The sequence below is a fragment of the Anopheles ziemanni genome, chromosome 3 (assembly GCF_943734765.1).
Source record: "Anopheles ziemanni chromosome 3, idAnoZiCoDA_A2_x.2, whole genome shotgun sequence".
Lineage (NCBI taxonomy): Eukaryota > Metazoa > Arthropoda > Insecta > Diptera > Culicidae > Anopheles > Anopheles ziemanni.
This window is the reverse complement of record NC_080706.1, coordinates 43,196,013-43,251,755: the sequence shown is the minus strand read 5'-3', so window position 1 is coordinate 43,251,755 and position 55,743 is coordinate 43,196,013. Positions and strand designations below refer to the sequence as shown.

Genomic DNA, 55,743 nt, shown 5'->3' with positions numbered 1-55,743 from the left:
GTTCGATTGACGGTGTGGCGGTCGGGATCTGAAGAAGCCAGTTTTCGGCGCATGTTTTGGATAACGGGCCGTTTTGTTTCGTTGTTTCGTTGTGGTTTCTTTGGCGTACGACGAGCCGGCGGACTTGTTTGCTACTTGCTTGCTTGCTTGCTTGTGAGTCGGCCGCAATTACCGTCGCAAGCACAGCAACCCCGTGGGATTCCCTCGCGGCTCTGGCGACTGGATCAGCACCACCGGGTGCCCGAAAGTGGGTTAGCCCGTGGGGATGTCATCATACGCACCCTCCCTTCTTCCCTGCCGATAGCCCGGGGTTATATCATCTGGGAAATGGAATGGGAAGCAAATTGATTGCCGCAAAAGGAGAGACCGTTTGTCGTCTGCCGACCTGGCTACCGTATTTTGTGGAGGGTCCCGGTCTTACGGCGGAACGGGTGGGGTGGACAATTCGAATTGCATTTTAACACCCGGGTAGGAAAAGTAAACTTCACCAAAACTGGACTCAAAGAAAGTGATTCGTTGCCGGTTGTTTGTTGACAGAGATGGGCTCGTAATTTATGCACCAACTTTAAACTAGGCAACACTTTGTCCAAGCTATCACTTTCAAATGGAAGCGTTTAAAAATATAAGTAAAAGAGGATTGTTTATTTAAGCAGAAATAGAAGCGGAATGCTTAAACTTATTAACCTAATTAGCTCATAATAGTTTGAGCTTATACGGGTTTTAATGAGCAGCTAATTATCAGTGTAGAAGTTGGTATTTCAGCATTGTTTTTTCTTTGCTTCGTTTAGTATTATTCAGAATAATTATTAAACTTGCTTTAAATTAGTTGTAAAGCAATATTTGCTTTCTATATCTACACTTTCAATTATTTTATTAAATAATACACACCAATTCCAGTAAGTAAAGTCCTGCATATGTTAAATATAATTGACTTAGATTGTCCATTATTTGGGGAATTATCCGATACTTTACAGTTGCGATATGCTTTGCTAAATTATTTGATCATTTTAAATGTTTGAAACAAATAACAATTCCATATTTCATATTGCAAAAGGAATACAAATTTACAAAACACAATGTTGTCGAAAGCGAAAGTGAAAGGTAAAGGCTTAAAACATATGTTGAAATATGTATTTTTACTCATTAAGAAATCATTGTGAAACAACAATACAAAAGTTAAAAAGTATTTCTCACACTACTTAAATTTGCACAACTTCCCGTGACCCAGTAGATCCTTAACAATACAAGGAAAATGTGTGTTGAAGGGAACGTTTATTTAAAATTCCAACAATAAAAATATCTTAAAAGATGATCACAATCGTTTCGCCGCAGCTAGGGCATGTCTTGCGCATAATTATGATGCCAAAATATATTTAAATGTGGCCATTCCTCAACCCCCTAATTAGTCGTACACCAATGTCGTACACCATCCACTAGCTTGCTCAATCCATTTTCCCTCAATTAAAAGCTGCCGACCATCGCCAACATCGAAGCGGTGCGACAATATTCATGAACTGAACAACAAAATTACCCACCCACAAGATGTCACCATCCGCTTCCAAGGTTTGAGCAATCGCCCTTAGAACGCCATGTTTTATCTTATCACCAAAATGGATCACCAGCAGCCTCCAACCGACGGAAAAATCTAGCCCTTTCCCAAGTGCGGCCCGGGGAAGGTGAATGGAACCGTTTTTCCACATTTCCGCTGCACCGAATCGTGCCCCTTAATTACGGAACTGACCTTTTCGTGTTTGATCTAATGCAAAGTAACCCACTTCCTTCGGCTTCGCGCGGAAAAGCTGCAGCACGGAACGCGCCGTGCACGGCGTCTCGAAATCGAGCTCTGGCCAATTTTTCCCACCATTGTATACACAAACACACACACACATTGAGTGAGTTTTCATTTGATGATATGTTACGAAAAAGAACGAAAGAGAGAACGCAAAAATGGTAACAAACCGTCGGCAAAAATGTTTGTCCCGTGCTGGGAAAATCGCGGGAAGTATCCGCCCCGGTAGGGGGCGGGTAGCGGGAGGCTACGGTGGCCCGTTCCGTCTTTATCTTTGGAGGTCAATTGGAGCATGGCCCTACCGTGCCCCCGCCGTTTGGACGATGCAATTGGACGATTTCGAAATCACTTCCTTACCGATGCCGAAATTGTATGCTAATTGAGAGTGAAGCGGAAAACCCGCGACGAACCTTCTCGTTATGCTGCTGCCGGTCGCGTGGTAGAACCGTGGGGCCTCGGGGTTCGGAAGCATAATTTGCCGCTCGCTGGTGTTTGCTTAGGCACGCCGAAGGCGTCACCGACACGACTCCGACCCGGCGCCTCGGATTAAAGAAGCTGGAAGGATGTAATTGAGTCGAAAGTTATTTACGACCTGGGCTGAGGTCTCACCTCCGACTCGGAGGCGCTGGTTGAGCTCGCGAGAGTCACGTTTCCCGAGCCGTTTCGGTCGGTCCAAGATCTAGATTAAAAAGGAGAACCATTGTTCCGCCCGGCTCGTGGCCAATTGAACGAACCCCGGACCGGATCGAACTCCGCTGAATGACTCAATAAATCCTGCGTGATTCCGTGTCTGTCGGCCGAGCGACTGAAGTGACGCATAAATTATGCTACGCCACGGGGGTGGCGACATTCCGCGGTCGGCGGTTTGTGCGCATGTGCGCCGATCGTAGATTGGCCATCATCATCGTGCCTTCGATCGAGCATTAGGACGATCTCGAGTGATTAATTGACGGTGGTCACGAAAGATCCATGTCGTGTGTGTGTATGTGTGCGCGCACGTTCCGAGTCCGGTTTGTTTACTGTCCACGAAGCACCTCGGGCGATGTGGAGCAAGGACATTCATTGTGAGACGATGAAACTCACCCCAACTGACCGTCGGCTCGCACCGAGGAAGTAGCGCGTCAATCATCCGTGCATTTTGTTCGAGCGCAATGAGCGTAATGTTTTCGTCCACCATTAGCCGCGAATGTTTCCAAATTAGTCGCAAATTCGTTGTGTACAAATTCGTGCACAGAAATATGGAATGTTTGCACATTTTGAAAGGATTTCAAATCCGACCCGTGTTGACAGCTGAAAGTCAAAGCCAAGGACTTGCGGTGTCGAAAAGTGTGCCGAAAAATGCCGGCAGCTATAGACGAACATAATGGCTGCAAATAACTCAATGATTGATGATCAAGTGTTGCGATGTTTTTGAACCAATTCTGGCGTGCGCTTTGAACCTCGTTAGATGTTAATTCATATTTTGCACAAAAGGACACGCCATATCTGCTTTCAATTTTCATTAGAGATTTATCAGAGAGCGACATGTTTTTTTAATGTGCGTTCTTTTACAATTAAAAAATAAATTACAATCGTTATTACACTTTCAATGCTTGACATCCGCGATTAATCTATTACATATTTTAGCTTTTTTTTCATGTACGAGTTTTGTATACATTAAAATCTCGACCAATATTGGACCGTCGATACTGAAACTTTCCACACATTAAATTTAAGCACTGCAGATGTTGTTCAAGATTTGTTTGATCACTATTTTTTGACAAAATCGTCTATTTTTTACAATTGAAACTAACTAACTTTACTAACACAAACAAAACAAGCATGTACACATATGCCAAGGTGTATCCACCAAAGTTATATAACAAGGTTTACATAAAACCGGGAAATGGATGAAATACCAACCATTTTAAATATGCCGTTATTGTAACTATTAAATGTGAACATATGCCTCAAGTAAAGAGTTAAAACCATACATCTTTTCTCAATCTCTTCTTCACCGAACATCGCCGGGGCGTCAAGCTAGTTATTAATATTAGTGTATTCCATATATGTACATCATTTGAATCTAGTGTTAGTCAAACTAGCAACTACTTAATACTATCTTAATGTCATGTCAATCAGATATCTTTCAACAGGACCATCACTAACTCCTTTTTGATTGTGTTACTCCTCTTCAAATTATTTTAATTGTTTTATTCCTCCTACGAACATATCAAACATAGTTAAAGGCCAACCAAAACAAGACAGTCGGTAACCAACAACATTCAAACCGTTTCGATACTGGTTAACACAGTGGTTGGTTCACGATAAAAGCATCGAACGCAAATTAGGCAGACCTCGAATGTGGGCGAAAGGCTTCGCGTTCGCTTTGGCTGCGTTCGCCCAGGTTCGGCCGATGATATTGAAAGGATGACATGGTGATGATGATGTTGAAGTGGAAGTTGAATGCTTCAACTCGGCGTGGGTCAGATGACGTTTTGTACAATCAGTTGCCTTTCTGGATCTTTATTTTTTTTTCATCGTTCCTGCATTTGGCTCAGCTGGAGTAGACCCGGTTGACAGGAGGCTGACGTGCGCACACACACACACACATACTCTTGGCATCGAGCGAACAGGTGAACTTTCACGCACGATCGGTGCTGCGGTTTGTGATAAAGGTCGAACGGCGGCGTGATCGCGATCCGTGTGGGGTCGCACACGAAAAGTCCCATCCTTTTCGACCTCCTTGACAGCCGGCTGGATTTGAGGATGGAAAATTAAAATAAAAACTCCCCTTTCATTGCACGCTGTGTCTTTGACAATCTCGGGGGGAAAGATACATAGTTCCCACATTTGCCCGCCACTGATGGCTTCGTCAAACCAAACGACAACCACAAGAGAACGCAACCGCATCCTATTTTGGGCAACGGTAGCCTCTATTGCCAAAAAGAGGGTTTAGAAAATAATTGGCAAAACATGATGGCGGCTTACGCTTCGGCTTCAAGGTTTAGAATGTCCGGTCTTACACTTGTCCAGTTCCTGCGCCAACGACTGACTGATTAGTGGTGGCTATTAGCGAAACGAACCCCGTTTCGCGAAGCCCACTTTAATGGGACCAACTTTATGGTGCAGTTTCGGGTGTGTGGAAATTGATTCGAGTTTTCGTGCCTTCATCTTTGGCGCTTTGGTGACGGGTCAGGTCGGCCAACGTGAAGGTTCACAAGTGTATGTAGGAAAAATGTAGGAAATGAATGCATAGAATTTAATTACATTCCAACCCCAAACGCCAATTTTAAAGCAGGTTGGCAAGAGACAACTTATTTTTGTGATTCAAGCAATAAATTGCAGAATAATTCAAAATCCTTGACCTTAGATGGATTCTCCGTCTGTTTTCCATAAAAAGGTTCCTGAATGGTAAATTAGAATAGAAACATGAATAACCATTGACGGATATAAATGTTCCTGAAAGAAGTGTCATGTAAAATACAGAGCCATCTTTTGTGCGAAAAAGTGAATTCTCTCGACCAGCGTTAGTAATGAATTTTTATGTCCCAACGCTTCCGCCCGGCAGGCCCAAGACAGGTTGTTGGGACGTCTTCTTGATTGAATAACACCTCCGAATGCTTCCTGAAAACCGCGCCTGGGCGTCTACTGCGTCGTACGTTGGCTTCATCGTACATTTTCACGCAGGAAACGTCACACAATGTGTGGCGATTGTTCACTTCGCTTCACGTCTTCACGTTGTCACGAGTCTTTTCAATGCGTGGACGCTTGAAAGGCGTGATTTGTGCAATCCCTTGGAGTGCATCTCGATGTTTTGTTGCTTCCAGCATACGTAGCGCAACTTTCGAGAGGGATTGGCCTCTCGTTGAGGTGTCTCGGTGTGTGGAAGTGTGTGCACCTATATGTGGTCACGCTTGCATCGATCTTCAACGCCACCATCTGATGGTGCTTCAGTGGCAGAAATAAAGTTCAACCGTAGCCTTGGGCACCCGAACGGATCGCGATCTGTGGTGGCTTATGTTTCTCTGTTTCCATCTGCATAAAAGGAAATGGTTTAAGATCGGTTTCAAGCGGGCCAATCTGCTGCGAACCGTCTACTAAGTCCCAAGCAAGCGCATCGTGTTCGCGCAAATGGTTTTAGTCCGATGGAAAATAGACAAAGCGTTCCACCGAAGAGAGTGTTCGCCCATATTATAAAGCGTGTCCACGTCGAATGTTGGCGGATGTATTAAGTAGTCACATCCGGCCCCTTTTGGCGCATCATTGGCGCACGGTACGCGGTAAACTGTTCGCCGATTTCGGCGGAGCGATCGTGTAAGATGATCTCCAGTAAACCGGGCGACTTGCAAAACTTCCCAACCCGAAGCCGAAGCTGCCGAAAAGCAATGGCGCTTCATCGACGCCATTTCTTGTTTGGCTTTGACTAAGCCGTTCAATGTGCGCTTTTTCGTTGCGAACCTTTACATCGTCGAGCTATCGAACAACCATTAATTTTTGGTGGAAAACGTTGTCCAAAATGAATAATGATACGGGAATTTAATTACCGGCAATGACCAACGGAGTCGGGCCAAAGGTTAGCCAGCGGACCGAAGGGTAAAGGGCGCGGTAAATATGCGTCTTCAAAGGGTTTGGCTTCGGACTTCGAAGAAAGAAGAAAAAAAAAGCGGGTAAAATCCAAAAACTCAAGTCACCGAGGGTACAAATGTTGTTCCTGCGCTTCGTCGCGTAGCTTAGGTCAAGGAAAGGATGGCAATGGCAGCTGGAGTCATTTGTACCCCGTGAACTACCGGCCAGAGGTCAAGCCCCCGGGACGGCTACTTACGGGGTCCACTTTGTGAGCGCTCATTTGTTTTACATTTTGAGTGTAAAAGGTGCAATTTCGGTGGCCTGCAATTGCTCTCCGTACAAAGTGAGCTTCTGCGGTTAGTGTGGTTTTTATTTCACTTAGTGCGGCGAGTTGAAAACATTACCGGTTGGAAGTCGTCCATGGGGCAGCGTTTATTCTAAAAGCTAAAACGGCAATCGGACGAACGTTTCCTCCGGATGCCGGTAACGAGTTCTAATGATGCTCCAAAATGACATTGCCTTAAAAGAACATACATTTATTTTTCTATACAATTTTGAGAACATTTTTTCTGTAAAAAAAAACTCTCCAATTACAAGTAGGTGTTTTACGACAATAAGTTTGCAGAATTATGCATCATCAACACGAAAGAGACATTTTATAAGTACCCTATAATTTTTAAATTATCGTTCGTCTTAAATCAAACAAAAAATAAATAAATCTTTTCAAACCTTCTTGGGATGCAAATATAATCAAAGAGTTTCCTGCACAGGGAAGGCTCGTAGGCGCGCAACAAATGGAGTCGTTGGCTCCAATTAAAAATCTTCTCAGATTCATCCGAGTCTGGAAGACGGTTTACATCCGGTTCCTTGGTGAAGTGGGAGGCTTTAGGTGTTCTGACCAAAACAGCAACTCTCCCAGCGACATTCCTGCACGACCCGGTGAACCGAGCTTTATTTGTTCCCCGAAATCTCTTTCCCGAAGCAAACAGAAAAATCCCCCGGGACAGGCGATGCACGAGATTGGGCTGGGCGTACGGAATGGGATTAAAAAAACCGCGTCACCCAATGGTGTATGGTTCTGGCGTTCGCTCCGGATACCGGTTTGACCCCGGGGCTTTGAGTCACACATGACGCATATCACGTGGGCACCGGTCGGCTGGTGTAAACAAGCGCTGCAAAGAAGTTCAAAAACCGCGACACCGCGTGATTAAACTTCAAAAGACAGCAACGCCCGAATAGGCAACGAACCCGACCGGACCGAGTGTCGCACCGGTCGGAGGCGTTTGGGGCAATAAACCCCCGACGCCAGTGGGAAACCAAGGGGTTGCAGAAAAACAGGGGGAAAAGAAAGCGTCCAGAAGTTCTCCCGTGTCCGCGGTAGCGCCCTAAATTAATCACTCCGCTTTGTGCGCGTCGGAGAGTGAAGGGGATCAAACGGGATGGCCGACCGTTTTAATCTACGATCTGTCCGGGGGCTTCGGTCCGTCCGTCTCGGCTGGAGATATAATCCCTTCTTCGGTGTCAAACGAATTTCCGTGTTGAAAAATTAATTCCCATCACCCAATTTCCCATCGGACCTCGGATGGCTTCGGTTCGTTTTTGTTTATTTTTGCCATTTTGCCCCAAGGCGATGATTAACTTTTGCGAAACCATTAAAGCTCGCAGAACTCGATCACATTTCTCATCCTGCTTCCGCGATGCGGTCCGTCGCTGAATTGGAAACCCGATCGGCATCCGGTCACCGGCAATCGATTGGCGAATTATGAATTGACGAGCCCAGACTCGGGTTGGAATTGGCAGTTCGGTCACGGGAAGCGATAAACCAAAGTTGGACCGCTTTCAAGGTCACGGTTTCGGTTGACAGTGGACAGGAAAGCGGCATAGAACGCGTCCAAAGTGTCGTCGGGAGGGATCACTAAATATGCAAATTCTCGAACGTTCTTCTGTAAAGTGAATGTGGAAAAAATAAATAATTACACGGAGATCCGTAGTGAATCCAAGCACACACACAACGACGACGGCGTACGAAGTGGAATTTGAAGACGCCATAGCGATAGGCAAACACGTGACTCGTGTAGGAAAACAGATCTGTGTGTCTTAACGATGTTCACTGTGAAGTGATTGCTAATAAGTGCAGAACAAAGAATAACTGTGGTCGGAAAGTGATCCTGTTGATGTTTTACATTTAAAGTTTGCTTAAAGACGATTTTACTAAAAAAAAATCTTGCAAATCCACATGGAAATGCGTATCTTGTTTTTTTTAATCTCAAAAAAGCATTTATACCGGTATTTGTAATATGATCTCATACACCACCATCGTATCTGTTGCCAACGGAAAGGCAATCATTTCAATGCAAAATATCCACGCTTTCCTGTCATTCGTGAGCCATTAATCAAACATCCCGGGGAGAATGCACCACTGCGCAATTTTCATCTAATGCTCACACAAAAAAAAAAGACTAAACCAACGATCCTATCACTTGATTCGTTCTACCATGTTGTACCAACATAACCCAACCAAACGGCAGGGCACAAATCATCCCAAATTAACGATTGTCAAAACGGGGCAGGCTGAAAAAAACGAAACAAATCCATGAAGTAACCCCAAGAAAACAATCAAAGCAATCGTTCGGCCATGCTCGCTCGCTCGCTCGCAGATCGATCTTCCGTTTTGCCGTCCTGAAAACCCAGATGAGGCCAAACACTGTTTACGGAAAGTGTGTATGATTACCGGCGCAAGAAAAAACAAAAAACAGGCTAGCGCCATGTTTGCTCGATGGAAGGAAAACCCATCCCCCCCCAGGGTAAGACGGCAATCTCCCCACGCAAACCGCATCATTAGGGGATGATAAACACCCACCGCCCGCCGGATCGAAGCAGGGATCTTCTGGCACGGAAAGTCAAAGGCCAATCGTGTATGTACGTAGCAACCCGTTAATTGGCAAAAGGAAACCCGGGGAAGCAACGATACTAGCTTCTGTGAGTACCCTTCTGTTGGGGTAGAGAATAGAAAAGAATTCCATGCAAACGCGGGTGGCGGTACGGTGGAAGCATAAAAGATCCTTCATTACTATCGACGAAAGAGTTTGTTTATTGTTTCATTAGGTAGCCGTTCAAAAAAGGGTATTTTTAACCTCCAACGTAACCACTCTGTCAAACGTTCGATCGCCAGTTTAAAGACTCATCACCTAAATGTCTTCACATCGATCAACCTCACCGAGCCGGGTGGCTCATTGTATAGAATTATTTAAAGAAAAAAAAGAAACAACCGCAATGACCCCAGCGGAATGCGGATCCAATCAAGTGCTCTACAGCTCGTTCGATCGACGATGACGATCATCTTGGCGTCGAATGTTCATCCCGATGTCGCCCTGAGAAGGTCACAATTCTATCAATCATTCATCGGAAGTTCGAGGCGTTTATGAGTAAAAACCACACTCACACACACGCATACACCTCCACCCCGGATTGAAGGATCGGTAGCGTCTGTGGCGCATAATATGTATCATTCGTCGTGCGTTAATAAGTATGCTCGTTTGCGCGAGGAAATGCGCCCGCGATTCGTTTCGCTTCAGGATTGAATGTCAAACAGCGTCCGTTCGAGCGAGGCCATAAAGCTCGCACCCTAAACAAGTTGCAGACTGACGCTGCTTAGGCCCCGGTTTCCGTGTCCGCCTCGCCGAGAACCGCCACGGTAGGGCCGTGAACTCGTTCCTAATGTCGAAAAGTTTCGGCAACAGGGTAATTGAAAGTTTGACTTTCTCAGGGCACTCCCGCTCAAGCAGGAGAACAAATCGAACAGCTCCACAACAGGGTGTCACGAAGCGGTTGTTGTTTGCGGGGGGTTTTGCGGAAAACGGGGAAAATGTTTGGACCGCAGCGTCACCCCATCCGACAAGCTTTTCCCCGGGCCAATGTTTTGGCCTCGCGAACCTGTTCGGCTTCCCCCCGCCGGTCTCCGACAGCGTTGCACCGCTCAATGGGATGCACATTTCGTTGTGCAGTCCGGGAATGATCATTTAAATATCATTCGCCCCTCGCGCGGGTGCCGGTGTTTTCCCCGGGTGAAGAAGAGCCGGCGCGACGGGTTTGAAAATGTCAAAAACCTACTCGAAACCTGCGCGGATTGCACGAAAGCGAACGAGACCCGAACGAGAAGGAGAAGGAAGGTCCACGGATCAGCTGAGCGTGAGTCGACCGATCGATCCACCCGGAGCGACTACTAAGGGTCTTTTTCTTTCGAGTGAATGTTCCGAGGTCTGAAAACCAGGCTACCGGGCCGATCCGTGTGGGTTCAAATTAAGCTACCCAATTGTGGAAATGTTAACCGTAAAGGGATTGTGGAATGGTAGCACCCAAAGTCTTTTCTTTTCTGACCATTTGTTCGGATTGTGCGAAGTTCATGTGAAAGACGCCAGCGATGGATAATAATTACACACGACAGTTGAACTATAAAAGCAGCACCCCGCAGCTTAAAGATTGATTAAACATTTTATTAATTTGGTATTCCTTTTGCTCTTTTTATTTTAGGTGGCCTGTCCTTACGTGGATGGCAATCGGATCGTTACATTTTCATTCCCGTCGCATTAAATGGCGGACGACATTTTGGCCCCGATTTCCAGTACCGCTTCTTCGAGCGGCCACCAACTTGAGGAAAGTGTTCGACCCGACCCGGGCCATCGAGACACGACGACGTACCTCATCCACTACTTGAGGTACGTACGACGACGGGCCAAGCCCCAAACCCGGGCCGCTCTCGAGCGGGAGGAAAACACATTTGCCTGCACCACTTGATTCCACTCATCTTCACGATCGTCGTCACCGTGCCGCCGGTCGGTTCGACCACAACCCCCTCCCGACGGTCGTGCGCGCCTGCTGCAATAAAATTAGATGAAACGCAACGCGGGCGCATTTTCTGCTCCAAATGGCAGCTGCGGGAATGGCTATGCTATTGCAAAAATGTAACAATTTGTTGCCCAACATTGCCCCCTCGGGGCAGGCGCGCGGGTACCGAAAGGGAGCGGTTGTTGAGGGCTTTTCGGGGTTGCCCTTCAGGGAGGTTCTGGGGATATCGGAAGGGGAAGATATCGCGAACGAGAATCTGCGTCGCTGTAGGAAGTGCCTTTCGTGCGATCGTGCTCCCGATCACCTTCGGAGACGGACGAACCCTCCGAGATGGAATGTCCCCGAGCCGAGCACAAGCCCGCAAGTCGTCTCGACCCGGTCTGAGGTCGTCTATCGGAATCGATTCATAAACGAAAGCCCCGTCATCGGCGGCACGAGCAGAGTGAGAACAACATGAAACGAGCGGATGGTAGGTGCAACCATTTGGGAGTGTTGCGCCGAGCATTGGCATTGTGCGCCCACTCCGCTTGGGGGCGTATGGAATTTCATCTTAACCACTGCCACACACACACACACACACACACACACACACTAACGTATTTGCCAAGGATTGCTTCTTGGAGGGTCGGTTAATGATAGGCTTTTTTCGTTCGCTACTTAAACGTTTAGCTACTCCGCGAAATCGATAGCCACTGAGTGTAGGGTTGGTTTTCCTACTGGCTTTTTTTCTTTTCCCTTTTCTTCACCGCTGCCAAAAGAACACAAGTGCCCTATTGTTGTTCCACGACGACGAAGGAGAAATAATACTTTTCTCCAAAACCACGAGCCACGCAATGAGCTTTTCTCAATGCACGACGAATTGGCTTCGAAACAACCGCAAGGTAGAAATTAGTTGCAAAAACAAATGGTTACATTTCAGTGTTGCGCCCTTGAGGGTTCTTTAAAAATTGCCAACATTTCAAGGGCATCACTTAATGCGCGAAGCACTCTTTTCGGTTTCAGTTGTTATCTTTGGTCGAAGATTCCAAGTCTTATACCGGAAGTGGTGACCCTGGGTGTGCCAAAGAAAATATATTTGTAGTGTTTGTTTGCTTTGTGTATGCTCATTGAGAGTTGTAATGCATCAAGCTTGTTTGTTATAACTACAATTACTTCACAAATAACGTGTTCTAACCTTACTGAAAAGTAAATTCTATGTATCGTATCTTTTTAGTTGAATCCATAAATATACGAAGGACATCAGATGTACCTTATCGTATATAATGGCAAATTTTACTCAAGATAAAGTTGCAATCTTTTTCGCATCAAGTTGGAAAGATCAAAGTGATAATAATACTAATGCTAGACCGAACAAACCTCGGTACAAAACACTATGAAAGCACGAGAAAATGGGTTTGTTTCCAACCTCCACATCAACATCGTGATTTATGTCTATTGGATTTCTTGGAACATCTGCTATTACTCTTATTGCTAGTGTTTTCATCTTATTCGATCCTTCTAGAATTGCACCTTTGGCATTGGTGTTGATGCCTTTTTAACTATTATTACTTTTCCGAGATGCGAAATCATTATCTAAACCTTGCTTCCCGAAAAAGAGCCATAAAAAAGCAAATCACTGGATTGTCACCATTTCGCGGCACCTTACAATTTTCCCCAAATCCAGCGACCTTTCAACGGCACGACACTCACGACATGAAGATGGTCGACAAGGGGCACCACGATTTAAAGCTGGTACGAAAAGCAGGAAAGCTTTACGACTACTACCGTCACGCCACGAAAAAGCCGTCGAGGATGAGGCGGATGATGAGGCGGATGCTGCTGACGGTGGCACGCTGATGACATAATTCACTAAAGCGGTCAATCGATGCAGCGACTATCGGCATTGTGGCGCATTCCATCGCGGGCGAATGTAAAAACACACGTGTGCGTTTGTTTTCACCGCTCGCGAATTTCGCACGGAATCGGACGTGGCAGCTTGCGTCGAATTAATAAGCCTTCAGCCCTGGCCTGAGGGGCCAGTAATGGTAAAATGATGAGCTTATAAGCGCGCACCGCTGAAGAGCAGGCAGAAGAAGGAGAGGAACCTTCAGATTGTTGCACAAAGCAAACGGGGGCCACAACCGTCTGCCGGCGAAGAGAGATTCATGCTTGCCGCCGTGAATTACCCTTGCTCGGGAGGCAATTCTTTCGGCAAAGCCAAAGTTCACCGTTCCGCGTTGTTCCCTTCGCTCTATCGGCAGCTCACAATCGTGCACGAATTTCACCCCGCGAACGGAGCGTGTGTCACAGAACGAATGAAGCAATGAACGGCCGCATCTTGGGACGTTTCTTCCACAAACTCTCTAGCCTTAGAAAGCACCAGGATACATTTCCCCAAACCTACCGTCTTCTTCGAAAATTGTTTGTCACCACGTTGGGGTCTCTGCAAACGAAAACTCGCTACCGAGGCTACAATAAACCTCAATTAAGACGCTGCGATCGTTGCGATGGGGTTGAAATTTGATCATGATATTTTTACTATCACGTCACGATGCCGTTCCCCTACCTGGGAAGACATTTCTCCAGCATAGTACAGTACAGGAAGATAACGATAATTTGATTGTTAGTAGCTAGCATGTCAGATTGGGTATTGTTTCTTGTTTCAAAAGAAACTGTTTTACGATTTTAGTTTCACGTTTAACCTACGTTGCGATCGATTAAAGGCCCATAAACATAAATATGACTAATTCTCTGGCCGTCCGATCAGTGATGTCAACCATTTTTACGAGCCTTTCTTTAAATGAAACCTTATCAGCACCGATATGTAAATAGCAACAGACAGTTATCGGCATCCAACCGCGAGGTTCGTCGTCTGTTTTCGCTAATAGTGCGTCAATCGACCCATAACAATCGATGGAGTTGATTTTCAAAGGACAACAACTGTTGAATGGAACTTATAGCTGTTTGATGTTTTGGAAATACACTTTGTAGACTGTGCTTAAACATTTGCGTTCGTTGTGAAATTTGTGCGCCGAAGGAATTGGACACGATCGTGACAAATGACTTATGACCGGCGAAGGCTTTCGGTTGAGGGCACGCTCGGTCCTTCGGGGGAAAAGGTTAGCCAAAATTAGGCCTCCGCGTACGCGTACGCATAAATCCTGCCGAAATTCGTGATGAGGCACCGACGGTTTTTCGGTGTTCGGTCGGTCTCTCCCGCAGGGTTTATAATCACTTGACACTTGCGACTTCCGTTCGGGACCGTACCGAAGCGCGCGATGATCGAATTAGGAAAAAAATAAGGAAGATCGCAAAAGAAAACCCCATCGCGATTGACATGAGCTGCGGGGTGCACTCAACTTAATATCTTTACAGCCATGTGTTGTCTATCTTTCTTTCTTTCTTTCTTTCCTTTAATTTCTTTCAGTCAACTCCAACATATGGTTAATCTTGGGAGCAAAACAGCATCATGCGAGTGGCGTCCCGATCCTTACGCGCCGTGTGCCATATGATTATGATGCGGTTTGTTGGGGTGGCTAATGCTTGTACGACTTTTGACATTTCTTGTCTCCCTTATGGCCACCCTCTTCTCGGCTCGGTGCATCGCCGGCTTCGCTACGTGCCGAATCGGGCGGGCTTATGCGACCTATCGGGCCACATCGATCTTCCCCCCGAAAAAAAAAAAACAAAACGGATCCCGGGAGTCGACCGGGCCGTGCTCCGTGACCGACCACGTAATGCCTGATGGCCTGCCCGCGCCCGCCCGATGCCGGACTCGCGATTCGGCGTTGGAGAGAGCGCCCGAAGACGTTGGGAAGACGATCTTTCGCGAACCTCCCCAAAAACAACATGATTATTAATGTATGTAAAATTACGACTGCGCCAGCAAACGGCGTAACGGCGTTCGGACGTGATTTGACTATTTTTTCGATGTTGGGTCGAACGGCGTGGCAAAAACTTGTGGCACTAAAACGACCGACACTGAAGCGTGCGAGTTCGATCGGCCACCAAATCCAGGAAGCGAATCGATCAAATGATGATGAAGAAATCAACTATCAAAAACAAGTGTGTTCGTTACTATTTTTTTTCCCCCTTATCGACTGTTGGATCTTTTTTGCAACTAAATGCATGCGTCATGTGTTATGTAGTTCATAAATTTGCCTTCTTAGGGGCGTTAAACGCAAATGAGGTTGTGAGAGACCCGCTCATGGCTTTATTATGTGGGGCCTAATGAAGCGGCACTTCTTTATGGTCCACCGTTCAGAACGAGAAGTGTGTACCGTGTTGACGAAACAAATTCGGCCATTGGTGCGTTCCTTTCCACTTCTGTCACGCTCCAGAGCGTGCGTGGATATGTAATTAAAGACCAACATCGATGGCTCATTTGGGGTGCATAATTCTTCTTCGAGCTGTATGCAATTTTGATTATTTTTATCGCTGTTTGGGTGAGGTGTTTCTTATAGTATTGCATTTACAAGGAGAGAACATTGAGATTCACACTATGCAATTGTCCAGTGTGTTTATTATTCAGTTCTTCACGCGACAGTCTTCGTCATTATGAAAAAACCCTCAAGTATTCCATATTAATTCCCGCATAAAATGGTGCATTTCTCATCACGCGCTTGAAAATGTTATCACATTTGGATAACTTTAGGCGTCGTAAGACGATTTTATTACCACCAACAAAACCTACCTCGCTCGCTTTATCGCGCCATCTTTCACTTTATACAAATCCTGCCCCTGCTTTTAACCCTTGCTTGATTTTGCGGTCAATGTTTTCTATCGGACCATTTTTCACTCCACTCCGTTCCCAACCGGTGGATTAGTTTTTGCGCCGGTCGATCGTTTACGTCATCGAATGCCGGCACAACCCGATGTGAATCCGAGCTCATCCCTTTCCCACACATTTTGTTTTTCTCTGGACTCTTTCTTTAAAATGCGGTGCACCTTTCGCGGCGATGAAGGCGGTTTCAGAGACGAAAGTGTTGCGTTTTGTTCTCTTTTTGTGCTTTTTCTTAAGTGCAGTCCATCTTTTGATGTATTTCGTTTCCTACTGCAACATCGCTGCTACCGTCCGTCGTATTGGTTGGTCAGTCGAATTTTCTGCTTGAAACAAAACCCGAGCCCGGGCTATCGATATGGAGCGAACCGGGTCACTCGACTCGCTTGGCCTGGCCCTTTCCAATGGGGGGGAGTAATTTTCGCGAGCCGGTAGCCTAACAGAACCGTCAGGCGATTGCATTCCCACCCACCGCTGCCCCGGAAAGTGCATTGTTTTCGGTGCAACCGCTCACCGAACCCGATCCCCGAGGGAGGCTGAGGCGGCAGGCCATGCGAAACCGATTTTCCGTGGCGATTTTCCACCGTGCCCACGGGTTGTCGAGTCGCGGAGTCTGGGCTAACCTGTGAATTAGACAAATCACACACTTTACACACGGCTCGTTGTGCGGTTGTTCTACCGTTAGACGCCGTGAAGAAGGAGAGAGGGTGAGAAGGGGACGGAGAAGTTTGTTACAGTTCGTGGCCAATGGGAAATGATGAAATGAGCAGAAATAAGGGCTCGCTACCGAAACGAGAAACCCTTCACTACCAGATGAAATAAGAGAATCTGGTCAGATGGCAGACGAAAATATCACACATCATAAAGATCAACCAACAAACTGTCAGTGGGTCAAACTGTCCCTATTTCGATCAATAGAATCTTGATTATTTTTAAGGCATTCAATTAATATATTTATTTTGATTTAATCAAAACCTTGTAAGCTTTTTCATAATTTTGGTTTGAAAATTCATTATGATTCACTCACCACTTATTTTTTAAGTTGAATAAAAAAACTACTATTGTTTGATACATTAAACCACCTAATGGAAATATTAGCTTTTACAATTTGATAAATCGTTTCATAACATAAATTAAATTTGCAGTAAACTATATCAGAAACGAATGCATATTGATTGCCAACTTTTTTGAAATTTCAATTAGGAAGAGTTCCACTGAAATATGACACTGAAGGGTTAGACACAACCAAAACCAGATCAATCAGCTCAACTTGGTTCAACGTTTCAATTAGCAATAATTCAGTTCACTACCTCCATAATGGAGGCCTCCCTCAAATGGGTCACACTTAGTACAGCAAACTGGCATTTTGAACGGCGTACAAGTGGAGTCAAACGGCCCAAAAAAAAAAATGCAACCGAAACGAAAACCAGTCTCATTTGCTGCCATTCCGGGGATGCGTTCGATTGATTTCGCATTGAAGATGAACAACCGAGCGCAATCGAGTTAACTCGAGTTCTCCACCGGCCATCTTCGTTACTGGACGGAAGTTTGGTTCCGTTTTCCGGCGCATTAAAGCTAACCTTTTGCGAGTTTTTCGAACGGATTTAAGCGCGTCGCCATAGTGACGGTTTGTTTTTCCCCTTTTGACATGCGATGCTCCCGCGTTCACCTGCAGTACGACATACTTATGCCTGAGGTTTAATTATTTCCTGGTAACACCGCTCATCGTCGATGCATACCGGGTTTCATTCTTGAACCTGTTCTACACACTCTCTCGAAGCAAGGTTTCAGGTTTTTGTTTTGCTATCGATCGGATGATAAAAAGCAGGTGAGGAGGAGGGCCAGTAATTAGAAGCTAATTTCCATTCGCTTCCCACCAGCCTCGTGATGATCAACGCGATCATAGCGATCGGAGTATAACTTTTTTTTCGCTCCTACTCAACCTTTCAAACATGAGGGGAATTTTATTTACAACGCCTCCGTTATTTAACCCTCACTCCACTCCGAGTTTCGACCATTCGGTTGAGTTGAAAGGTGAAATGTGTCGAAAAATTATACATCGCGGTTTTGTAGCAACGTCACCAGCCTACAAACATACACACACCTCCTTCTTTTATCCTTGTTGATCGATGTACTTTTTCTGCCTTTCTTCTTCGCCAATCACTTGGATGTTTTTTTTTTGTTTTCTTTTCACCTTTTACTTATCGATGCCTTGTTCGAACGCTTGAGTGAATGATAAAGAAGTTTATTACCACCTCCAATCGCACGCTTGAAGTCTCGGCGAATAGTATATCTTTATTACACCGTCCTCATGAAAGGGCTCATGTCAAAATTATTCAATTTACACAAATCGTGTACCCATGTCAAGCGCTATCGCCAGCTGAGATCGTGAGACCTACAGGGTACGTCGAGATGCCTGGGGGGGGGGGGAGTGCTGCAACCTTTGCTGCAATGCAGAAACACACTCCATCAGCAGCGCGTAATGTAAGTTGAATACGCATCAAGCGAACGTTCTGTTACGTTCGCGTTCACCTTAGCCATAAAAAAAGATAGATCTCCTTTCAATGGAGGTATGAAATGCCGCCCCACACTTAAACGATTAGGCTGGTGGAAAACGATGTCGGAGGTGTTATTTGATCGGTCGTTAAATCAATCTCGACAATTGCTCCCAAACAAGCGTATCTGTACCATATGTTCAGCCGTGTCGGATCGCTCAAATCGTCGAGTATTTATTGAAATGAAATAAAAGCCGGGGAAAACAATATTGTTATATCAAACACCCCATTGTCTGTGGTCGCGTTTGAAGTCCCCTTTTGTACAACCCCCTTTACCAGCGCTACCGGCCGATCGACAATCGTGAGATTGTAATTTACCGAATCGGCCCATCCCGGCCTTTAACGAGAGGCTTCCTGCTACTTCTTTTTCGCCTTTCCGTCTGCCGTTTTTCCCCCCAATCGGTTCTGGGAGGGATTTGAAGCCCCCGGTGATTGCATAAACATAATGCGCCGGTGATCACCGATCGATCCTCGAATCGATCGAATCCGGCCTGCCAGCCCGCCCGTCGGTTCGTCATCGATGCCACCTTCCGATCGGGGTAGACCGATCGATCCGTCAAATCCAAATCAATTCCGCAGCATGGTCCAGCATCGTTGAACCGAGCCCGGATGGACGAGCCGGAGCCCTCCCCCTGGAAAGCCGCCCATGTGCCATTAAATGCCACTTTACACCGTTTGCCACCAACGATGCTGTTTTTGGAGGAGCGTCTTGGGATCGGTTTGAAAATTGAATTCGATTGCTTTTCCGTTTAGATTGAAGTTTACTTCCTCGAGTTGAACGATCTATCAAACGGTTAAACATATCTATTGTTAAATTACGGTTTTGGAAATAAAGTAGCAGATTGATGTTGATTTGTTTAATTGTTTAGTTTGAGTGCGTAAGACGTCCAATAATTTGAAGCGTTTGGAAAAAAAAATATCAATAAATAATTTTTTGCATGCTTTTGGATAGGAAATCCGTGAAAACAACATTCACAATTTTCTATAAAAAATTTCTACAAGTGGAATTTTTATACATTGAGTAGTTCCTTTGCTGAGTTAATTTTGTTTTCTGATGTTTTATTTCTAATTTTGCCAAATTTCGACTTTTCGCTTAGGACATAAAGTTGTCAGCTCTTTTAATCTTTCGCTGCAGATTTATTTGATAAAATAAAACAATATTGTTTCAGTTATTTAAAAAATATAGAAGCCATTTATCGGTTGTGGGTCGATCTCGTAAACAGGGAGATGTCAGGTTAGTCGTATTTAAAATTCTACGATGAATGAATAGTCTTTCTTAAGTAGTCGCTATGCAAACATATTCTCTTTATGAGTCGTACATACGTTATTTGGTAATCAATTTTGATTTAACATTTAATTTCAACTAGTTTATTTCTATTTACTGATTTATAATTTTATCTCCTGGCAATGTTATTCCTTCCGTGGGTTGTTGATTTGATAAAGTGAAAAGCTCTAGAACACTACCATAAATTTCGTAGTCAGTAGACACATTCAGCTCAGAAAGTTGCCCAAACCATCCAACCATTTTGCTTAATTTTAAACGGAATCACCAGGTCCACCTGAACGAAACATAATCCTGTACAGTTTATCCGATGCTGTCACGGAGCCACTTGCCGTGCGGGGAATCATGTTTTTTTCCCATCACCTCACCTCCTTATGCTTCATCCCGCTTCTGGCCACCGCAGCTAACTCGCGGGAGCGATGCGGTCAATCATCAGGCGTTGCAACATCGAGAAGAGGCGAAACACTAAAAAACCACCCCGCGAAGAAAACATACAATGATCCAATTTCGAACGCCACACGATCACCGTATTTCACACGCCACCAGTCGCTCGCCCGTACGTAAAAAAAAGGTAGTGAGCGTGTCGCCGTCTGCAATTTGTTAGGCGTTGGAGTTTTGAAAACGGCGGAAAAAATGAAATGCAATGCAATGCACGGTCGATTTTCGATGCTGAACGTATTTACAGCTGGTTTAGTTACCCACTAGTGTGAGCCGGTAAATGAACTTTTCCAGCACCGAAACCGCCACGCTCGGAACCGCGCCCGGTCGACGTTTATGTTTCCTTTTTGTTCCGCTCGCATGTGATCGCTTGTTTTGTTGGATTTTTCTCTCGCGGTAAGTGGGAGTACAATTTGTTCTTTATGATCTCCCTCGCAGCGGTTGGTATTGACATGATCTTTTTGTTTCCTTTTAGTCTCAACCCAGCACGAACCTCTCGAGCAGTTGCGGACGGATAAGCATCAGCACATGACTCACACGCCCGGCTGCAGCCCTAACGTGGTCAGTCGAGAAGTTCACAACGGCTGGCGCCCCGAACCTGGGGGCAACGCCGGCCCGGAGGCGTACCGAACACGAATCTGCTCCAAGGAAATCGTGGGCAGCGCGATCCGTCCCGCGACGGATGGGTCTTCGGTCAGCGGTCCGAAAATGGTAGCATCAGCCGACACGGTCTCACAATCTGGGCCCGCGTGTGAGAGCCCTTGGGGCACGTGAGTCCTACGAAAACTTGATCCTACGACCTTGCCTTGGGCGACATTAAGAGGGAACGCTATCCTAACACGGACCGCGGGGTTTAACGAGCAAATAAAACCGGAACATTCCTCTTGCACCTAGACGCTGTTCACGCCTGGCGACTTGGGCGGGCAAATGATGGCGATTAACACCGCCGTCTCGACACTCGACACCTTGGTTAGGATGCACATGAGAGCGTTCCCTGGTGAACTTGGGCCGCGCGAGGAGATAAAAATGAAATAAATTCCTAGTAAAGAGTTGTTTCGATCAAACCAACTCCAAACTAAAGGCAATCTATATCTTTCGCTTCAAAGCGGTTCCACGACGGAGTAAGGAATGGTTCCTAACACCTACCATGAATCATTGCCACGTCTAGCTTTGCTATCTGGCGGTGAAATTGATCATTAACCTTGCAGCAGATCTGAGCTGGCTTGAATCATCGAATGGACTCCCATCCCTAGCCCTGTGTCATACGAAAGTCACCTCAAGCCAAGGTTGGGAATGTTTGTCCCATCCCGAAAAGCCCCATGACGCAGAAGAGTCAACTTCAGGCGCATTTATCCCTCAGTAAAAATTCCCTCCATTTGACGCCAATAGAAGATATATATGCTTTACTGGGTTTCGTTCGAAAGAGTTGACGAGTTTTAGCAAAACTCCCAATCTTGATGAGGTGTTTAACGAACGCTCTCGACGTCAGTACCTGGCGCGCGACCTGCTGGCAACCGGTTTGTGTGTTTCTTCTTTATTTTGTTTCGGTTGTTGGCAAGAGGTGCATTCGTATCGCGGCATGTCCACCCCGGGGCGAATTGTAGCAATGACCGCAAAAGCACACGGCACTGGGAGAAAGAAAGAAAGGTCTCGGAAAGGTCTCCCAAAGGGGCCCAGAAGACATTCGAATGCGCCATTCGTTGGCGGAGACCGTGTGTCATTGTGCTGCGTTCGTTTCGCATGGGGCGGTTTTCACACCGGGTCGATAAAAAGGCAAAGAATCGATCGGTAACGATGCTTCGCAAGTGCAGGAAAGGTCTTCGGTGCGCATACGCATCTTCGACACACCGTTGCCGTTCTCTCGTTGCCACCACTTGGGCGGGTTATAAGAAATTTCATTCACAAGATCAGGTCAGGGATACGCAGCCAGCCATAGGGGGGAAACTTGATTTTCAAGATATGCGTCTGCTTTCCGATACATCGGTGCGTGCGTTCCGAACCCGACCCCAGGTTGTAGACTCTTGGCCTGCGCTCGGGTAGGGTGTTTGGCGGAGGTTTGAAAATATCATCACCCTTTCTATCGGCCGGTCGGTGGCAAAGGTTAGAAAACTCATGATAAGATTTCCCCGCGCCCATCGGGGGTTGGGCCCCCGGTATCGAGTGTCGGCGCGTGGCGCAATTGTAGGGCGTCAGCGGGCAACAACCACTCATAACCAGAAATTGAAATCATCCACCGAGCGTTTTCGTAAGCGGCGGTCACACTTGAATATGCATGAGTCTGTGGACTAAGCAAACAGAAATTGGCTCTGGTGCGACCATCGTCGAGCACGCAATCGATTTTCAGTCAGATCGAACCGCTTATCAGCGAAACACGGAGATGAAACAAGCAAGATCTGCTTGCCACATACTAACGTGTGTGCATGGGGCCTTTAAATATTTTAATTTTAAATAAAATCCATTCGATTCGGCAATCACAAGTTGGTGAACGATTAATTAAAAGCGGTTATAAAGTACCTTGATGGTAAGAAACACGACGACATGACAGTCGGTGATAAATCACGTAGCGCTCAATTGGCGTGTTCGTCCTCGGAAAAGCTATCTTCGACTCGATTCCGTAACCGCAAGGTGGCAGATTTGCGTCAATCGATGGCCTTCGATCGCTCGGAGGTGACGAGATGGAAAATCAAACCAGTGGCAACCGCTGGTTGGCTGCGTTCTTTATCCGGAACCGACTCATCAGCCCCCTATTCTCTTATGCAACACGCCACGTCAAACATATTTATGCTGGCCAAAGCCTCCGCCAATGTCGATTTATCGACGACCTGACATTCACGATGCGTCTACCGATAGCGCGGCCGCCGAATCTGAATTTCCACACCAAAACCACAGCCGTCACGAGAATGGCGGGGAAAACATTCTTCACCCGTCCACTTCCTTCTCCCTCTCCCCCTCTCCGCGGACAATACATGGCCCACAACCGAAGGCTAAAAAGTTGGCTAGAATCAAATCGCGGGAAGCAGCGGTTTGTGCGAGCGGGCACATAAATTATGCCATCGCTGACATTTCCGACGCGTACCGCTTAATTCCGGTGCCCAAGGTAAATTCCCCCTTAGCCACATTCCCAGCTGCAGAAACATTAAATCATCATGCCGCCGCATGCAAATCGTAAATCAATTGAGAAAGCGACCCATTCCGTACTATTTTGCGGGAACAATACATGTCGCAAACGTAGGCTTTGAAAGCGAACGGTTAGGAAAACAAAGTTGGCTTGGAAGGAAATGTCAAATGTTATCACGAATTGTAAGAAAAATAGAGACAGTATCTGCTGAGGGAATAAATTCCTTTTGAGGAAGTGGGCAATTCACGAAACTTACCTGTGATGAACCGTCTTGCGCCAAGGCTACTCCGTGCAGGATCACCGACGCCAGCAGCCCCAAACGGACGAAAGCATCCACCGCTCGCAGCGTTCCCATCGTTTTCCCTGGGAGTGGCAAGAACAGCGGGTCGAGGTTTTCGAGGCGCTAATCGGATTTCTCAATCTCTTTTTCTTTTCAGGCCCGACGCCCACACATACACATACACTGTGTAGGCCACTTACTGGGCTTGTGAACGCTTTAGTCCTCGGAAAATTCCGTTCAACCGCTGACAGTTCTTAACCGAAATTCGAACAAACTCTCACGTCGCGGGATTTTTTTTTGCGCACAATCAACTCATCACCTCCGACTCAGGGGGATTAGGTACGTTATATGATGGCCGGACGATGGGATGACGAAGTCGCGGGGTTGGAAGCTTCACGAGAGAGAAAATTCCTATTCGGGAAATGACACACGTTTTAGAACTCGCAGACACTGGTCGGCTGTTGCACCGACGGAAGGCTTCCAGTGCCAGCTCCTTCTGGCTTCTGAAGCCTTCCGATTACGGCACGATGACATTTAAACGCGCCAACCATCACCACCAGCCCCGTCGGGCCCCTGGCCGCACGCATCTTCTCGATTATGCGTGAGAGCCTCCGTTCGGTCTGCCGGTGCCTTTTGGTGCACGATCTCAAGCACGAATTCCCGATTGCGATCGGACGCTGATGATCGGAGATCGGTTTACTATCATCTCGGTACTTTTATATTTATTTCTCCCCGCGTTATTTTTCTTATTCTTGCTTTTTTTTTAGCTTTTGCCATCAAGTATCCACCCGAAGGTCAGCATGTTTGGCGATGGTGCAAGGAAAGGAAGGGACCACCTCGCCGGTACCACTTCGCTTCATCAGTGGCAAGATCAACCGGATCATCGCGCTGCAACTGGCAAGGCACATCGACGGGGGATCGGCTGTTCGTGCGGCTCGCACACAATTGTTCGCCTCCACACTTTGGCCGCGCCACAAATCATAGTGCAACTAAAGTAAATGAACCGAATGGGGGAGTTTAAGTTACCGTCGTGAAAGGTACTTCCACGTAAAGTACGGTGCTGTGACGTTTACGCAATAAGCCGCTCGAAGGATAAGCTGGCTACCTGGCTTGGTGCACGAAACCGACCCGAATCACCCGGCTTGATTTGTTGCCATTCGAGCGATATGCCGGTGGATTATGGTATCCTCTTACCGGGTGCTTCTTTTTCAGCAGCTTCTAATCGTTAGTGGTATGTCCGGAGATTCCGTTCATTTGAATAAGCGACGACAGAACGACATTCCACTGGAGGTGGCGCCTTGCTAGAGTCGGATGAAGTACGTTGCTCGTATACAGATTCTAGTTCTACAGACTAGTTCGTTTTAGTCAAGGTGTCATCTTTTATATTTCAATTGCAATTTAATCATTGGAGATTATCATTAATCTTCTTTAACCTTGAGTTGCAGGTAAGCAACACGAAAATTAATGCACATGAAGAACATTCCATGAAAGGAACAATAAGAGTTCGGTCGTAGTTCGTGGTGATATTAAACTATCTAGTTGATTTTGTTTAATGTACTTTAAACAGGAAGAATATCGAGGTACTTTAAAACCCCAAGCAATGTAAAAATTATTTCCTGTTGTTACTTCACAAAATTTGTGCATTTTTATTCAGTTTCTTTTGCGTTATACTTTTTAATGATTACATTTTATTACACCCATTTTCCTATTGAGGCCTTAAGGCTTAATTAAGACTACGAAACTATTCTTCAAATAGTTTATTGTAGTTTGTGCGTATGATGTCCCTTTTGAAAAAATATTAACAACATCCATGGAAGATAAACGACACAGTTCTACGGCAACTGTTGATGATAGAATAGGTATGAAGTTACCTACAAATAGAAGGCAATTTTCTTCAATTACGCACAAAACCAAAACGTGCTAGATTCGAGAGAAAAAAAGAGGTAAACAATTGCCATCAATTTTCCATCTTTCAAAAACATGATGAAGCCTTCAACTAAACGGCTGAACTATCTTTAATCGTTTGCTTGCAAACCCGATAAACGGCGGTAATGAACGTACCGTGCATGTGTGCTGACCAAAGTGATTGTCTTCCAAACAGATTGAGAAAGGCCTCAGATACACACACACACACATTAACACGTCGACGAAGAAATGCTGTACATCTTTTTCGAAACAGTTCTCTAATCCGTGCTGCCGATCATTCCGCCATTAGAGCCGAAGGACATTCAGCGCCCAGTTCGGTACGCAGCGTAAGGCATGATGAAACCCGGCGGGCACCGTGCAGTTTACATTCCTCGGGGCGCGAGCAGATGGCCACGAGATGGGTCGATTTCGGGGCCTAAAACACAACAACTCCGGCACACCGCTCGCCACGAGAGACAATTGTTGGTGCTGTTTCCCGGTGTGGCCGATCCCTTTGTGCCTTTGGTGCTGAACGCAAATCTCGCCAGGCACTGCACGCACGCACCGGCACACGTTGCGCGATAATTAATCTTAGGTAAACCGCACTCGGAATGGCGGCTTGTGTGTGTATGTGCACATTTTTTTTCTTTCCTATTAGAAAAAGGGCGGCCCGGCTGATCGGCGAGGCCCTTCGTTTTGAGATCAGATACTGCGCTAGAGGAAGGTGAGTTGGGGGGACGCAAAATAAAGAAGCCAACCTCGCCAGCACCGGATGGCCCTAGACCCGAGGCAGATGGTTCCATCGCGATAGAAAGACCGAACGGCGAGCTGTTGCGGTAGACCTTCACGCGGAAGCGACGCAATGCGATACACCTTCATCACCTTCGCCGCCTGATCAGATTTGGGGTGACGGGGAAGGACGGGGCATACGCAACCGCAGCTGGCGAGGGGGAGATGGGACGGTTGCTTCCTAAAAATGAACCCACAAGCATCGTTGACATTTATTTGCGGAGGTCAAACATCAACATCGCCACCACTTGCGGCTGAGGCCTCTCAACATTTCATTTGTAGAAACAAAAAAAACTTCCTCGCGATCAGCGCGATCTTCCCGTTAATGATTTCCTGCCGCAACGCACACTCCCACGCAACAGCAGCTTGGGGGGAGGCTAGTATCGCGCAGTATCATTACCTTTTAATTGATTTCAATTTTCTTAACGAGCGCTACCTTACGAGGGGGCGAAAGGGGAAGTGCAAGAGGGCAACAGTATCATTCTTGCCGAAGCTACCATTTTTCTCTGATTTGCTGTCTGTTTTTTTTTATTTTTTTTTTGTAGGCACCGTTCAAGGATTCATTTGTCTTCACTGGCTCTAGGAGCCACTTACGGGTTACGCGTTTTGGGAGAACCTCATCGAGCATCAAGAAGTTCACCGTTAAAACACTACAAGAAACTACCATCAACTGGACCCAGTCGGTGGAAGGCACCTGGTGGCCATGTAAACATGAGACGAGCTTCATCGACTAATGGACTTCCAGGTCGGTTCCCCATCACCATGACGTTGTAATGATAATGAGGAATGTAAGGTAAAAAGTCAAGAGAACGCGTTCGTCGACTGGATGTGACGTCCTAAGGGCCCAGGTTTTTTTGCACACAACACAGAAAAAGAACCCAACCGACAGGCATACGCTAATGTGCGCGTTCTCTTCGCAGCTCCATTAAATAGCCGTTAGCGCAGTTGGCTTCTAGCTGGGTGCAGCTGATCGTTGAGCTTTCACCGCGTTCGAGAATTCCACGTGAATGACATTTCAATGTGAGCATACCGCAAGGATGGCCTGCAGCTAAATGCATTTCCAGTCGTCGATTTGTAGATTCATAAGATAAAAGCGCAAACGGAATGTAGCTGTGCGACATCTTGTCCAGAGTCAAGAAGAGGAATTCTGTGTTCAATGTTGTACACTATTTATCTGATGGGTACGTATCTTTTGTGTTATACTTTCTGTGCTGGTTACTTTATATACTCTGAATGTTTTGCTAAACAGAGGACAGGTTGCTATTTTCGGTTCTTAATGCTCTTTTTCGTATTTAGTTTTTCTTCCTCCAACGTGAAATTAATATCTGCGAGAAATTGTCATTTTTTATTTTGTTTATTTAGACATTTATCTTATAACACCCTTTTGGTATTGACTCGTTTTATATCAAAAAGGCAATAAGTGTTCTTTTTGTTTATACAGAGGGTTTAAATATGTGTATTCTCATCAACAAGTAATATTGATAAGAACATCGACGATTCATTTCAACAATTGAATTCAAACTAATAAATAAGAGTCAGCCGATTGGTTAAAAATATAATAGAAGCACAATTAAAGGCTTTCATATAAGCACAAACCTTTTCAATGTAGTCAATTGGACTAGCTTTTATTCTTATGTTACTCATTATTTTCGAGCATTGAAAGTCCGTAATAAGTTAATGGAGAAGAAAAAAACCATTATTTTTAACAGTCCTAAAGTACACATTAACTTCAAAGCATCGATTAACATGTAACATTCCATTTGCTAAGAAGATGTCAACGAGTGAAGCTGTTCAATATAGCCTTTAGAGGTCATCCCGCCGTGTACGCCGGACGACTTCTCGACCAAGACCGTCTCGTACCGGTGACAGATCGGTACGGAATGACAAATCCATTAACCATTATAACCGAGAGCATGGGCACAGGACCAGCAGAGATGAGGCGCTTTTCTACCTATTTAAGGAAATGGTACACTACGAGGAGCACACAAAGTGGTTTCGGAAAGCACATTCGCTGCAAGTTGATGTGTGTCGGTTTTGGCAGAAACCCATGTGCCGTTGGAAGACGAGCATTTCGTGTGCTAAAATGTTCGCATCCTTGCCGTCCGTTCCTGCGGCCAAAAGCAGGTCATCATCGGAGGCACTGAATAAACATAAAAGAGAGCATTACAATTATTAAAACCGCCCTCCTCTTCGGCATTGCCATTTCGCCACACGCGAAAGGTTGGTCCCGGGGAGTAAGGCTATCCGGGCCTGGTCGACGACCGGGAAGACGGCCAATTGCGTAATGCTTCGCCGAACCGTTACGCAAGCGGCACGCAAAAAAAACAACGCCGAACTGCACTTTGATCTGCATCGCACGCATTGTCCGGTTAGTTTGGCAATGTGTTTTATTTGTGTTTCAACCCATTATCGACACGCCTGCCAGTACGACGCGGCCCGTCGTCGAAGCGATTGGAAAAGTTGTGCATGCAGCAGCAGCAGAACAGATGGTCCGTTTTTGTACCGTTTCTGCACGGCAAGGTCAGATAGATCGCGCCATTAATTATGCTTCACTTTTACTTTTGACAGAACACCGTTTCGTTTGTCGTTTCGTGTATCTTTCCGTGAATTTAATATCCTCAACTCTTTTCCAGGCCATCCATCACATGGGATTCCAAACGTTGGCAGATAAAGAAACACTACCTCCCAAAAGCCGAAGATGTACTTCCGCCCACAGACACAGACTTACGAGGATTACGCGTTCGCACTATCGCGGAAATGACAAACTCTCCGTGCCCAAAATGAAAGATTGGCTAAGAACATGAGTTATCCCGGCACGGCACGCCACACCTAAAGCTCGTTCGATTGACCTTGATGAGAGTGTGTGTGGGGTCGAAATTTATTAACAAATAATAAACAACACTCAACATTAATCACGTGGCCGCCGGCCGGGGAATCGGTTATGGCTGTTTCGGGAAGCCACCGGACCGAGGGGGGAAGTGGGCGTTGGTGGGCGGATTGCACACCGCAGTCGCAGCCAAGTTCACACGACCCGCGCCCCACACTAAGACCCCGTCTCGCCCTAGGAGGTGTCATAAATTGCTGTGAAATTATGATGATTTTGCTGACGTCGATGGTTGGCAATATGTCAAACGGATTTGCTCGTGTATCGTTTTACGTGCGCGCTCTTGTCTCGCCGGGCGGAGGATGATTTCACTCCGCGCGCCGTGAGACGATCGGTAATCTCGAGGCAGTTTCCGCAAAGGTTGACTCGTGTAATTATTGCCCAGCTGGCCTCCGGCGATCTGAGCCAAAACGGTAATTATTCTTGAAGTGCCAAACAAATGTGCACCGTCTTCCCTTGTTAAAGATTGTTTAAATTCTGTCTCTTAATTATTTTTCAAAATCAAATATCTAGTTCAGGGAGGTTATAGGAGGAACATGAAAATCAAATTTGACTTCCCGAAGGAAAAAATTGTTTTCCAACAGAAAAATTTAAACCAACATTATTTAAATCGCTCCATCTTATAGGCAATCGTCGAAGGTTAAAGCCACCAAAAATATCTTTCAGGTTCATTGCCCAATTTGGACGGTGAAGTCTCTTTGTCGAGTACGCTTCCTTTCGTGAGCTGCTGTCTCTTCGCCCGCTCGGGCCACCCAAAACCGCGGTCGGAAGATATGCTGGCTGACAGAGATCAGTCGGTTAGGCGTAACGAAACGCTGAAAGCTATTTCTTTGTGTCGATCGATCGATTTGTTGCAGCCCCCGCTTAGCATGCAGGGCTGAGACGTCAGGGCAGACGATCACTGTTTACGCCATCACCATCGGCGCTTCCATCTAACTAGCACACGTTCACCTACACAGGTAGTTTTCACACGTTCTGGATCGCACCAGCAAGATTGTGCGAAGCGATGTGTTTTTTTGTTGCTCAGATAATTATGCAGTAAAATTCATGATTCTTTTTGCTGAGAATAATACGTTTATTTTTTTGTTTTTTGTTCTAGTTGCACAATGTTGTAGTCACATGTTGTTAATTTTGATCACTTTTAAAAAGCTGTCACTGTATCAACTTTTTTTTTGTTATGTTTTGTTTCATTCTTCAACTTTCACAAGCACAAATTTTCATTTCACTTTTTCTTGTCTACTTTCAGATCACCAAATTTTTTTAGATCATTTCACATCTGCTGTATGTCAAGGCACTTACACGAACGTCCCGACTTGTCCGGTAGTATTCGTCCACGACCAAGGAGTATCCTGATACACCGAAACGACTGCTCTGAGGCAAGATTTGAAACAAACTGAACCACGAAGCTGTGAACCCGTCCCGGCATAGCTCGACGCGTGGTCGCATCGTCGTCTAGCGACGTTCGGCCGCGAACCGATCGGGGCACCACCGGCCTTCACAGAGCAGCCCGCACGTTTCGTGGTGGTGGAAAATTTGCGCGCGCGCGCGCAGTCTAGTCACTCACCGATTCCGAGGGCTGCGCGCGCGCTCCTGGAAAGCTTTTCATCTTCGTGAGACCTTTTTGAAAAGCATTTGTGCGAAATCAAATGTTTCTGATTGCGAATTAATCGATGGAAAGATGCAGGTAACGTTGTGTTTGGGAAAAAATCACTCAAAAAATATTGAATTCTAGTTTGGCCGATATATTTTACTGAAAAAAGTCACTATACACAAGACTTTAGATAGTTCACATCCGTTAACGAAGCGGTGAGAGTCACAACGGAAAGCTCCGGGCACGTGAAAGCTTTCCGAATCCCCCACCGTAAACCACGCCGGGTCCGCGAACAACCCGTGAGTGTCCCTTACTGTCGCGTGATAGATCGTGTGTTTGCCTACCATGCAGCCTCCCACCATCCACATCCGATGCTGGTGGTGATCTTCGTTGTTTGTTTTGATTTGCTCGCTTGATTCGCTGCGCATGACTCCGGCGGGGCGATCGATGCGCCGACGCGCTGTTGTTGGGAATCCGGCCGCCAATAAGTTTGTGCTCGCGGCGATCCCATGTCAGCCGCCGCCGAGCAGATGCTGTCCGCGATCGGTGCCTTGTGGGTGCCCAACGGTAGCTCGCCACGATCGTGTAAAGTCATTCGCCGCGCCAAGGCTTCTAATAAACAATCTGACATTAAGGTAATGAATGCTATCGGACGTAAGGTTCTCGGTGGCGCCTGGTGAGGGTACAGGAAAGGGTGGAACGATACTGCATGGGAAAAGTATTATTAGCACTCGCACGGCACTGACATCAGGCCGGATTGTTCAATGGCGCTAAGCAGACGTCTCCTTCTCGGGGAAACGACAATAGCCTTTTTGCTCTGGATTATCTATTGCGGTTTTGTGGAATGGATGGCAATCGATAACTTTATAAGTTTTTAGGATGTGATTTCAGGATATGCGGCTTTGGTACTTGTTTCCTGTTGCATTTGTTGCGTATGGAAATAGAGATAACAGATCTATGTTTGCAAAAGTCACTTAACAATATGTATTTTCACCTAAAACTGAATGTCTTTCCATTTTCCACAAACCCCAAAGGTTAAGATACATTTTTCTCGAGCGAGTACAACGTTCGGACGTTGTTAAGCAAATATGCAATAGTAAAACTCCTAAGCTTGAGCTCGTACCGGACATTTTATTAAAGCAACTATATCAATGCCTTGGGGTGTCTCCATTTCCACAATTATAATCATCTTTCTAATTTTAAAGTACGTAAACATTATGGTCTCTTCTTAAGAAACAAGACACAACTGAAACCTACTTAGAAACCTGTGCTATAATTAAAATGATTTTTTTTTTGTGAAAATTATTCAATAGTTTATTTACTAATTAAATACATCAATACTTCACAGGTTTATCGGTTGTCCATAACGGAGTTTGATAAGATCGGCCGCCTTTTCTCCAATCATGTAAGCCACCGCCATCGTGTGTCCCGATACCGGCTCCGGAATAACACTGGTGTCTACGACCCGCAGTCCTTCGATGCCATGCACCAACAACTCAGGCGAAACGACCGCATCGTTCCGTGACGGTCCCATCCGGCACGTTCCCATGAAGTGTGCGAAGGATACCGACAGCGTCCGGATGGCACATCGCCAGTACTCGTCCGAAGCCGGCGGATGATGGCGACAGTTGGGAAGCTGGCGGTCCCATATTCGCGCTCGGAACTTCTTCATCAACGGACCTTCGATAATACGTTGCGTTTCACGTATGCCTGCCAGGATTCCATCGACGTCGCTGGGGTCGGCGAAATAGTTCGGCTGAATTATAGGTGCTTGATGAGGGTCAGCGCTGCGCAGTTTCACGAAACCGGTGGACTTAGGGTAATGCATGTGCACGAGAACGGTGAAGTGGTTCTTGCTCTCCAGCGGACGATAGACGGCTTCATAAAGCGACCGCTTCATTCGAATCGACTCAGTTGAGATGGTACCTCGGTCGGTGGCGAAGGAACCGATAGTACTAGCAAGTTCTAGTAGTGGCCCTTTCCGATCACCTGCAGTTATATTCGGGTAAGTGATTATTTCAACGGCAGATGGCACCGTTAGCACTCCAGTTCCACGAAGAAGCTGGATCGCATTCGGCACCGTTATAATATCTCCTGGCGCGAAGTAGGGCGTGTTCTCTAGTACCACCTGTAGCCCCGAAAATGCCAGATGATCTTGGAAGCGCATCCCGACGGGTAGATCGGCAATGACACGTATGCCATGCTCCTTAAGGTGGTTACCTGGTCCAACACCCGAAAGCATCAGGATTTTCGGTGAAATAATTCCTCCGGCAGATAGGATAACTTCCTTCTTAGCGTACGCCCGACGAGTGACATTGTTGTGTAAATACTCAACTCCATACGCACGCCGAGTTCCCGGATCGATTAAAATCTTCGTCACAAAACTGTTCACTCTCAACTTTAAGTTCTTGCGCTGCTGTAGAATCGTTTCCAAGTACGCATTAAAGGCAGTGGTACGTTGACCATAAACGCTGGTTCCTTGCACCTGCGACACTCCAAATTGACTCCGACCATTGTAGTCTAGCCTGGCGTATCCAGACTCTAAGGCCGCGTTGAGGAACAGCTTCCCGTGAGCGCTCAGAAACGGTGAAAACTCGATATTTACTGGACCGTTTGTCGAGTGAAAACCTTGGTCCACATCGGAACTCTTGAGTCCTTCAAACTTTTTGAAGTAAGGCAACACATCATCGTAGCTCCATCCTACGTTACCGGCCCTCGCCCACCGATCGTAATCGTCGCGATTTCCGCGAGTGTGTAACAATCCGTTGATCAACGTCGATCCGCCAACACCTTTGCCGGCATCGATCGCACACCGATTTTTCTTCATTCCTGAAAATACACAACATGCCGAACATTCGATACTAAACCTTTTCACACATTGTTTCTAGGCGGTACCTTACCCCAACAGGCATGCTGCTGTGGCTCGCTAAGGTACTTCCAATTGAACTGTGACACTTGCGCCACTTGCAATCCAATCGGGGCGTTGTACCACACACTGCCAAGAGTTCCCGCCTCCAGAAGTAGAACGTTCCAGTCGGGTCGCTCTGTCAACCGATTGGCCACAACCGAGCCAGCATTCCCCGCACCTACGACAATGAAATCATACTCTTGTTTGTCGTCCACTGATTTCGGTTGACTTTCTGTTAGGAAACACCACTGAAAGTGTTACGAATGCTGCTTCCAGGTAGCTTCCGAAACTTTTCTATTTGGCATACCCTTTTCTAGATATTCACGCGTGGCCTCATTCTGGAACACTTTGTAGAAATTTTTCGTAATACTTTCGAGAAGAACAGGGTCGCCGAACGACCATGCTGGTACTAACGAAATGATCAGTAGCACCCAACCTATAATCCTTACTAACACGGGAAACCACATGACGGCGGTGTCCTTATTGAGTGCCGTCCAATCAAGAACTATTCATGCAAGCAGTGGGTTGGCATGGAGACAGTCAAGATGCTCATTCAATTGACAAAACCTGTTTCTTTCAAAAAATGTTAAATTCCAGCTGTAAATAACGGTAAAAATATATATTATCACCGGGAGGTCAATATCGATGCCGTTTTTTGTGAACACATTTTTTTATTTTTACTTTGAACGGAATAAAAAATTTGCTCTGCCATTTTTTTAACCATTCTTATTGGCGGTTGTGAGAGAAAAGTACGATCGCTCTCACTGCAACCGAAGTTTTAGGCTTCACCACAGGTCATTTACCCGTATCAACTAACAACGCGGTGCAGTTATTGTGAGAGATCGTTCCTTGCTCTCTTTCGTGTTGATGCATGCCCTCGATCGGGAATCTTATAATCGATATCAATAATCCTCAATAATAAAAAAAATGGATAGTATTAAAAAGGTAGATACTGCACATAACATTTGTATATGGTTTTTTTGTTGCAATGCAACATTCATTACTATACGCTGTAAAATAATTATTGTTTTCCAAAGAGCAAAGTCGCCAAAGTAGCGTGAGCCAATCAAGTACAGATTGAAGTTCTGTGAGTGAATCGGAAAGTATTAGACCGATACTGAAACTTTGTGAACGTATAACATCATGTGTTGACCATGCCAGAGCCTTAGACCTCGTGTGTTTTTACGGAGCGATTAAAAAAATTAACAATAGAGAGAAAGAAATAGTTATAAGAATAACTCAACACATAACATTATATTTTCGAATGAACGGCAAAAGATATTTTAAAATGAAAATAAGGTTGTTGAATACTATGGTGTTTGTTGTCATTCCGTCAATTGTGGAAGAATTCCAAAAAGTTATCCATTTACAAAATATAATATTTTGTTACTAACTCCAAAGACAGTTATAAAACACAGTTTTGACTGGTTGCGAAAGTATGTATTTTATCCACTTTTGTAAACACTTATTTGACAAATTATTCGGTACGTTTTACGTTTTCCGATCTCATTTTTACCTGCGTTACATGTTACAACTAATCTCCATCTTTTGATTAAAAAAAAACTCCACTTCAAATAATAATCGGTTTGTTGTATTGTCGTTTGATAAGATCGGCCGCCTTTTCTCCAATCATGTAAGCCACCGCCATCGTGTGTCCCGATACCGGCTCCGGAATAACACTGGTGTCTACGACCCGCAGTCCTTCGATGCCATGCACCAACAGCTCAGGCGAAACGACCGCATCGTTCCGTGACGGTCCCATCCGGCACGTTCCCATGAAGTGTGCGAAGGATACCGACAGCGTCCGGATGGCACATCGCCAGTACTCGTCCGAAGCCGGCGGATGATGGCGACAGTTGGGAAGCTGGCGGTCCCATATTCGCGCTCGGAACTTCTTCATCAACGGGCCTTCGATAATACGTTGCGTTTCGCGTATACCTGCCAGGATTCCATCGACGTCGCTCGGGTCGGCGAAATAGTTCGGTTGAATTATAGGTTCTTCCAGGGGATTGACACTTCGTAGTTTCACGAAACCTATGGAATTCGGATGTTGCATGTGCACGAGGACGGTGAAGTGATTCTTGATCTCCAGCGGACGATAGACGGCTTCATAAAGCGACCGCTTCATTCGGATCGACTCAGTAGAGATGGTACCCCGGTCGGTGGCGAAGGAACCGATAGCACTAGCCAGTTCTAGTAGCGGCGCTTTGCGATCGCCTGCAGTTATGTTCGGGTAAGTGAAAATTTCAACGGCAGATGGCACCGTTAGAACTCCAGTTCCACGAAGAAGCTGGACCGCATTCTGTACCGTTATAATATCTCCTGGCGCGAAGTAGGCCGTGTTCTCTAGTACCACCTGTAGCCCCGAAAATGCCAGATGATCTTGGAAGCGCATCCCGACGGGTAGATCGGCAATGACACGTATGCCGTGCTCCTTAAGGTGGCTCCTCGGTCCAACACCGGACAACATCAGGATTTTCGGTGAAACAATTCCTCCGGCAGATAGGATAACTTCCTTCTTAGCGTACGCCCGTCGAGTGACATTGTTATTTAGATACTCAACTCCATACGCTCGCCGAGTTCCCGGATCGATTAAAATCTTCGTCACAAAACTGTTCACTCTCAACTTTAAGTTCTTGCGCTGCTGTAGAATCGTTTCCAAGTACGCATTATAGGCAGTGGTACGTTGACCATAAACGCTGGTTCCTTGCACCTGCGACACTCCAAATTGACTCCGACCATTGTAGTCTAGCCTGGCGTATCCAGACTCTAAGGCCGCATTGAGAAACAGCTTCCCGTGATCGCTCAGAAACGGTGAAAACTCGATATTTACTGGACCGTTTGTCGAGTGAAAACCTTGGTCCACGTCGGGACTCTTGAGTCCTTCAAACTTTTTGAAGTAAGGCAACACATCATCGTAGCTCCATCCTACGTTACCGGCCCTCGCCCACCGATCGTAATCGTCGCGATTTCCTCGAGTGTGTAACAACCCGTTGATCAACGTCGATCCGCCGACACCTTTGCCGGAATCGATCGCACACTGATTATTCTCCATACCTAGAAGTACAACGCAAGCCATCAGATACTGATCTCATCTTCATTTCTTCTGCACTTTACCCCAACAGGCATGATGCTGAGGCTCGCTAAGGAACTTCCAATTGAACTGTGACACTTGCGCCACTTGCAATCCGATCGGGATGTTGTACCACACACTTCCAAGGGTTCCCGCCTCCAGGAGTAGAACGTTCCAGTCGGGCCGTTCCGTCAACCGATTGGTTACTACCGAACCAGCATTGCCCGCACCAACGACAATGAAATCATACTCTGGATCCTCATCAACCGCTTTCAGTTTACTTTCTACAACAAGAAGACACCACTGAATGTCTCACCAAATCTGCTTCCAGGTAATTTCTGAAACTTTTCTATTTGTCCTACCCTTTTCTAGAAATCCACGCGTGGCCTCGTTTTGGAACACTTTGTAGAAATTTTTCGTCAAACTTTCCGGTATGGACGCCCCTTCAAACGACCATGTCAGTCGGTACAGTATCGATGCGCCGGCCAGATAAACCAAGAGCACGTTCCTTACCACGTAGCACAGCATGATGATGAAAATAAGCCTTATTCCTAGAGCGTTCGGCGGCGCACTGAACGTCCATGCACTCAATCGCAAGTAACTGACAATGTTACTTACCATACAACATTCACTACAAGTACGCTGAAAAACGTGTTTTCTTCCAAAAAATTAAGGTTTGCCTAGGAGAAAAAGCGGATGTTTACCTTGAGGCTTTAAACTTCAAGGACGACAGATAAAGGTACTATCCAACTTTCGTTTGGGGCTAGAGATTTCCACCTTTCATAAGCACGTATTAAAATTTATCTTTCACCACCCGGACCGATAACTGATGGTTCAAATGATTGTAAAGTGTGAACATACAACGGGTGAGACAAAAGTCCGATCTAAATATGCATACCGAATCAGGTCATTATACATGTTATCCTTGGTAAGAAGCCGGTAAAGATATTTGTACTTCAGAACTGGTTGTGATTGTACGGAAAAATTAGAGCACTGCGCAAGATTATCTTCCTTTGATGCTGAAAGGATTTTTACAAATTGTTGTTGATTTCTAACCCATGTTTTAATTTTTGTACTCATCTCTTGTTATGTATTTGTATTTTTGTTATTTGTGACGTATAAAAAATTAATACAATTAATTTTGTAACTTAACAGATTCAAAGGTTTCGAAGCTTGACCTATTTAGTGATTCTTAAAGGTATTCACCGGAAATTATTGCACGTTTCTTTCATCCATCGTGTTTTGTTTTCTTTCTCGTCGTCTCGAGACTGACTGTAGAAGAATCGGTATGTAAATCAAAAGAATCAGTATGTAAGCAGTCATCAAAATCCGACGTTGCTCATTTCGCACGAATCTCAACAAACCTAAACCTAAAAGAAAGTTTTCTGTTTTTTTCATTTCAGTGAATTTTGCAACATAAAAAGCCGTTTCGCCAAACAGGAAGAGGCTTACCTTCAAAACTAACTGTAAAGGCCGTAAAATAATCGTATGGAAAGCAGTGAGAATAAATTTGACTCATCCGCTCTGGAGGAGCCTCCGGATCGTCTGCAAAATTGTCAGACAAACCACGGCGGAATTTTCCCCTTCAATGGTGGAAGTCCACCGAAAGCGACCGAAATTATGCAAGGTTGTATATTTTTTAAATGATAATTTATTGTCGATCGATTTTCGCTTAAATAACCTAATAAACTCCACCCTACCTTGGCGCTTCGCATGCGAATCGAGTGGAAGCGACGATGCGATAATCATCCACCATCGGGTGTCCGCACCGGTCCCGGTTATGGCAGGTCGTGCGGAAAATGCAAAAAGAAAACAACAAAAATCCCTAGACGGACTCGTGTATCACGGGGGGTGGGGAGTGGGTGACGATGAGATGAGACACTCGGTGGGTGAATGGAGAAACCTAGGGCAAATGTTCCTGCCGGATGAGATCGGCCGCCCGTTCCGCGAGCATGTAGACGGCTGCCATCGGGTGGGCCGAAACCGGTTCCGGGATGACGCTCGCGTCGACGACGCGCAACCGCTCGAGCCCGTACGGCTTCAGGTCGGGTGCGACGACCGCGTCGGCGTCCGTCGGCGGCCCCATTTTGCAGCTACCCATGAAGTGGGTCAACGAGAAGGAGACGGTCCGCACGGCGCACCGCCAGTAGTCGTCCGAGTCGGGCTCGTGCTCGGCGCAGTTCGGCAGCCGGCCGGAAGTCCACACCGTCGCACCGTACCGCCGCAGTTCGTCCGTCTCGAGCACCCTCTGCACCTCCCGGATGCCCTCGAGCACCACGTCCACGTCCAGCTCCTCGGCCAGATAGTTCGGGTCCACTATGGGCGGCAGGGCGGGGTTAGCGCTTCGTAACCTCACGGAACCTCGCGAGAGCGGGTGTAGGTTCTGCACGATGATCGTGAAGTGGTTCTGCGTCTCCAGCGGCCGGTAGACGGCCTCGTACACGTCGTCCCGCATGCGCACGCTCTGCTTCGCCGTCGTTCCTTTGTCCACGGCGAACGAACTGATCAGGTTCATCAGCTCCAGCGTAGGACCACGCCTGCCGGCCAGCGTTAGGTTGGGGAAGGTGACGAGCTCCACCGCGGCCGGTACCGTCAACACACCCTTACCCTTCAGGTACTCGTAGAAGTTCTCGAACGTCGGGATGTCGCCCGGTGCGAAAAACCCGGTGCCGTTCATCACGATCTGCAGCCCGGAGAATCCGAGATGATCGTAGAGCGTTTCACCGACCGGGAGGTCCACTACCACCGGTACACCCACCGACTCCAGATGCTCCCGAGGGCCGACACCAGATACCATCAGTAGCTGCGGGCTTAGGATGGCTCCAGCGGACAGGATCACCTCCTTCCGGGCTCGCACCTCGTACTGCTGTCCGCCGCGCGTGAACTGAACCCCCTCGGTCTCCTTGGTATCCGGATCGATGAGGATCTTGGTCACCAGCGCTCCAGTGAGTGTCTTCAGGTTCGTGCGCTTCTTCTGCACCGGCTGCAGGTACGCGTTGTACGCCGTCAACCGCTGCCCCTTGGTCATCGTGGCCTGAACCGGTGCGATGCCGAACTGTGTGCGCCCATTGTAGTCCACCTGGTTATAGCCGGCGGCTTTAGCCGCTTCCATGTAGATGCGCGCATGCTCTGACCGGAACGACGACCGCTCGATTCGCAGCGGACCCGAACTCGACCGGAAGTCCCGATCCAACCCATCGCCGATGGCTTTCTCCGCCTTGCGGAAGTACGGCAGCACCTCGTCGTAGCTCCAACCGTCGTTGCCAGCCGTCGACCACCGATCGTAATCGTCCCGATTCCCGCGGGAGTAGATAAGCCCGTTCACCAGCGTACTCCCACCGACGCCCTTCCCAATGTCCACCGGGCAACGGCCATCGATGGTACCTTGAAGGGAACCAAAAACCGAGGTCATACACGGGGACATCGTAAAGGCGTAAATTAACACCACACTTTTCCACACTACTCACCCCAGCAGGCGTTGGTTTGCTTCTCGCTGAGTAACTTCCAGTTGTAGCTGTCGGACAGGACGGCCAGCTGGAAGCCGATCGGGATGTTGAACAGCTTCGTGCCGTACTGGCCCGCCTCGAGCAGCAACACCCTCCAGTCGCGGTTCTCCGACAGCCGGCTCGCCAGCACCATCCCCGCCGTCCCGCCGCCCACGATCACGAAGTCATACTCGTCGGCATCTAGCACCTCGTTGTCTGCGAAAGACAAACAGATTCAGACCGTCGCCAACCCGAGGCCGACGCATGCACTACACACTACCTTCCGTTGCGTTTCGCTGCTTCGACCGACTGAGCAGCTTGTTGAACTTATCGAGCCAACCGCCCCCGCCACCACTACCGGGCACCCCCAGCTGCCCACCGGTGCCCGGGACGGAAGCCCAAGCGCACAACGCCACCAACAGCACCACCGAAACCGACGCACTCGACCATCGCACATTCACGGCCATCCTATCGCTCCGGCAGATCGACACACACTGGCCATTTGGGAAAGTCGTGTGGAATGATTCTTGCCACACTCGCTCGCGGATGCTTGCTGCTTTCTCCCTGGCTGTGCCGAGGAAACAGCAACGATCCGACGCGACGAACCCGAGAATCTCTCTTTCCTTATCCCCCCCCAACCTTCGGCATCCGGTGCTGGTGTTGGCGACCGATCGTGAAACGGCGCAGCAAAAACAGGTATTTCCTTCGTCCGCGTGTTTGTTTTCGTTTTCGGGCACGTGACCTTAATTTTTCGACGTCCCACGAACGGCGCGAGGGAATCACGATCGTTCGGACCACGCGATAAGGGCCCTTGCGGGTTGCGTACGCTGACTCCCCATCGGGTCCCGTAGTTGCCAAAAATTATACTTCAATTACGATTCGGAAAAGGTTGTAGCACAGCAGCAGGAAGAAAACGAGCCACCTTGCAATTGACCCACATTTGACACACAACACTACGCGAGCAGTTTACGGCTCGCGAGTGTTTATTTGTGTTTCCTCCCGTCCCACGTCGGGATTTTCGTTTCTCATGCTGCCCACACATTCTTTTTCTCCATTTACGACTTTTTTCTCAAATTAATTGTCTCTTCAACAGTACGTTTTCGTTGGTGTACTTTCATGTCTACACTATTTCGCTGTGTAAAAATATATCGGTCACAGTGGTCGAGCCGCTCAAATCAATTCAATTAGTTTTCGTCGTCCCGTGTATGAAATGCTGATCTTGTCCTTATATGAAATGGGGATAAGATCTACCTTAATAATAAATTGATAATAATGGAGCATTCGTAGCATGCGCCTTACTCCAAAATGGAGATACAATTCGGTTGGAAAATAACGGAATGATTTCAATACCATAAGATATTGCAATTAACATAGCTTTTTGAAACGCAAAGAAACCGACCAAGAATGAAGATCAATTAGGAATTATTCATTTTGGTGAAATAAACAAAAATAATAATAATCTGTTGCAATGGATGATCTCTCCTGAAGTTATGCCAACTGGTTACAGATTCGCTTGTTTAGTTAATATTAATAACGTTATAACCCATCGAACAAAGTACTTAACGTTACAAATTTTCACGACGCAGATACTAAGATTTCAACGAAATCGTGAATGGCATTTTTAATTTTAATTTCCAAAGGCTCTTCTTGTTATAAGCGGAGATCGGTTGTGTACAATTTAAAATATTGTGTGTTTCTCGGTGGTAGTAGTAGGTAGTTTGATTTCGAGGTTTCTTTTGGTGTTTTATACATATTATATTAATCAATTAGTCTATCATTCGAAATACAATGTTAGCACATTCATCCTGGTAGCGTTCTTCCGATGCATTTTCTATCGATTCGTATCGTTTCACACTTTGATGCAACTAACCAATCCAACCTTATCTGTAAATTGATTTTGTTAGTCATCCATCACCAAGGTTATCGATAAATCACACGCCTACCTCAACCAAAAACCGATCGCCCCCTAGCCAGCACGTGGTACGGCTGTGGCAAGGTTGTCGATAATTTTTCGTTGATATTTGAACGAGCAATCAAATCTTCGGTAATCTACGGCAAGGTTAACGCGCCGCCACCCGGTCGCCCGGAATGGCGGGATTGATATTTTGATTGAAAAATTGACCGATCGAAGGCCCTTTGACATATTGCCATTAAATTATTGTTTTTCGAAACCACGATCGAGGGTGGAGGAGTTCGGGGGAAAAAAAAGACTCGGCACGGCGAAAACCAAAAAGTTGCTTAGATTGGTTTAATTTCGGGCCGTAATAGGAAAATTCCGTGTCGTTACGGAAACGCTTTTCGTTTTCCACTTTGCCGAGCAAATGGATAAGGCACCGTTTCGGTTTAAGGTTGGAATTTAAGATGATCTTAAACCCGCCATCACCCTCGTGTACCCCTTTGGACGTGAAGCAATCGAACGTCCCAGTGATGCTCATTTTTGCATAATGTCAAACGCATAATGGATTGACCCGATTTTAGCGCCGGCCCCGTCGCAGGGAGGAGAGGACCGTTCACTTTTCCGCCCACCTTTCAGAATGTGTTTATGTGTTGTGTGCATGGCTCTTTTTGGGGCGAGTTTTCCCAAGCCTTTGAGCAATGTGGCCACAGTGGGCGCCAAGCCCGTCCGTTCGTTTCCGCCGGGATGGCCGGGAGTACCTTTCGTTGGGTGAACAATGGACGATTTATGCAAACGAAACGCCACCTACAAATGGGTGAGCATTAGTGGCGCGTGTTGCATCAACGCAGTTTGCATTTCAACAGAAAAATAATTTAATTTTGCTTTGATTAAATTATGAACGAGTTGCCTTTTTTTTAAATGCAGTAAGTCAGGAATCGGTAGCTTGGGGAATAATAAAGACGTTCACATTTGATAAACTATTTCACCCTCAGGGACTCAGTTCCTTAATTTATTGTGAAGCCAGTGCACGCAATATAAATTAAAGAGCACTTGAGCAGCCACGGTGCATCCCCGACATCAAATCGCACCCAGCCCTCGCTCGAGAGCCATCGTGCGGTCGAAAGGTTATTCGTGTTTCCTTCCTCCGGACGATGCGGCATCGGTATGGCCATTCCCTCCCGGCTGTCCTTTTTGCCCGAGTGCTTTCGAGCCAGACGCTCTTCATTCTCCAATCACGAACTGCGCCTTAGGCATAATCTCGCGACTCGTCGCGGCAAGGAAGCTCGAGCCTCGTACGAACTGATGGAATCTGTCATCATGACATGGTTTGTTTTGTGGGAGCCACCGACTGTTTGCCCCCTCCCTCCCCGTCCCTCTCGGGTGCTTTCGGCGCTTTAACGCAACTGTGGAGGGCTTTTAGGGCGAACGAACTGGGCGCGAAAACGTGATTTGCATATCAGACGCTGCAATGTGGCAGATATGAGAACGATTGTTAAATCCGAGAACAGTTCATCAGATATACACAATGGAGTTAATAATTTCGAGAGACACTTGAATTTGTGCACGCAGTACTTCATTAATCGGCGCGTTTTATTTAAACGACGTACTTAGTTTAAGTTTTTCAAGTAATCTTAAATTTACCACTTACTGAATCAAAAAAACAAAATTTATTTACAAAAACGAACTTTAAATCAAAGGGATTACCGTCACTAACTATGATTCGGTAAGCGTTTAGCGGATGCTAACAAAAACTCAACATTTGAAGCTGTTAACAATTAACAAAACAAGCATACTATTTTTCGTAAGATTCATCTGCTCAATTTAATGTTCAAATTTTAATAAATTACTAATAAGTTGTTTAAAGCAATCATTTATGTTTTAAATTCGCCAACTTATTTAATTTTGTAGAATTTATGATCATTTTCAATTAATTAATTCTAGAAATTCAAGTAAACGTTCTTTTTAAGTTTATTTGTTTATTTGTTTCTCTTGTCTGCTATTATCGGCTTAACATGTCCGAGTGTGATAAAACATTAATGCTAATTTAACAGTTTTAGGATGAACGCATAACAAATCTGTACCTAAGCTGCAGCTGAGCAAAATCTATAAAACTGTAATCAGTGTTAAATTGTCTCATCATACTTTAAGTTTTTTTTATTGGGCTATTGTAGGTACACAGACTTTTTACTATCCACCAGCAGAAAGGTGCGCTGTCGTAGACTAGGCCTTGGAATATAAAACGATAATTGGTCTAGAATTTGTGGAGCGTCAATGTTACCATTATTTTTATTATTATTATTATTTTGTTTTATATTAAAAGTTATCAAATTTTAAATTTTCATCTTTTATACATTACTTTTCATCATTACACTAGAAGGACATATCGTAGTATTTTATTATGTTATTATCTTTTATAAAAGAAACGTACACTTCTCTGATATACAAATATCTCATATTTCATGCTTGTGTTTTTTTACGAGCTGTCCTGTGACTTCTTTAATCGCAAAATGGCGCAAAAATAAATTAAAAATATTTAAATGAAAAATTTACTAATAAGCCTAAGTACATACATCACGGAGCATATGTAAGCATGTTGTTGATGCGACGGATTCATCAAATATCCATAAACAATACACAACAATGAATTACACAACGCTCTGTCATTGTACATCGATTTATGTGTAACCGAATTTATGTTTGATTTCTTTTTGTTTCGCACAGCTAATGAAGATTAATACATTTCTCATGAACCTTTCTTTCGTTGCGTAGCACTCATCACTCTGCCACGTGTTCCGTACGCGAAAGATCGCTTACCTCGTAGTCGCCCCGTATAGAGAGAGAGAGAGAAAAAAGAGACTGCCCTATGTGCCACTAACTGCACATCTTTATGTCGTCAGACGCATCTTTCACCCTCGGTAAGCTAACACCGACTCCGCGCCGCGTACGCTATGATGATCTCCACCGAAAACAATAGATGTCTCCCAGCAGGCCACGGAATTATGACACTAAATTCGGCCACTACAGAAGGCGGAAAATGTTTACGGCCGATTATTCGGGGGTTTTAATTCGCAACATCTGACCAAATTGTCGTGGATGCGAAAGGTGTACGAAAATCCTAACCGAACCTCACTGACCCAATTATTCCGTTCCAGCGCTGCGCTCCCGTGGAACGATGTTGTCGTGGAAATGGTGAGTGTTACGTCTTCGTGGAGAATACAATCAGCTCGATGTCACTGCTCCTATGTTGGCTATCGCTGGAAGAATGGGCTTCTATCGCGTGTGTTGATGAAGTAGAGTCCACGCGCCGATCCCGCACTCGATGGTTCGCCACCCATTTTCACCCGTTGCCCAAACGGGGTGACACCGACGTCCTTCTGCAAAGCCGAGTTGTTTATCTCCTCGAGTGAATCCACCCGGTAAGCGAGAAGGTTCTCCTCCGGTTCCACCAGCGACTCCACGAACAGTTCCCAGGCGCGCGTATGTGAGCAGAGACCGGCCATCGGCAGTCCACATCCGGGTTGGTGTGTGCCACCGTTTGGATAGAAATCAGCCGTCCCGATCGGTCGCAGGAACCCAAACCAACCTCCGTTGGTGTGCCACACCTCGACGTACCGGGCATCCTGAGCGTTGATTCGATTCTCGGGTGCGTGCATCGAGAACAGTGGCAACGCTGGATCGAGCGCGACGATGGTGTGTATCGGACCATACTGAACCCGCTTGCCAGCAATCCCCGCAACGTGCGCCCCTAGACTGTGTCCAACGATATACACATTTTCCAGCTGAAGCTCTCGCCGTCGGTGTAACTCGTCCAGTAGAAATGCCAACGACTTGCCCACCACCGGGACACACTTCACTGCTCGGATGTAGTTCCACAGCTTCGCACAGCTGGACCAATCAACCACAATCACGTTATAGTCCCACCGGCGAATGTAAGCGTGCCGGAGCTGCTCCACAAACGGTGAGTTCTTGTTATTCAACCACCCATGCACGATAACTCTCGTCGGTCGCTCGGGTCGGAAGTTGGTCCCTTCGAAGTCGTACTCTTCCGTGAACGGCCCCAACCGTTGGCCGGCGTCATCGTCGTCGTCTCGAGTGTACAACACAAACTCCACTTCACTTTGCTTCACCCGAAGTTCACGTCGTTTCAACAACGCTTCAATCGACCGTCGATGGGTCCAGATCCATTCGCCAACTTCCGTCGGGATTCGGATCCACTCAGCGGAATCCTCAGGTTCCTGCTCAAGCAGCTGCTCGAAGGCACTACCAACGGTTCCACTCTCAACCGCGACTCCTATTAGCAACATCAACACTAGACAACTCTTTACACCCATTACTACCAGATATCCACCGAAACCGGTAGTATCACAAACGCAATGGCAGTTAACCGGATACTGCGCTCCTCGGGTGGACGGTTGTATTTCAAATCGATTCGAGCGCCGTTGTCTTGACACCTGTTATCTGTCGGCCAAAGGATGCACGTTCGTCGCCCGATAGGAGATGCGCCGAGACCGCCTTGCAGCCAACGTCGGCAATGCATTTGAAGCCACGCCAAGGTGATTGACGGAGGCTTTATCAGTCATCGGTCTCCCGATGATAGACAAGCGTTAAGAATAGATAAAATTAAATTGATATCGTTCGACAGTCTGTCTACATTGATTCTAGGCTGATAAACTCAATCAGCTTGCCGCGAAACATCGTGCAAAATCGTAGTCTGTCATGAGTCATTGCGGTTTTCTGAGTCAACTTTTTTTTTGTATTTTACCTTCAATCTAATCACTTTGTCTTTCCTCTATAGGCGATAACAATTGAATTTATAATCAGGTATATTGAATTTATAATCAGCACGCACCATCGGCAGGCTCGGCTTGACTTAGAGTGTCACATAGGGGTGAAATGTACTGTTCAGCGATGAACTCAAGCTGGTCCTTCTGGGCAGGGAGGTTATGAACCATGTAAGGCGACCACGATACCACCGATATAACCCACGGTTTATACTATCTACCCGCCATCGGTGCACATGTCATGGTCTGTGGCTGCTTCTCAGGTTAGGGTGTAGGAATGCTAAAACGAATAAGTGGAAGAACATTGACTTTGATGAAAATGGACTAAGGATACCGGGCTAGTCTCGCAAAGGAAATGAATTATGCTGAAAAATGAAAAATGCACGTTTTGAATCAATTTGGCCCAACATCAATAATCAACATAATGTTCTTGTTACCTTCAAAATTTGAAATGCTGTTAAAATTTACAATTAATTCTTTAGTTGAAAGTATGCTTTATATATTCAGATTTCAAAGGAACGATATGTTCTGTCGTTCTTTATGATTCTGTGTATTTAGTACCTGTTGTTATCGGTTGCTATCTTGTTTCTTCTTCTACTTGGGTCGTGTTTTTTTCAGTCAGGGCTGACTGGACTTTCCTTTCTCATTTTTTGGGTACGTGGATGGCCAAGGTTCTCCTTAGGGTCTCGCCCCGGAGGGATTTGAGCATTCGTATCGATCAACTAAATTTATTTATTTATTTAGATTCCTTTGAGTTCAAATTTTGATAATATTTCAAAATGGAATATTAATGTGTAGTTTTTAAAACTATGTGAAACCTGCTTCTCCCCTATTGCTTGAAGTATGAAGAATCTTTGGAAGAACAGAATGAAGTAAAAAAGAATAGATATAATTGCGTGGATATAAAGGTCTCAATTTAAAAAGATAAGTTGAACGTCTGAAGTCGTACCAAAAGAAATCACCAAACAGTGAGTCAGACACAACCATTGATGGTGCATTCAAAATTCCTGCACATCCCATTGACATTCTATGACTAAAAAGCTGGGATAAGATGACGGAACCTTTTTCCGGTGCACTGGCATTGCCTTGACGCCCCATTTGAAACGGAGATCTCTTCACAATGGCAAAGTGTTAAATTTCGCGATAAAATCAGACGCCTATCGTTTGAGACGATTCTGGTATCTTAAAACAAGTTCTTGGAAATATCATGATTTATTCACTCCCACTAAACGGGCCCGTTCAGTGCATAGTCATCGATAAAAACAAAAATCACACCAGCCTCCATCGCGGGTCAACGTTATCCAGAGCACAACCACGTTCCCACCCAGACGGCACACGTGAATGTTAAAACCCGTGGGATTTCGCGTATTTAGAGCACGCGTCGTTGACTTCCGACTGGTTGTGCCAGTTACAACGATAAAAAAATGGAGCAGGTTAGACACCGCTCTAAAAAGGCATACCCCCCAAAACCCTGTACGAGGAACGCCACACCAAACGACACCGCACTACGACAAACTCCAGCAGCTGGCGTCAGGGCTCGAGCTGGAAATTCTTTCCGGTATCAATCATTGCAATTATTCGTCGATCATTTAGATGGCGTGCCGATAGGCACCCTCGGGGTGACTGGACAGCTATTAACCGGAGAAACCCCTACGGAAACGGGATCGATCTAGAGAACCGGAATGTGTGCGAGCTCACCAATATAACTCCTTCCTAATCATTGCCCTCTCCATCGTGCGGCATCGATGCGGCCTTCCCAATGGCCCAATGATGTCAATCCGGGGTGGTCCGAAAACTTCATCCTCCGAAACATTGCCAACCACGCTGCTGACCTGGCCGCTGATCTTGCTTCCCCAAAACACCCGGACCAAAGAAAAAAAGCCGACAACGTTGTGGCTCTTAGCACCGTGCCACAGATTTAATTATCATATAATGGCGTTCATTCACGGATGATAAAAATTCGTCTTCAAATTAAGTTTCGGGAAGTTTAACCCCGCTGGCGCCTGTCACTTCCCCTCCCGCCACACATCCCCGGTGCAAGGTTTTACAACAACTGGTGTTGGTAGTGCCTTAGGCGTGTGATAGTTGTAGTAGAGGTAATTATATTGCTCCAACTCCGGCGTGGACTGGGAATGTGTGGGGCCAACATCGGTGAGAAATAATATGATTAATTCCACCACGTTTGCTGCAATGTTGTTGCCGGTCGGATGGCGGTGTGTAGACAACAGAGGGCGACATTGTTGACGTAGTTTGCTGCAAGTAATTCCTTGAAGTTTGGGTTTTCACAGAATCCACCGGCACCACCACCAACATCACCATCACCAATGGCCATACCGGAGGGATGCATGATCTTGGACGACATGACGGTGACGAGCCGCAGGCTACACCAACATGCAGTAGCAGCTGATCCGGCCGAGCCAGTTATGATTTATAGCCCTGGAAGTGTAGCACCGACCATTGCAGAAGAACTCCGGACAGCGACCCGGCGCCACCGAGCCAAGATCGTTGTTTGCGTAGCCCGCGCACCATCTCAAGGTCGGGTTAGGAGGAGAGGCACGCACGACGCAGCACACGGCAGAGGAGACGAGTTCGCCACAATTAAGATAGTGTTAAATTATAAGCGGCCCATTTTAAAGTCAGCCCACCCCGAAGCTCCCGAACCGAGGCGATCGTCCGCGCGAGGAGGTTTAGCCCCATCGGAGCCTGTGGCCCGGGCGTCAGTCAGTTTTAATCGACGGCGTGATCGAAGCAGGTGTAAAAGTGACAAGCGCCCGTCGGTCGGAACTCTAGGTGATATTAATTAATTGTCGTGGCGGATCAGTGACATACCGTTTTGCCGCCATGATGGGAGCGCTAGCGATGGTTGTGTGTGCAACGATGCTGCTCATTGGCCACCGAGGAATCCGTGGTGACGATGCGTTCGTCGACAGTGCCCCGGAGGGTTACTACGAGCGGACATCGTTGGATGGTAATGGACGGATCCGCTGTTGATCAGTTGAAAAGAGGCAGGTCCAAATGTGATCTCCATGGATCTTCTGTGTTTCTATTTCCCAGATTGCCCCAGTCGGTTCTACAGTGAGGATGTGTCCAGTGCGCTTGGGTTTTTCATTTTCGGTGGTAAACGAGCGTTTCTAAAGGAGTTTCCTCATATGGTATGTGTGTTCGTGCGAAGGAAAAAGTGTTCAAAATTCCTTAGTTCCTCAATTTTAAACCTGTGATTCACACTCAAGGCCGTCGAGCCTGTAAGGTGACGTGTCATCTGCTAGTGTATTACGTAACGTTACAATGTAATCACGTTAAAGCTACTCGAAGAAGTAATTCCCTTTGGAAAGTGGTGTAATAAATGTTAATGATTGCGACTTCGAAGCAGAACTGACTTTATAATATGCAGGGAGCGTGAATATGTGAAAATAATGTGTCATGTTTACGTAACAATATTAAGATAAATCTGGACTGGAAAGGTTATTGTGTTTGGTATCAGAAAAAATAACCAGGAAGTATAAAACTTGGAGATGTTGAAACAAGTGTAAATCATATTTATATAGATAGAAAGAACATACTCATTTCGAGTGGCTCCTTAAATTTTGAAAAGTTTCGTTAATCCTACCAGGGGACTGTTTAGCAAATCAAGCCATCGATAAACTAACGATCCTGATAGGATATTTTTGAACATCATAAGCGAATCAATGGATTGAAGATCGGTTTGTTTTGCTTATTATTGATCCAGATAACGTATAAAAACCAAAACAAACCTGATAACGTTTAAAGATCGATGTTATCTGGTTATTGTTTGCTGATACCTTACACAATAACCTTTCCATTGCTGTCTTATTTATGTGAACATTGTCACGCAAACATTAGTTTTTATTTAATTTACTCTAAAAATTCGTCACGCACCCTGTATTTGTTCAAGAATAAAATGACAAACGAAAATGTCAACTTCAACTCCCTTCTAAATGGCTTCCATTCCGTCACCGCAGGCTGCCATTGGGTGGACGAACAAAAATGTCTCCCCTCCGGTGGTGGAGTACAAATGTGGAGGATCGCTGATTGCGGCTAAATTCGTGCTCACCGCTGCCCATTGCAGGGTGGACGGTGATGGGTAAGTGCTCGGTGTACGGTGTGTTTCCGCGTGCCAGTGTTTAACAACATTCTAACATGTGTTTCAATTCCTCGCGCGGACAGGATTGAGGCCGATTCGGTCCGGCTGGGCGATACCAATCTGGCGACGGTGGAAGACGATGCGACCGCGCAGCAGTTCAAGATCGTGAGCTTCACCATCCACGAAAAGTTCAAGAAGAGCCGCAAGTACTACGATATCGCGCTGATCGAGCTGGATCGGGAGGCCAAGTTCACCAGTGCCGTCTGCCCGATCTGTCTGTGGCCTTTGGATAACCTGAACGAGCACGGGGGCAGTTTGCGAGCGGTTGGTTTCGGCTCCACGACGTACGGTAGGAAGCGTTAGATTTTCCCAAACTGCCAGGAAACCAGTTTAACACATTTTTTGTGTACTTCCTATCTCGCTCTAAGACTCGGGAATGAGTCCCACGCTGCAGAAGGTGTCCCTCAACTACTTCGACTTTGACTCGTGCAACAATGAGCTGCCGAAGGACAAACGGCTACGGTATGGTCTTACGAACGATCAGTTCTGCACGAAAACGCCGCACAAGGATGCCTGCCTGGGAGATTCCGGTGGACCGCTGCAGATAGATCTTTCCGATGTCACCCGCACGGTGCCGTATCTGACCGGGGTGGTTTCGTTCGGCACCGGCTGCTGGGATGGCTCGATGGGCGTCTACACCAAGGTTTCGAGCTACCTCGACTGGATCCGGCAGCGCGTGAACGTCACCATCGATCCGATCGAGTGTGCCCGCAACTCCGAGTGTCTTCCCGCTCGCCCATTCTCCGACAGTCGGCTGAGCCCGCAAAACAACTCGCCGTTCTTCAAGGTAGGGTCGCCGCGTTTGGGTCATTTACCCGCTAATAAATATGAAGTGTTCTTTTAACCTCTGCACTTGCCTTATCCTCTTTTCCATAGGTTAACCTTCGCAGGTCGGATAAAAGCACCTTCCATCAGTGCACCGGCGCACTGATCGACTACCGTCACGTGGTGACCTCCGCCACCTGCGCCGTCCGCGACAACCAGGAACCCGCGTTCATCGAGGCGAACGGCGAGCTGGTCGAGATAGTGGACATCGATGTGCACCCGAAGTTCGTGGCCAGCCGGGACTACCACAACCTGGCGGTGCTCACGCTCGGCAAGTTCTACAACCCGAACAAAATCTATCAGATCATCGCCCCGGGGTGCATCTGGAAGGAGGAGCGAATCACCGATCCGGTCGTGTTCTTCTCCGGCTACGGGCCGGAGGTGAAGAACGAACCGACGGATAGGGCGAAGAATGTATCGCTGAAGATTCTGGTCGCGCTCGCCACGGAAAATGGACGGTGCGAGGCGACCGACGCCTGGCAGGTGAACAGTACGCTAGTGGCCGGATTCAACAGTGACTTCCTCTGCACGTACAACCCGATCGATTTGGTGCCCGGAATTTGTAAGGTAAAAGATTAAGAAATTTTTCAATTTTCATTTGATAGAAATAGTTGTATTTCAGGAGGTTATACACAATAATTTTTGAATAGCTTCAAGTTCTCTGCTTTTAAAAGTGTGTAAAACTAAATTATTTATACTTAAAAGAGATCGCTGTGTGGAAAAAAGTTGAAGGATGATTTTATGAATTGTAAACTTATAATCAAACTTTTTGAATCTACTCAATATGCATTCATTACAATTTGTAATCAAAATATAACGCTTTATGATCATTCCCGTTGCAGAATCCAATAGCCTCACGGCCACGACAGCTGAAAAATAATTTTCACCCGAAAAAAACCGGTTTTTTTTCGCTTCAACACCGTTTTCACGACGTTTACCGTGGCCGGGCTCTTTATGGTAGGACACTCACAACACTGTCTTTTATCAGAAGATTTTAGATGAAATTGATAATTCTTTGATTACGTTATCAAATAAACGTTAAATATTTGGTAGACTCGGTGATAATACGCACCACGGCAGAACAGTTTGCTTAGATTTGAGCTGTCAAAACATTTTCACCCTTTTTTCGCTACCATTTTCGTGGTCCATCCACAGATTTTGAAAAACTTTTTCGGCACTCATTGTCGCGAAAAAGTGAGTGCCGAAAAAGTTTTTCGCCTCTCGTGGCCGTGAGGCTAATGGTTCAAATTAACAATTTGTCAACAGAAAATTTGTCATTCAAATCCCAGAAGTTTGGAAAGAGTTTTTATTTGATTACGAATAACCTCAACCCACAACTTCGGAAGTGTAAGGACGATGCGATGATAGTATACAACTATCAAAAGCTAGAATGAAAATGGGTGTCCATTATATTTGTATGCTTGTCAGCCATAGTGAAAAATGTTTCATTTTTTTTTTTTTGTCTAAATTCTGTTTATTTTCGCTGTTGATCAGTTATTCTCTGTTTCATCAGTTCACTCTTGTATTTATTTGTGGACAGATTCAACAGATTCAACAAAAATTGCAAAATCCACATCAATAAATGCATTTGACCGAAGTTCCTCCTGCTTTACACAGCTATGGCTTGCTGGCACCGAAAAATCAAGACTTTTATCCTTCTCCCTTCCCAGCTCGAACCCGGTGGTGCCGTTTCGAACTTCCGGCGCGACAACATCGTCCCGTACGTCTACGCAATCAACACGCTCGAGGAAGGCCCTTGTGGAGGATCGCAAAACTTGTTCGTCGCCACCAGACTGGCACCGTTCCACGATTGGATTGAATCAATTATTCTCAACCAACTGAAGACAAACAATTCCATCGATTTCAGTAAGCATACATGTGTTTTATTTTAAGTATGACATAGAAATTATCCCTTGTCCTTTTTGCTTGTTCCTCTCAGCTATCAGACTTGGAGGTGACGATGAACCGACGGGGACTGAACCGACCTTCCTCGATCCCGGCTTGTTGAACGTTCCGACGGCAGTCATAAATCGTAACCAAATAGGTAATAACCAGCAAGTCCGCTCGGACAACACGTTTCATATAAAAAAGATACAAAAAGACAACAATCCAATGCAACTGCATAACAGAAACACTTTTGCTTTCAGATGTGATAACGAATCACATCAGACCGTACGGAAGTGATCTGATCGGCAAAAAACCCACGGTGACCAGAGTGAACGGTAAGTGTTTGTCGATCGCTCCCAGTCGTTCGCTCATAACGCATACCATCTTCTGTGTGTTACATTGGTGTTTAACAGTTTACCATCAATCACTAAACAACACGCCGGAAAAGTACGAAGTGTATGGACCACATCCAACTCACCACATACATCATCAGCAGGGTAACCTGAGGCTTATTCGTAAGAATTAAGGCCTTTGTGGTTTTGTATAATGAATATCCTTTTCTATTTTACAGTGAACCCTTTCACGATATCCCATCACGTGACTCCGGTTAATACGCACTTGGAAACCAATGACATACACATCGAGGTAATTCCTTCCATTGAGCTTCCGGCCACCCATCTGCTCCAGACCCCGAGGGTCCATCATCCGACAGGTTTCCACACTGCTAAGAAGCAGGTGTTCCAAACCCCGGCGTACGGCACGCACCTTCCACCGCAGCAAGCGACCGCTTATCGCCACCCGCAGCAACCGGTCGCACATCTCCAAGGATACACACAGCATCCGTCGATCCAGTCGCAATCCCATCAGCCGATCGTAAATCATGGCAACCTTGTCTCAATCATTCGCTCGATTGAGCTGTACGAGAATGGGCACTGCACGTTGCCATCCGGTGCCACCGGACGCTGTCTTCACTATACGCGCTGCCCTTCGCTGCACTGGAATGGGCGAAATGTGGCCCCGTTTGTCCGGCTGGATTTGGTGCCGCACTGCAATCGGCAGCAGCAAACCGTTTGCTGTCAGGTGTGAAGAATTGGAATAGGATCTTTTTTCCACCGGTCCTCCCGATGGTTTGATTGATTGCGGACGGGTGGAAGTGGACTAGTGGTATCGAACGTGTCGACAAACGATTATACTCTCATCGCATTAGAAAGGAAATGCCAGACGAATGATAGCACTAAGAACGAATCGTATTTATTTTCCCATGAAGCTGTTTTGTGCCTGTGTTAAATAAGGATAGATGGACTTAAATAGCTCACGAACACGAACAAGCTTTAAGCTGCTATTATTGCAGTATATAAAACAAAGAAAGTTGAGGAAATAAAATTAATGTAATTATTAAAAAAAAATTACTCAAGGAACCTGTTTAATTGTAGAGAAAACTGGATGGTAATTTTTTCAAAGCAATTTTCTGTGTTGCTTATGCCTCCACAAATTCGGTTGGAGCCTACGTAATTAGTTGAGCATAAATTTCTTCATCATTTCGTTAAGAGATAATTAAAATGGTTGAACGATGGTGGAAAAGAATTATTTAAATGGTCATTATCATTATTGTTACTGTTTTGTTACCGCTCACAAACACATCAAACAACTTATTGAACATAACACCAATGCTTTCTGTAACATTTCATATCAAATCAAACAACCCTCATACAAAAACATTTTCGTTTAAATAATACACAAGAAACAATTCCATTTAACCATGAGTACAATCTACTGAAGACACACTATAAGCAAATATTCTTGCATTGCCTAACTAAGATTACCAGCGTCGTGATCAAACCATTCTCAGTCTCATTTCTACCCCGATTGCCATCGGTTATTCTATTTTGATTACACTCATAAATAAAATTATTAGTAGCAACTCACGCGACCAGCGATCGCG

General features: G+C 46.2%; 5 protein-coding genes across 5 annotated transcripts; 1 reads left to right on the top strand and 4 right to left on the bottom strand.

Moving 5' to 3' along the window:
* Positions 1–32,125: 32,125 nt before the first annotated feature.
* Positions 32,126–34,158, bottom strand: LOC131284795 (glucose dehydrogenase [FAD, quinone]-like). The gene is made up of 3 exons (XM_058313654.1): positions 33,999–34,158; positions 33,684–33,923; positions 32,126–33,612 (listed from the first exon to the last, which is right to left on the bottom strand). The coding sequence occupies exons 1-3, from the start codon at positions 34,156–34,158 to the stop codon at positions 32,126–32,128; spliced, it is 1,887 nt and encodes a 628-aa protein (XP_058169637.1).
* Positions 34,159–35,261: 1,103 nt separating this feature from the next.
* Positions 35,262–37,292, bottom strand: LOC131284794 (glucose dehydrogenase [FAD, quinone]-like). Its single transcript, XM_058313653.1, has 3 exons — positions 37,127–37,292; positions 36,809–37,048; positions 35,262–36,748 (listed from the first exon to the last, which is right to left on the bottom strand). Exons 1-3 carry the CDS (start codon positions 37,290–37,292, stop codon positions 35,262–35,264), a joined length of 1,893 nt encoding a protein of 630 aa, XP_058169636.1.
* Positions 37,293–38,667: 1,375 nt separating this feature from the next.
* Positions 38,668–40,716, bottom strand: LOC131284793 (glucose dehydrogenase [FAD, quinone]-like). The gene is made up of 3 exons (XM_058313651.1): positions 40,530–40,716; positions 40,232–40,465; positions 38,668–40,148 (listed from the first exon to the last, which is right to left on the bottom strand). Exons 1-3 carry the CDS (start codon positions 40,714–40,716, stop codon positions 38,668–38,670), a joined length of 1,902 nt encoding a protein of 633 aa, XP_058169634.1.
* Positions 40,717–45,394: 4,678 nt separating this feature from the next.
* On the bottom strand, positions 45,395–46,477 carry LOC131284792 (phospholipase A1 VesT1.02-like). The gene has a single exon (XM_058313650.1). It carries the CDS (start codon positions 46,475–46,477, stop codon positions 45,395–45,397), a length of 1,083 nt encoding a protein of 360 aa, XP_058169633.1.
* Positions 46,478–49,768: 3,291 nt separating this feature from the next.
* LOC131284791 (uncharacterized) lies at positions 49,769–54,887 on the top strand. The gene is made up of 11 exons (XM_058313649.1): positions 49,769–49,895; positions 49,982–50,079; positions 50,908–51,029; positions 51,113–51,378; positions 51,458–51,876; positions 51,966–52,481; positions 53,585–53,780; positions 53,854–53,958; positions 54,044–54,136; positions 54,215–54,316; positions 54,373–54,887. Exons 1-11 carry the CDS (start codon positions 49,769–49,771, stop codon positions 54,885–54,887), a joined length of 2,559 nt encoding a protein of 852 aa, XP_058169632.1.
* Positions 54,888–55,743: the final 856 nt, after the last annotated feature.

What these genes read in the sequence shown, in the direction of transcription:
- LOC131284793 (XM_058313651.1), bottom strand. Translation starts at nt 40,716, where the DNA reads ATGGCCGTGAATGTGCGATGGTCGAGTGCGTCGGTTTCGGTGGTGCTG. An exon ending in GCAGCGAAACGCAACGGAAG is followed by an intron (nt 40,466 to 40,529) that starts GTAGTGTGTAGT and finishes TGTCTTTCGCAG; the next exon opens with ACAACGAGGTGCTAGATGCC. An exon ending in GCAAACCAACGCCTGCTGGG is followed by an intron (nt 40,149 to 40,231) that starts GTGAGTAGTGTG and finishes GTTCCCTTCAAG; the next exon opens with GTACCATCGATGGCCGTTGC.
- LOC131284792 (XM_058313650.1), bottom strand. Translation starts at nt 46,477, where the DNA reads ATGGGTGTAAAGAGTTGTCTAGTGTTGATGTTGCTAATAGGAGTCGCG.
- LOC131284794 (XM_058313653.1), bottom strand. Translation starts at nt 37,292, where the DNA reads ATGCTGTGCTACGTGGTAAGGAACGTGCTCTTGGTTTATCTGGCCGGC. An exon ending in GCGTGGATTTCTAGAAAAGG is followed by an intron (nt 37,049 to 37,126) that starts GTAGGACAAATA and finishes TTCTTGTTGTAG; the next exon opens with AAAGTAAACTGAAAGCGGTT. An exon ending in TCAGCATCATGCCTGTTGGG is followed by an intron (nt 36,749 to 36,808) that starts GTAAAGTGCAGA and finishes TTGTACTTCTAG; the next exon opens with GTATGGAGAATAATCAGTGT.
- LOC131284795 (XM_058313654.1), bottom strand. Translation starts at nt 34,158, where the DNA reads ATGTGGTTTCCCGTGTTAGTAAGGATTATAGGTTGGGTGCTACTGATC. An exon ending in GCGTGAATATCTAGAAAAGG is followed by an intron (nt 33,924 to 33,998) that starts GTATGCCAAATA and finishes GTTTCCTAACAG; the next exon opens with AAAGTCAACCGAAATCAGTG. An exon ending in ACAGCAGCATGCCTGTTGGG is followed by an intron (nt 33,613 to 33,683) that starts GTAAGGTACCGC and finishes GTGTATTTTCAG; the next exon opens with GAATGAAGAAAAATCGGTGT.
- LOC131284791 (XM_058313649.1), top strand. Translation starts at nt 49,769, where the DNA reads ATGATGGGAGCGCTAGCGATGGTTGTGTGTGCAACGATGCTGCTCATT. An exon ending in CGAGCGGACATCGTTGGATG is followed by an intron (nt 49,896 to 49,981) that starts GTAATGGACGGA and finishes TCTATTTCCCAG; the next exon opens with ATTGCCCCAGTCGGTTCTAC. An exon ending in AAACAATTCCATCGATTTCA is followed by an intron (nt 53,781 to 53,853) that starts GTAAGCATACAT and finishes TGTTCCTCTCAG; the next exon opens with CTATCAGACTTGGAGGTGAC.